Source organism: Cupressus sempervirens, chromosome 6, assembly GCF_028749045.1.
Source record: "Cupressus sempervirens isolate cs-2001-9-10 chromosome 6, ASM2874904v1, whole genome shotgun sequence".
Classification (NCBI taxonomy): Eukaryota; Viridiplantae; Streptophyta; class Pinopsida; order Cupressales; family Cupressaceae; genus Cupressus; species Cupressus sempervirens.
Window position 1 is genome coordinate 526,720,136 of NC_143123.1, and position 72,089 is coordinate 526,792,224.

General features: G+C 33.5%; 2 pseudogenes; both read right to left on the reverse strand.

Annotated features, from left to right (window-relative positions):
- Nucleotides 1-8,248: 8,248 nt before the first annotated feature.
- Nucleotides 8,249-15,421, reverse strand: LOC149553339 (DNA (cytosine-5)-methyltransferase DRM2 pseudogene; annotated as a pseudogene).
- Nucleotides 15,422-20,173: 4,752 nt separating this feature from the next.
- LOC149553340 (clathrin heavy chain 1-like) lies at nucleotides 20,174-58,280 on the reverse strand (annotated as a pseudogene).
- Nucleotides 58,281-72,089: the final 13,809 nt, after the last annotated feature.

A 72,089-nucleotide genomic window follows, 5' to 3' on the forward strand; every position in this document is an offset into this window, starting at 1 on the left:
GTGATGCCCTCACTTAGCTTGTGAATATCATAGGATTTACAATTTGCTACTATAGATATGTGTTATTACATGAGTTATTAGGAGATATAAGGGTTGTAATCTATTTTGTTAGATCCAAGGATATGTTTTGCACTAGTACCATATTAATTGAATCTAAGGTTCACCCACCTAGGTTTTGCAAAGCCTGAAGTAGAAGAAGGGTCATGCCTTATAGTTGGCCTAGTGTCTAAAAAGATATGTTGAACATGGGAGTTAGCTGCCCCTAGATATGTCTAGTTCTCATTGGGATAATTTAAAATCATCCAATGTTTTAAAACACCAACACATTCCTCTACAAAGTTGGTCATTGATGCCTTGACAACCTTCACAAGCATCAATTATAGCATTAGTAAATATAAGACAATATCAAAATACAAATTTTAAACTTTGGACGACAAATTGGACATTACCTCAATGATTTAGTCGATCATATTCCAACTTCCATAAATGAGGTGTCATTCTTCATGGCCTTGATGATGTCTCTTCTTTCCCATTGAAAAGATGTTTTTTGGCAATTTGATACCTATGATTATTGTGGAGAAAGTGTCTAAACTCATCAAGCACCTACTTTCCTAAACTTCTCGAATGACGAGATTTCATCTTTGAACCACAAATTGGACATGCAAATTTTCCCTTTGTCTGAAGACCTAAAAGATCATGTATAATTGGATATGTACAATTATCATGCACAACTTAAGCATTTGATAGTAATGTGTAAGCACTATAACATACCAAAAATATGTGATCTTAACAATATAACATACTAAAAAAATGAGTTAGCCCAGGGGCATCATGTATTTTTCGTACAAGCATTGCATGGAATTGAAATTGTCGATGTCCTATCGATCTAGAGATGTCATACATAGTAATGCTATTCCATAACTTTAACAACTCGTCAATTATGGGCTCAATATAAATATTCATATATTTAACTTGGTATATACCTAGCAATTGAATGAACATAAAAATTACGTAATTATTATGACCATTTTCATGCACTATTTATAAATTAATTTAGATAACTATAAAATGAAAAAATACCTAGCACAATCATTGACAACATTATGTGCTCTCTTTTTATGGACATCCAAGGAGGAATGTTATTGTTAATAACAAAAATAGGCCACACTGAGTAAAAAGATCTCATATCTCCATATGGATTGACACCATCCACCACCAATGAAAGCTTCAAATTACGAGGTTCTGCTTTAAAGTGTGACCATGTTTCTTCTATCTCTTTAAATGTAGAACCATTAGTAGGCATTCACATAATGCCATCATGACTTCTATTGTATGCATGGTAATCCATAAATTGTTGCAAGCTAGTGCACCTAAATAACTATTGAAGACGTGGAATAATGGGAATGTATCGAAGAACCTTGTGAGGCACTTTTTTTGTTATTTGATCTAACTGATATCTACTAACATGAAAATAAGGGCATTCTGTTGCAAATTCATGTTGTTTATGATATAAAATGTGATCATTGGGAAATGCATGTATTATCTGATACTTCATTCCAATTTGATCCATAATGTTAGATAATTCTCAGTACAAATAAGGAAAAATGTTTGATAGTGGTAAGAAAAACTCACTAATCAACCTACAACAACAAATATGCATTGTTAATATAATGAATAGTAATTGTATGCTAACATTAAAGATGAAAAAAATGGCATACCTTAGCATATGTGACATTGCAACATTGGATATACCATTCATAAACTTTAAGTTCACCAACAACACTATAGCCAAGAGTAGAGTTGTTTGGGAGCCTTTGCATAAGGGCTTGTGTGCCTTCTCAAGTAAAGGTATATCAAGACCATCTTCTTCATCATTATCAAATTTTCTAGTACCATCATTGTGAGCCTCTTCATCACCTACCCCAATACCATCTTCTTCCATCATGTCCTCTAGCACATTATCATCTTCTTCTATGGGAGTGTTATCCTCAACTTGGATATTCACACCTCCATGTTCCTCCAGTAGGAAATCCACATTCAGTAATGGATGAAAATTGTGGCCCCCTTCAACATGACCATGTTGTCTATAATGACTCTAGGCTGTTGTGATTAGAATTCTTCAATTCTTTAAGCCCTTACAATTTTTGCAAGGACAATAACATTTATCAAATTTTCTTCAAAACTGAGCCCACAATGCAGCCATTGTCTCATTATTTTGTTCTGGGTTCATGTCAGGCATGGTCTTTCTTCATAAGAAAATATACCTACAAATAAATTGGGCATGTTGTAGTTAATGTTTATATCTGCACATATGGAAATTGTTGATTAATGTTTTCAAATGTAACTAAAATGATCCTATAATTTCTAGAAGGCCTCAATGTTTGCAAAATGTGCATTTATAGACAATGTATCTTAGTTATTTGCCAAATGCCTCAAAGAGATTTCACAAGGTGAAAGTTACTTAGGTGCTAATAGCAACATGACATGAATAATCCTGATAGCAGTGACTAATGTGATTAATGCATCAAGTAATGAAGATGACTAAAAGATCGAAACATATTAATGCAATCTTCAATCAAGAACATGTGAGCTCAAAAGATGGGTAAATTTCAAAAACTTGTGAGCCTAAGATCATTACAATTTCAGCCATGATTCACTAGTTAAGGGTCAATCAAGACTAAAATATAGATGAGCATAAACTTTGAACATGAAGGAGAAGATCTTCTGCTTGATTTTTACCATTACAACACAATAATGTTTTGTCATAGGAAAATGAGTCTTATTTTGATTCACATTACATTTTGTGTTTTTTTCATTGTATTTGTTCTTTAAATTATATTTCTAGAGACTATCCATAATTGTCCTAGATCACCATAGATTAGGACTTATATAGATCTGCATTCTTCATTTCTAACCAATCATATGTTTGCTTCGTAGGGTGTAGTTTAATGTATACAAGAATATATAGGAAATGTAATAGATAGTAATGTCAGAGAACTCATAAATGCTTCTTTATTAATTCCATCAAGTGTTTGAAACATATGACACCAAAATGTAGGACAATAATTACCATAATGCCATCATTACAGTGATATCTTTGGGATGAAAGTACATGACATATATAAGTGTCAAAGGGGTGCAAGCTCTAGTTATTTTGATATTTTGATATCCCTTGAAGGAAAATTAATTCCTAGTTCCTTTTACCTAGAATTCCACTAGACAAATTATATGATTGAGTGCAAAGCCCTAATCATGTGGGTACATGTCATGATTCCTATAGAGATTAAAAGCCTTCATATACATAGAAACTATATGTTAATAGTGAATCCAATAACAACTTAAGGGGAACCAATCTAGGTTGTCTCAGTATATAGAATTACTATTGATCTTAATCAACTCTATTACTACACCATAGATAGTATTTCAAAGAGAGAAAATTGGTATGCAGATGCAAAGGCTAGTGTAGCCTCTTTGGTCTAACCCAAAATCATCACCAATGCATATCAATTTGTTCTACAAGTGTGGAGATCTCATGTAGTATCAGAATTGCCAAGCCTTGGTGATCCCATTTGTGTACATGTAGACTCAGAAGAATGGTTTGTTGGCATCTATGGGTATCTAAAGAGAAAAAAATTCCTTGATAGAGTTGATGAAAATGCTTATATTAGGATAAGAAAACTCTTTGGTTTCTATCTTGTCTTTTCAAATGTCTTGTATCGGAGATCCTATAATGGTCTCCTCCAATGATACTTAACCAAGGGTGAGATACCACTCATTTTTTTAGAGGCTCATTCAGGCCCCACTAGAGGACATATAGGTGGTAAGGCCCTAGTTCAAAAGGTAATTTGTGTGCAATACTATTAGAAAATGATGGAGAAATATTACTTTTCATTTATCAAGAGTAATCACAATGCAAACAACATAGAAATTTGTTTTAAGCTCTTAGACAGGCTCACTAGCTCAAAACTCTCTGTGGCCCTTCTAGACATGGGGTTTAGATATAATGGAAAAATATCTTTGCCACTATTTAAAGGCCATATTTTTATCATCATGACCTCATAGTATTTTAGTAAGTGGGTGGAAGGGGGCCCATTAAGGTTTACCATCACTGAAATTATCTATCAATTCATACTAGACAATATCAATTCTAACCTTGTACAATTTACATTATTTTATGAGCCCTTGCCTTAGCATGTAGTATCTTGGCTCTTATCAAAGCCCATATGTGGTATGTGGTAACCATATTTTTGCTTTCCATATTTTGACCAATAAGGAGAATATTTTAATCAACAACTAAAGGCTGATTAATTATTGAATGAAAGGATGCAAATCTAATAAGGAAAAGGTGCATCTAGAAATGATCATGAAGGGATACAATCTTCATTATTAAAAAATGTTATACTAACTGATCTTATTTTTAGAAGACTTGTAACAGAAAGGTGTGATTAGCAAAGGAAATGAAGGGACACGAGACATGTCCCATACAATGGCACTCCTAACTCAAGGATGTAGATATAAGAAAGCTTTTCCATTGATCATTCAAAAATACAATAAAAATTAGAAAAAACACAAAAAAAATTAACGCAAATGTCTTATATTCATTTAAAGAGGTTCTTCTAAATCTATTTCTTCTTTTAGTCATTTTATCTTTATTATTCCTAGCTAAAAGAAATGAATATTTCTAAGTTTTGAATCTATATGAATAGTGCACAACTTTTATTCAACATAGGTATGAAGAATAATCGTGATAGATAGTCATTCTTAGTATGCTCTAGAATACTACCAACTGGCTTGTTCTCGTATGTTTTGATTATCTTCAAGTAACAAGCACACTCTTCCATAGTGAAATCTCCAAACAACAATCCTAATTAAAGACAAAAAAAATTCTCCCATTTAAAAGAAAAAAATTGCATAGGTTATTTACAACAGGAATAAGGGGCAATATATCCTCAAAAGGTGTGATTAAAAAAAGCACACATAATGAAATTGGTAACTTAGATAAATTGCAGTGAGATAATTCCTCAAGTGGCATGTGCAAAAAATCAAACATTAAAATCAATAAAATATTTATATTTTCTACAAGAATATCATTAATAAGCTTATTTACATGTATTTCAACTTTAACTATCTCTGATTCATACATAACATCTTGGTGTTGATATCTAACCAACACATTATTGAAAATAAGTCCAAATAAATGTTTTTAACTTGATTACACTAGCATAGAGAATGCAGAGGTGTCCTCACAAGGAATTCACTTTGTTTTAGCATATGCAAAAAGAAGGCCTCTAGCTTGATCAATTTACATCTATTAGTGTACTTATAGCTTGTACACAAATTTGGAGCTCTAAAAAAGGCTATGGATATCCATGAAAGCAAAGACATCTTGTGAGATGTTGTACTTGCAACTACCCTCATATGGGGAAGGGTAGATAAGGCATTTGAACTATTTGATAGAATGTCTACCAAAAATGTGGTTCTATGAAATTTTATGATTTTAAGCTATGCATAGAATGGGTTTCATGAGAAAGCTTTAAACAATGAAATGCAATAAGAAGGTGTAAAGATAGACTTGGCAGCCTTTTCCAGAATTTTTCATGCCTAAGAAAATTTAGAGATTTGAAACTGGGTATGGAAATCCATCAAAGCATGAAGAATACAAAGATGTTGTCAAATATTATAATTATAACTGCTCATGTAGACATATATGTAAAATTTGGAAGCATAAACAAGGCACCTAAACTATTTGATATAATGCTAGATGCATTCTTGTTGACTATAATGTTTGCAGATTATGAACAAAATGGATTAATTGAAAAGAATTTAGAAACATTCAAGTAAATTTTTATTGTATGGATATATTTACTTGGTTCTTGCAACTTTCAAATGAATGTAGGCTTAGGAGTATTCATAGTTAATCTACTTTTTAACCCAATTCTCAAAACATATTGAAGCAGAGTGCAAGCTCTGCCCATGAAAGAAATTGACTAGGAAAAGCTTCTAGCTTGGATTATTGGTGAATTTATTAATATATAACATGGAAATATAATCAAATGTTGAAGACATGATACATTAGTAATCTTTTAAGGTTGTCAATTTTGTTGGGCTTCAAACCCTTTTGATATGCCAGTAGTAGGTAGAGGAAGGGGGTGAGGTCAACTAGATTAGCTATCCCTTTGTCATAAGAAAAGCATAAATGCTCGATGAAAACTCAAGATAGGGTATAGGATATTGTAAAAAAAAATCACAGCATTTAATAATATTACCAAATCAACTATTGATCATCGGTCCCAATTCTTCCATGACCCAGTAGCTAAGGTGTTAAAAGTACATACGCGTTAAGATCCAACCCACAATCAACATCTTCCATGAAAGCAAAGGTAGCATTAGAGGAAGTAGTAGATTTTATCATCACATGAAAAAACATCTGGCAACACCCTTGTGAAAATTGTACAACTTAAACTTTGTCCAAAATAGTATAGAATCTGCATAGCCCTTGCCATACAAGCAATATATAATACATGTATAACCATAATTAAAACAAAGAAAATGGGTGTCAAATTGAATCAATAATACACCCTTACAAATATTTCCATCAAAAATTTAGACCCCTTAAATCTTCAACATGCTTCATTCATTCAAAACTAATTTATTGCTCCCCTTACATCTCTAGTTACAAAACTTAAAGAAATAAAGCTTATCTCCTAAATATTGTTATAATATTTGAAGTGAATAGAGATTTGATCTATTGTATTCAATGATTTCACAAGTAATTATGAACTGACCTATTCTTTAGGAAAAAAGATTTTAACAACTTGAAAAAAGACATTCAACTACTTAACTATATGTAAATATAGCACTAACCTACCAATGCCAAACATCCAAACCACAAACCTGTAATAGAAATAGTCAAAGATTGGAAGATTAAGTCACAAACCTATTTTAGGCACTTTAACTATTCATTATTTTTTTTCTAGAGTCCTTCATGTTTCTAAATTGGGTGGTACAAGGAGGCTCCTATCAGGTGAATCCAAAAACCATGAGGGCAGAACATCTAACGGTAATCCATTCTGTGAAATTTTGAATTGAAGATATCAATATATCAATATGAACCAAGATATCAATATGCTTGTAGTTTGAAGACCCACTTTCCCTTTTACTATACTTGTGATGTTTCCTCATAAATTTTTGCCACTATCATTTATTGGATACATGGTGGGGTCATTGCTATTCCATCTAGTATATTCTCTATAACAAAAATATGGGATCGCAGATAGCAGACTTCAATCTATTTTTTTATTATTCTAGTAGAGTGTCGAATATTTTCATTGTAACAAATGTCATTTCTTGATCACACTAAAATCCCTCGCATGTGAAACCCTTGTGAAAACATTGAAAACCCACGTGCGTGAAACACAAATTGAAAGTAAGGAATGTTTTTTTTTTAAATTATGTATAAGCCTCGTGTTGGTCAAAATTTTGACCAACGTAGGGCTTATACATTAAAAAAAAAATTCTTTGCTTAATATTCTAACCAACCTAAACTTATTTAGTTAATGGTCAAAAATTTTGGTAGAAAAATGAGGTTAAATGTAGTAGTGCACTAGTACATTTGACCCCATTTATAGACCAAAATTTTTGACCATCTAATAAAATGGGGTCAAATTGGTCAAAATATGTAAGACAACAATTTTTTAAAAATATATATATAAGCCCATGTTGGTCAAAATTTTGACCAACATGGGCTTATACACTATGTCAAACTAAAATAAAGCTTTGTTTGCTACCCTAATTTCATTGTTACATGACTGTGGGAAGATAGCTTGTGTACTTAATCATTTCCTACACTAAATTTTGTGGCTAGGAGTACATGCCAAAATGGTTTTACAGCTTCAACGCCAACAGGGTTTGATAGCTTGGGTTCTTTGGTGCTTGATTGTAGCAAAGGAGAGGTTGTGAATGCTTCAAAGTTGACATTGAAAGAGAGTTTAGAAGCAAAGGCTCTTGAAGCATTAAAGATTCATTTTGAAGCTAAAAGAAGGTAGTGTGAAAGGATTAATTCACACTTGGTAATGTTGAAGAGCCTCCTTTCCAGCATTAGAAAGGCAAGTTGAAGTTTTGATTTATAGATTGACATTTGATTAAATTTTGGTTTGTAAATTTTGTTAATGTTCAGCTATGCATTTTTTTTGGTTTGGAAAGCCTATTTGTTGGACATGTTAGCTAAACTGCACTAACACAAACTATATCATTTAGGGTAAGCTTTGGTCAATTCTTGCACATCTTCCTTCTGAATCAATGTGTCTATTTGTTGTGTTTTTTTCCACTAGGAACTAAGTGTAAGCCTTTTTTTTGGACATATTTTGACAGATACAACACATTTTAATTTTATCCCTAATTGATGGAGAGAAACCTCTGCTCTACCTATACCAGAGAACAAAGAGAGGACTTTGATTCCACTAAGATAATATGCTTTTACTGTAGAGAAATGGTATGCTACTGTGTTAATTTGGAATACATTTCCCAAACATTGAAGGTGTTCTATCATAGATGACACTCCCCGAGTGTGATCTTTTTCAAATCCCAATACAAGCTCTATCTTGTGAGGCTCTAAAGGGGCCATCTAATCTGGCCCCATCCATATCAAGTTGTTCTTCTTGCACATGTGAAGTATGTATGATTTCTTACTCAAAGATGGTTTACCATGAGATCTTTTAACTATTGACCTGAGTACCTGGCATTGTACATCATTGGCTCATGAGTTACATATGCAATTCAATTTTTCCCTATGATCCTAGGAAGACCAATACTTCTTTGTTTGAGGAAATGCTTCATGAATAGTAATAGGAGGTAGAGGCAATAGATGAAATCTACCTTCTATTGGAAGGCTGTGTACATAGCCTCTTGGTCTCTTTAAAGCTGAAAAGTACTTGGAGTCAACAAACTCCACCTCTATACCATCAAAATGCCAAGATATAGTCTTGCAAACATCCTTTGGTGCAATGGCAACATTTTCGAAATAGAAGAATGGAGGCCCTTGCATAAACTCCTTCAATTTCTTGGAATGGCCTTTTGTAGGATAGCCAGGAACCCCAAAGCCCATTAACCTCTTATGGACTAAAGGGAATTTAGTTTCCAAGCTACTTATGATAATATCTTCCTTCTTTCTTTTATGAAATTTACTCTTGCATGCCTATCCATCTTGTTTCTTCTTTCCCTACAGATGAACACATTATTATATTCTTATAATTAAATTAACCACAATGAAAAATAGTTGTAATAGTGTTGAAGAACATGTATGATATTAAAGCATGGAGGATAAGTGGGGTTACTTGATTGCATTTGAGAACATGGATTCTAGCAAAACTAACAAAATTAATAGCATGGATAATTGTACAAACATTTAAAAGTAGTTGTAACCATGCATATGTTTACATTGCAATAATAACATTGTAACATGTCATTTGTTCCACTTGTTGTGTGTGTAGAAAAGAATGAAAGTTGGTACCAATTGTATGTAGCAATGTGAGAGAACTAGAGCATTCATAGAATGAAGAAGGGAAGCTTTAGATAACATAAGATGGGGAATCCACTTTTAGCAAAGAAAAGGGCTTCATAGTGATTTTTCATGTAGTTATCATTGTTGTTGTTGCTCAAATATTATATGATTTCAATGGTTGTTTGGTGTGGATGGACATAGTTTTGGCCTTGTAGATGTAATTGTCTTGTAGGACCAAACTTAGTACTTTGATGGCACTCAAATTTAAATACTTCTACTTATTCCTATTCTTTTCAAAAAGTTATGCAATTCCAAAAAAGAGCACTTCATTTAAGTCTATATCAGAAAGTTTGGTTTATGGAAGATGGAGGAAAATACTAAAAGGACAATTTGTAAATATCAAGTGGTAATTTGAAATTGTCAGATCCTATCAAGGTAGGCTATAATGGCTAAGGCAATTTTGAAACCATCCAAATGATAATGAAGCTGTAATTTTTCATGAAGGGGGGTTTTGTTGATGACAAATGAAATTTGATGTCAATTGTTAGATGTTTTCTCTTCCAAATGTAGTTATAAATTCTTATGGATTGAGAGAATATTCCAACATCTATTTAAGGACATGAGTAAGTTGAATTGGATAATGTGAGGAATCAAATGCATCCCATAGTGAATTGGATCATGAGCAAATTGTATTACAGGATTCAGGATAGGTACATACCAAATTACAAAGCATAGTGTAGAGAAAGTGAGAGAACAACATAAAAACCATGCTAGGAAGACTATGATGACTACCCAACTTGTGTGGAAGAAGTATTCAAAACTCAAGAATAATTGAAAGATAGAAAACACATTGTTTGAATTTCTTAGATGTGTAATTTTTCTAAGTAATCTAAAGAAGCTTGAAAAAATGTGTAATTTCCTTTTCCAATTAGTTGTCACAATCTTGAGGTTTATATAGTAAATTTATGCCTCTTTATAGCTTGATTATTTCTTTTATCTTCATATTTTGATTTCTAAATATAAAAATCCACAATCATTTGACTAAAAATTCAAATAGTATGGTTTGGATTAAAAATAGTTTGAGAGCTAATTAGCACAAGAATAGCTTGTAGTTGATAACATATATTGATTTGAAATTTTTTTTTCATTTGAGTTGATTATTGAAGATGGTGACCTTATATTTATGAAGGATAATCATAGATGAGTTGACTCAAGCTGGTCATTAGGTAGTGATGGAGTGATTTGGGGAGGAGTGAACTTGTACAACTAGAGATGAACAAGTTATTGCGGATAATCTTGTTACTACCTCCTTTATGAATAGGATGGTTGCAACTACTTTTTTGACATATGTAAAAAATGGCAAGTTCCAACATCTCTAAACCAATTTTGGGAGGATTGGTTCTTCTCAATTTTGTACCTTTCTTGTTGATTCTGGTGACATAGATTTCTAATTCCAATTTTGTATACAAGAAAACAATTTAATGCATAATAAATTTTTCTTTTATATCAACTTTCAATATCTTATTTTAATTTTATCCCTTCTTGTATGCATGTTTGTATGGTGGATGTAATTGATTAAATTTTTTGTTTATTTGAAATTGATTTAATATGGAATGCATTATGCAAAGTACCTTTTTAGATTTTTTTTCCCTAGGTTTCTCTATTTTTGAATGAATTAAAATTGTGTTTTTTTTTTACTAGGATTTTACACAAAGCCTACCCTATGTCAATCAAAATTTTGTTCAAGTCTCAAAACTATGGACTTTTTAACAATTTTACAAAAGTTACCCAATTTATTTTAGAAAATGATTGATGATTTTCGTATTTCAGCAAAAAAATTGTCTGAGATATTTAGATATAATGATGTACCTAAATTTTTTTTATACTTGATAAAACAAAATAATGATGTCAATGTTTTGGATTGTCTACAAATAGCATTAGGGATCAATTTGAAATATAGATCTCCTCATCACCTTGAGACCAATGGTCATATAGATAGAATTGAACAAGCTTTGACATATTTAGGATGTATTGCATGGATAAATATACAAGAGAGAATAATACTTTCTCTTAATAGAATAACTTTTGTTATTCTACCCTTGGGATGGCACTTTCTAAGGCATTCTATGTTATAAAATATAATATTTTTTAATTCTATGACCTGACAAGAGATAATTGGGTAAATGTGATTAAAGTAATAGAGGGACTCAAACTATTAAGAAGAGTTTAGCAAAGAAAATATACAAGAGAATAACTTTTAGATGTTTTTCAATTATTTAACAACATTTCATCATGTATATTCAAAAATTATATCATTTCTACCATTGTAGAATGGATGCCTACAGTATTATTGTCTAGTTTCTAGGAAAAATGGTCCAAAAAATTACTCAGCAAGTCTACAAAACAAGAAAAAGCATTTGCTCTTGCATGGACCTATGCAGTAGCCAAAATGATTGTAATTAGGATACAATGAATTACAATCGAGATCTACATATCAAGTGATTTAAAGTTTTGAATGAAAGTCTGGTGCACATGCTTTGATTGAAATATGCATTATAAGCAAGCAACATTAATGTAAAATAGTTTATAGCCTTAAATTGAAAAATCAATTTTTTTGTGGTTAAAAGTTCTATAGCCTACAAAGTTAGAAAATATTCAATTGTGCATGAAATCAATAAGAGGAAAAATAGTTAGTTGTGTATAAATAATGCTTTGAAGTAAATGGTCTAAATTGGCCTCCTAAAGTAGACATGTACATTCTCTTTTCAATAGATAAGGTTACATGTACACATTCTTTCAATGCATTCTATTATGATATACAAATAGCCATCTAAACATTGCATGTTTGTCATCAATTATTTGTGGCATCTTTGTCCTGCTGAGCAGAGGAAATAGAAAACATCTCCTACCTAAACCAGACTACTTATCTAATTATATTAGTTGAATCTACTTCTTTTAGTTAGTTCTTCCAAATGGTAATGTTTCATGCATGTTTCATCTACATTTATGTGTTTTTATATATTGAAAAGAAATTTCCACTTGTTGACACAAAATAATGTCAAATCTAGAGGAATTGTGAATGTGTCTAGGCAAGTGTTTGAGTAGTTTACATCATACAGTATGACCAAACTGTCGATATATATAACTCTCACATAGTTGCATCTAGATTCATTCCTAATCAATAAAAAAATTGAGGGAAGATTATGTCTAAAAATTTGAAGGACTCTACTTGAATACAAGTGATGGGAGTTTCTATATTTGTTTCCCCTTGTAATTTATTGATATGCAATGATTTGTATTTCATATTTTTCATATCCCACAAAAATTGGATGAGCATTTTATTTTTATATAATGTCAACTATGCACAAAAATTTATGGTAAACCAATAATCTGCAAATGAGTTCCCACTATTATGGTTGGTTCATCTTCCTTCAAAAACTAACACTTATCACACAACAACTACAACATAATTTCTTAGTAGGAAAGACAACTGATGTGGGACTAGTTATGTGTTGGTGTCTTAGGGACCTGCCACTACTTGTTGTCAATGCAAGATACATGCTAGAAGCAACAACTTCTCATTCAAATGAAATGAGACTGCAAACTGACATCATTTTCTTCTTGCATATTTTGCTAGGCCATGTGTTAGAAGACATTCAACAATCATTTCCACGAACTTTATTTTGATGGTAGATAAATGTAAAATGGAAATAACATCTAGCAGTGTATTTCTATCAGAGAAACCATTTCACTAACATAGGCTTGATGATAGAAAAAGGAGTTTCTTATTTTGTGTGTCATCATATACAAGAGTTTGACAATTGTGCAATGGTTGTGTCATTCAATTACATTTTAATATTCTAGATTTTAAAATTATATGTGGTAAACCAAGATCAATGAGGTTGTTCCCAATGGATCAAGGGTTGACTTGTTGGTATAAATATTTGTTTAGAATAAATCCATCCCGCTTAACTACCAATCATGGAAAGCCACACAAATGCATGATAGGTTTGTGAGTAAATATCCATGATTACAAGGCCAGTTCTTCACCTATTCCAACATAAGTCTTATTGTAAACAAAAGGAGGAAAAAAGAAATAGAGGAAATAAAAGAAAGAAAGAGTCTCATGTGCAACATATATCCTCTTATAACTGAAATAGAGCTTTATGAATCATGGATCACTAGTCCACAAAAGTAACAATGATAAAACACATACGCATTAGACATTCATAGACATAATTAAGAGTTATACTTTTGAGAACACTCATCTACAATGCAAGACACATACACTTAGGTTCCTTTGTTGATTAATAAGGAGTCAAAAAGTGTTATATATATGAGACTCAATAGAACTTTATGAATCATGGATCACTAGTCCACAAAAATAACTATGATAAAACACATACACATTAGACATTCATAGACACAATTAAGAGTTAGAATTTTGAGAACAATCATCTACAACACAAGACGCATACACTTAGGATCCTTTGTTGATTAATAAGGAGTCAAAAAGTGTTATATATATGAGACTCAATAGCTCATTTACATGAAATGGATTCTCGATCAGCATCCAATATTGTAGCTTAATAGGGTGAAAATTTGGAAGATCAGTGAAATGTATCAAGCATATGATACTATTTCTAAGATCATTAAAATGTATCTAGCATATGATACCATTGCTAACTTTATTTCTAGAGAGAACCTCTAGTACTTGAAAGCCAAAATATTTCAATAATGAGAAATTTAAAAAATTATATTCCTACCAGTTTCCTACCAATGAGCTCGAGCTATAGCTTTCACACTACCAAGACAATGAATATTTGAGGCAAATTGTGTAGTAATAACTCTTCCTTTTGCAAAAGCAATCTTTGCTGATATGCTATGGCAACATTTGTTTCACTGGTAGTTCTTCCAAGTGAAAGAATGTTTGTGGAGTCGCTCATCATCTAACAATAGAGAAAATTTTAGGAAGGAGCATAATCTAACAACTATCAAGTACATTTGATATTCCAAGCACTTTGATGGACCATAGAGAAGCTAATCAATTCCTAAGCATGGCAAATAAAATAGCAATTTTATAATTCACTGACACGGATTAAATAATAATTATATAAGAAGTATTCAATTATATTAGATGCAAAACCTTGATCCTTGGGAAACAACCATCTATTCATTGATTTTCCACTAAGACACTGAGTCAAAGGTATTCTATTTCCATTTTTCATTTGACACCCTACTAACAAACAAATAGAAAATATTTTTAAAACTATATCCACAAAAGTCTTCATCAAATGGGTATATGAAACTTCAATAGAACAAAATGATATGTGAGCTATAGTTAAATAATATGGCTCTAGTTTTTTATTAAGATTTTCAACTATTATACACCATTACAATTTTATTTTCAAGCTTCTTATGAAAAAGGATTTGCTGGAAAATAGTTAGAGGTCATTCAGTGAACTAGAAATTGAAAGCTTCTTGAAATCTAGTCAAAAGATTGATGTTAGATATTTTCTAGGAAAATTGAGGGATACAAATCCCTATCATCATCTCAATCCACATATATGATGTGGCTTTGAAGTTTTGAATGGTTCAGTACTAAATAAGCTTCTCAAATACAGAGTAAAGAATTGTTTGGTCTGGCATCTCAAAATTCTCCCTTGATCCCCTAAAATCAACAACATTCTCATCTTCCAAGGAGCATATATTTTGGCAATCATCTCAAGCACTAAAACATAGAAGACAATAGCATAGCATTGATTAGATACATGTCAGTAAGGATAGATGGGAGAAGGGTGTGTGGAGATAGTAGGACCTTTTATTAGACTAAGATACAACACCCATCTCAAAAAATGCCGCACTCTTAGAGTGGTGTAGGATATTTGTGGCATTTTCTACTTGTAATAATAGCATACCCATATTAGCCATGGGCAGAGGTAGAGAAGGTCTAGAACAGATGACTTCAAAGCCACGAAAAAAAATAATTGTTTCACTTCAAACCCTAGCCAAAAATAATGGTTTCAGTACTTACCATTTGCAATCCATTATATTCAAATTGAAGAATCACATGCTTAGCGACCAATCCTCATCATCATCCGTTCTCCCTGCTTGGGGTTCATATCATATTGATATGTAGTTCAAAGAAATGCAAAGTAAATTTATCGAGAATACTCTCCAGCATGCACGTCAAGAATACAATGATAATGGGCGTTAGGAAATTTCCTTTTTACATATTAAGCTCATGTTGGTTAAAATTTTGACCAAAACAGGCATGTATTTAAAAAAAAGATAGGTTTCCTTGCATATTCTGACCAATTTGACCCCATTTTATTAGATGGTCAAAAAATTTGGTCAAAAAATGGGGTCAAATGTACTAGTGTCAGACCTTAAATAACTGATTCACCCCCCCTCTCAGTTATTCTAAAACATTTCTAATAGAAACTCCAATGAACACTAGTACAAAAACAACAATATATGATTAAATAAACTACTAAAAATTGAAAATATATGACCAATTTTGATCATGTGACCATTGGTAGTTTATTGACGATCATTAAAATCACAACCAAATTCATGACTAAACTATGTTAATCATTAATTTGGTCATTAATTTGATCAATTATTTGGTTGTTGATTGTTATTAAATGGTAGTTTATTTGGTGGTTTATTTTGTGGCTTATTTGGTAGCTTATTTGGCAATTTATTTGGTGGTTTTTTTTGGTAGTTGATTGTTATTAAATAGTAGTTTATTTGGTAATATATTTTGTAGTTGATTTGGTAGTAAATAAGGTAGTTGGTTTGGTAGTATATTAGGTGGTATATTGAATTGTATATTGGGTAGTTGATTTGGTAGCATGTTTGGTAGTTCATTTGGTAGTCAAATCGGTGATATATTTAGTAGTTGATTTGGTAGTTGACTAGTCATTTATTTGATAGCTAGTTTGGCCATTTATTTATTCATTTCCATTAATTAGTACTAAATTTAATTATGAAATGAGTAATTTATTGAATACCATAAATTTTTAAATTTTAAAAAAAATGATATTGAGTTGAACTAAAACATTAAAGAAAATAAAAAATATTACACATGAACAACACTAAATTAAAAGAATGATTCAATATCATAAATAAAAAAGGTAACTTGGGATTAAAAGTTTAATGCTAATATATATAAGTAATAAAATGTCCAAATTGTCTAAATAATATACACGTAAATATGATAAAAATTTTCAATGTTGTCTAAAAGTTTCCAACTCTTTCAAATACACCTCAATAATTAGAATATATTTAAACACTTTCAAAATAGCACAATATAAAGCAATGGGCTAAATTTTCTAAAAAGAATACATTGATCAACTATGTTTTTTTTTTTCAAATACTTTAATGGCCACCATGTGAAAGTTCCCTCTTTCTGTTTGAGATGAGCAACTCCATCTATTTTATCTTCATAAGAAAGTAGTACATTACTTGTGACTGTTGTAATGTTTACATTGACATCTCCAATTCTAGTATGGTTTTCTCCATATAAAATAGACAAGGAGTGAATAATCCCAATACCACAAACATGACCATCATACAGAGCCAAATCTTTAACTTTATCTCACTCTTTGAGTTATCAAAATATTTCTACAATAATAATAATAACATACTAGATTGCATGGGTAATGAAAGGCCAAAAATATAAAATGCAATATTTTCATTACTAAAGGTAAAATATTCTTGTAAAAAATTAAGGACACTCACATGCTATTAAATAAATTGATAATGGTAAATAAATTAATAATATTGGGATTTTAATGATAAGATTCTAAAAAATGACATATGAAAAATTATGAGCATGAATGTATTATGGTAAGTATCATGCCCAAAATTTAGGGCAAAACACAACAACTTTTTTTGAAAGGTAACATATAACATAGAGATTTTAACATTGCTATACTAGGTTATAGAAGACTAAAAGTTTAGGATAAATATCGATTATGATTTTAGGGTTTCAACAAAATCTTAAACCTTTAAACAAATTGACCCTTATCGATGTGGTGAAGGTCTAATTCTTACTTCTAGGGTAGATACACTAATGAATTTGATAGCATTACAATATTTTTTCTATGATCGTGATGGAGGTATAGTTTTTACTCAAATGAAAACCACATTCCTTTCTATAGACATTGGAATGGGTTGATAAGTCCTTTAAGAACATATTGAGTATTTCCTCACTATATTGTTTATGTAATTAAATTAATGTTCACTTACGAGAAAATTTAGTAAATTTATATAAATAATAAATTACATCACCTTTTAAGAAATCTCTAAAAGTCCATGTATCCAACTCAAGATGATAAATAAATAAATGAATACTATTTAACCTACATTTATACTTAATATACACCTCAATAACATTTTTTATACATTTTTTAATGATGAATCACAAGATATAAAGTGATATATATTAACACCATGTGCTTCATTTGATGGGAACACAACCCAAGAACAGAATGGACACAACAAAAAAGGGAAATTATATTAACTGAGAAAATAAGCTAGTACAAATAGTGCAGAGGAAATAAACTTCAGAACATGCCCTAAGGGCTTACAATAGCATAAATCTAGAGAATATTTCTCCTTTTAGCACCTCCTCTCAAACTCCACTCTGAACTGCCTTTTACAATGCCAAAAATCTCCTTAAATAGACCCCGAAGGGTTAAGGACTAGGAGTACATTCTAGAAAGTGCTAGTAGGCATCCACCGACAAAATAGAAGGTTCCAGAAGCTATGTTAGAAATCGGTGCAAATCTAGAAGAATCCAGAAATGGTAACCGAACTTTCGGGAGGCATAACTTTTGAACCGTAGCTCCGATTGACGAACCGTTTACATTTTCAGAAAGCTCTCGAAGTGCTCTATAGCCCTATGGACTAGCTTTGCTCATACCCCATTTTTTGACCCTTTTTGAGGTCATTTAATGCCCCAAACTTGACTTTGAAGCATTCTTAGGAGGTCTCCAAAACTCAAAAAACTGCAATAACTTTCAAACCATGGGGCCTATTGACGTGATTCTTTTTTTGGAATGCTCTAAATCATGATTACATTCATCTGGCCAATTCACACCTTCTAGTTTATCGAAATGATGGCCCAAATACATGCTCCTATTTTTTTGGGATTTTCAAATCCATTGATAGTTGAACTATGAGAGTTGGAACCTTTATTTGAGCCAAATGGGTATCCAAAAATGTAAAGACATGAAACAAAAACTAAGTCTAAGTACATTTTTTTGGGTGACACAAGATTGCCCTTATACCTCTAGATGCTCCTGCATCATCATTGATTATATTACCTAAGCTATGTAATAATAAACATTTAATATATACCTTTACTATATATAGCATCATGGGAAATATATATTATAACATTCTTATAATGACTATACTAATATATCCCTATTATACATATTCCTAATACCAAATAACTATCCTAACTATTTCACCAACATCACTTTTTTATACTAATAGTACCAACTATCTCTTTAACAAATTATATTAAATAACTTGCTAATGCTACCTAGTTAACAATAAATCTACACCCTACTAATACATGCCTCTTAATAATCTACTATTGAAATCCATATTAACACTAACTAAGATACTACTAATTTCTAATTACTCTCTAACCTACTTTTCTAACCCATAACCACATCATCTCCAAAGACACATACTACTATTTAACCACTAACCAATAACAAACTTCATCTAACCTATTTTATTATCTTTTATTTTTTGCCACTATACTCTAAAATGTATTACATCCTTATAATAAAATTTCTAACCCCTACCTACTAATCACCAACTATTCTTAACACACACCTCACTAGCTATCCTAACTATGCTAACTCCAAGACAACTTACTAACCTAAAAGTTGGTAGCCTTTGGAGGAATTTTGGGAGGTGAGATAGTTGGGGGGATATGGGAGTCATGTGACTCCCCTTCCATTAGAAGGTGAGATAGGTGGGCTACCTTTTGACACTTACACATGTCCTCAACCCTTCATTTGTGTGGGCTTGGTTGGCCTTGAAAAGGGTGATTTTAATTTTGTGTTAGTTTGTATTATTTGATTTGCCAATAACATGGTTGCTCCTCCCAAGGATGATTTGGCTAATGATGAGATGGAATTGGGGGGAAAACCCATGAACAACCATTTCCACTTGATGCAATATGTCAATGGGGTTTCAGGTTTCCTCCCTTTTTGATATGTGTGTAGATACACATAAGGGATCAAGGGTACACTATAGGTCTTCTTGAATGGTGGAGTATGGAAGTTAGTGAGATAAGGTGTCTAAACATGCTTCTTTCTTTTTTTTATTGGTTTTCCCTTAAGTGGATCGACATGCTAGGGGAAGGTAATAAAAGAGTTTCTTATTTTTATTTTGTGTTTGACTAAAGGAACCATATCCTCCTCTAGGAACATGATCATTATGTACTTTTCAAAACATTCATGAACAAGCATGAAAATTCAAAATCTACCTTAACCTATGAAAAAAGAAAAACATTATTTATTGCCCTACAGTTCCAAAATAAAAAAGTAAATCTCATTTTAATTACACACTTCAACAAGAAAATTCAAAATATACCTTAACCTATGAAAAAGAACAAGAAAATATGATTTATCAATTACATACCTATTCCAAAAAATACACCAAAAATTACTATGCAAGCTCATGATCACCTAATTGAGAACTAGTTTCCTTTGCATTCTTGTAAAGATTATCATTTTTAGATAGTCCAACAGACTACCTCGATCTTCCTACTTTATTGTAAATGAAAGCAACAATATGACAAAATTAAAGTTCATGTTTCTCAACCTAACTAAAATTGAAAGCCCATTCAAATAATATTCAAATGCTTAGTTACATCCCATTTGAACTTAAATTAATGAATTAAAATAGGTGTCCCTCTCACCCTCTAAGAAAGTCCTATCTGATCAAATTTTTCATGCATATTTATAGATTCTTGAAGCCTATCATAATCTTCCTCTTCTACATAAATCTCATTCAAATCCTCATGAAAAATAGCTACATTGTTGCTCTATATCATGATCATGTGTGACTTCACAAGATGAAGATGTCTAGCCTACATAACAAATACAATAGAACAAAATAAATTCATATGAAATTATTTCAAACCAAATAGTTTCTAAGGGAGACATCTAGAAAAAATTAATATCCAATTGAAATTTATCTTAGTAATCCTAAGAAAGAGCAATAGTTAAAAGAGTGGAGAGGCATACCTTACACATGATCTCAACCACTTGTATATGGTCTATTCTAAGGGCAAGTACATTTAAGAGGCCATTAATAAGATTTAGGTGTTCTTGCAAATAAAAGTGGACAACCTTGTACTATAATTAAACATTGGCCACTTTAACTACAACATCTTTTAATTGCATACAATCCCTTGCTTCTAGAGAATGGTTCATGATAGTAGTAGCAACATTCTCATATTCATCATCTTGAATAAATAAATATGTAAACTCCTCCTAGTGTTGTTTTTCATCACAAACACGGATAAGCTTGGGTATATTGAGTCATGTTGAAACTAATTTGATATGTTCCATAGGCTTATCTAGGCAATATCCAGCATACATGATGCCCAACTTTATAAAGATGCCCATATGTGCACACTCCAACTCCAGGCGACTTTCCATCAAAGATATGAGTTCATCAAAGTGACCCTTGTAATGATAGTAATCACTAACCTCTTCCAAGTCAACCACTTGAAGTAAAATAAATGTTGAAACACCAAAAACATCTATCTTTCAACTTCATAGTTACAAATAAACACTACTAATTAACTTTCCTAAATTATGATGAAAAGAAAAAAGGTGATTTATAATGAAACCATAAATATCCAAAATATTCTCTCTATATGTCACAATATTTATTTACAATGAATAAACCACATAGAAAAGAGCTTATGCTAGTAAACCAAATACCTATATAATGATATTCAAAGCATAGATTTGAGCTAATCTAAACACCTCGGCATCAAAATAGGAGAAATATACTTCCTTCCATGTCTTTGAACTATTTTCCTTTCAAGTCTTATCAACTACTCCTTAGAATTGACCAAGTTTGACAAGAGCATTGTCAAGTTTTGCCTAGTTGGAAATGAAAGTGAAAATTATCTTAGCAGCCTCATATAGAACTTCATCAAATAGACAATCCCCCACACTTTGAAGATTAGCAACATTTTGTTTCAAGATAAATTATTTTATTTCACCAAGTCTATCATTCTTAGCATATGCATAGATAAGCTCACTGTCAACTTTTGGTTCTTTAATCCTTTTCCTTATAATGAACAAATACTTAACTAGGTCATGATACACACTAGTTAGCTCTACTAGCCTTATCACATCAAGGAACTCTATAGAATCAACAATACAAATGAATGATTCAATAACATCATTGACCATTCCCTCCTCATGGTGTGCCTTTGCAACTTGACTCTAGATTACATCCTCCTCAACACATGACACAAACTCCACAACCTACTCAATTCTTCAAATGTTGTCTAAGAGAACACTAATAGCTTGAACATTTAGATTAAAATTCTTAAAGATGGAAAAGACCTCCTTATACAACTCTACTCCAATAGAAAGTTCCCAGACTACAAGGCCATCAACATTATCCAACCTATTAATAGAATCCATTACATGAGACTTATTAGCCTTAATGGCTATCAAAAGGAGAAGATTTTGTAGATTAGGATTTCTAGTGAAATAAATTTTTTAGAACAATCTTCTCTAAGAGTTCAATCTACTCATGTGGTAGATCAACAGTCATAAATGAATTCATTGTCATAGACACCTAATTTGGATTTTTTCTTTTAGGTAAAGTAGTTGATACAACTTGATCAATAAGTTTCCTCTATAATGGATTTTTGGGCTTAAGAACTTTTTCCTTGAGTTTAGGTTACATATGCTCAACAACATACCTAAACAAAAATGTCACATACTTTTTGGTTAGGAATCATGTTAATTAGTTTTAAATATGCTACATGTATATAACAAAAGCTCAACATCCTTTAAAATATACCTTACTTGGAGCTTAAATAAATAATTTTTATTAGTAATATTAATAATCTCTTCATCACTCTATCCCCATTTATATGCAATAATAAGTAGAGCCAAATCCCTCTTCTTACAGTATTTACCCACCACCCAAGAGTCATAGTAGGGATTTTTAGTGAGGAAGTGCTCTGGGTTATTATTTATATCAATGATGATTTTCCCCAATGCATTATGTACATTTACCTACTAACTTCCTTTCCTATGATATTGAATGTGATCTAGAATTTTGATTAATGGCAATAAGTTGAATACGCTTTCTATTTAGATACATACTCTAGGAAATCTCAGTGGAAAAGATAGGAAAAAAACTACAAAGGCCATAAAGATTTTTAAGCCATCATTGTTGATTGTCTTGGGTAAAGTCTTCCTTTGTATGAGACATATTTTATTATTTGGGGCTAAAAATAGGAGGTATTTAACTAATGTAATAACTAAAACATAACTAATTTAGATGTTGGTATTGCATTTTTAGTTTTTTGTGAAAAATATTATTGTTTCTAAGACATGCATCATGTTATGAATGAATAAAATCACATCAATTATTTTTCAAGCATTTACATTAGTATTGACAAAAGCATTATGTCAAAATTATGTAAGAATTACTAATTTGATGAAGGATCCAGAAATTAAACAAAAGTTTTTAAATATTTTTATAAAATCATGAACATAAGTAACCAAATACAAGAGGAGATGAGAAAAAAGATTTCAAATCAAAAAAAATCAGGTGGATAAAATAGAGTCCATAGTAGAGCATTTGGATGGAGCATATGGTAGAGCCCTAGAATGTGCAATTGCCTTTTCTTAGTTTGTATATAAAGGAAAAGATAAAAGAAAAGCCTTGGGGTCAAGTTCAAATGTTTCAATTATTGCTGGTCTAGAAATATTGTGGTTGGATGTCCAAACAAAGCCTTTGGATAAGAGTGGAAAAGATGGTTTTAGTCTGGTTGACTTGAGAGAGATCCCACTATAGAGGCAACCACACTCAAGGAGCATAGTGAACACATTTTCTCTAAACAATGCAATCAACCTTTAAGCACTTGGTGTGCAAGTGTGTTGGCATCTTAGTATAATGAAAATCCAAATTGGAATGAATTTTGTTTTATTGTAGTGGTTATCTAACTTCATATAAGGAGTTATGCATTGAGGAAGCCATTTTTTTAAGGGTTGTTGATGATGAACAAAATTCTAAAAAAATGTTACAAGGTGCTGATTTTGAGGAGGGACCTAGTGACCTTGTTGACTTGGATCCTCAACTTACTATTGATGACTATAAAAAAGAGGCAGAGGAGATTTGGGATAGCCATGGAGACATTGTTGTAAGTTATCAAACTAGTTATAAACTCAACATGCATCATAACAATAGTTCATTATCCTTGCATGAACAATATTGGAAGAACCAAATTGTGGTGTTGTTAATAACACATTCTTTGATATGGGTGTTCATATGACATACAAAAAATCACTTTTTGAGCTAGATTATGGAACATCTATTGGCTATAACATCATACTTAGTGAAAATATCAAGGCATGGGATCTAGGAGAAGGTTCAATACTTGATTTGCAGAGTGGTTTTTAGCTTGGTGTTGGTAAAGGTTCACATTATAAGATGACTAGTTACCCTCTTGGGAGACCATATATTTGAAAAGTGGAAATAAAGATTGCAGTTGGAGTGAGATGATAGTAGAAGGCATCATCATTCCTAGCTTGGATATGCAATTTGATGATTTCAATTGAAATTTATTTCCTTGTTGGTGGGTATAATAGTAGAAATAAACATTTTGCTTCAAAGAACCTACTAAAAGAGGAGCCTAGTAAAGCTAAGGTGGGTTCTCTTTCTATACTATTTCATTGAAAGTCTTCCTTGTTTTGTTTGAATCTAACCTTTGGAACCCTGTGTAGCCTCTTAGTGGATTAAGGTAGGGTAGTAAGTCTCCAATGCACAATCAAGAAGGTAATTTATTCAATTTTTAGCTTTAATTTGTTGTATGTGACTTTCCATACAAAGGTTGAATCTTCTATTTTAGAATAGGTTTATTCTCAAGAATTAGAATGATTATTTATAAATTTCCTATCCATCAGGGTGATAAGAGAGATCAAAAGAAAGTGAGGCATGAGAGGGATAAACTAGAAAGAAGGCAACGGGAAGGTAAGCAATTTTTCTTTTGTCACCATAGTGGTTTTGCAATCTAGTTATTATTTTAGCTATTGCTTTATTGTTTTATACTTAATAGAGAAAACAAGGCTTTAGGTAGAAGTAAAGGCTATTGAACTTGCTAGAATGTAAGATGTAGTATAGGATATAGCTAAAGAAAAAAAAAAGCTAGAAATAAATGAGAGGTTGCATGTTTTTCTTTGCACATTTGAGATGTATATGGATTAATGAGTTTGACTCAAAAACTATAGAGTTAAATCCTAATAGCAATATCACAATTCTATTACTCTTATGTTAAAATGAGGGATGGAAAATAGAGAGACATTCCACACTTGGCCATATTTTTTGGGCCTTCAAAGAAAGTCCATTTACCATAATCACTCCAATAGTATCCCAATTTTGGTTAAATCAACTAGTGAAATGAATGAAAAAAAATTGTATCACACTTTTATGCTTGAGAGGGGTAATTCTGACTTCACATAGAGGAGACACTATCAAATAGAGCTTTGAATCATTTGTGACATCAAGGATAGTGGAAATAATTCTAGTAATATTTATATTTATGATGACCTTTATAAGGTTCAAAATTCTTGGTTAGATAGAGGGCATTCAAGATCATAAGTATTTAACTACAACCTTACTAGGACAATAATAAGGGTTGTCAGGACAAAATAAGGGAGGGGTTAAAAAATTAAACACTCTAACTTTAATAAATTATCCCTAATGTTTTCAAAAAGGCATATTGGAAGAAGAAAAATAATTATTTGGAGGTGATTTGATTTTTTATTTTAGCCACTTTTGGTTTATTGTCTTGAAATGCATAAATGAATGTCATGCAACTGGAAACCACACATACAAAACCATCTAGAAATATACTCCTATGCATAAGGTTTTTTTGGTTGTAATGATTGAACTCCTTTCTCATAGAAACTATACTCTTAATGATTGGTTTTGGTTATGGGACAAGAATTCACTCCTAATGAAGCCTTGGTTTTGGTTATAGGAAAAACATTCACTCCTTATGATTCCTATGTTTCCAGATTGAAACCCTTTGGAGCCTCTTCAAGTTCTGCTAGCTTGGGTTAGGTTTCAAAACCTCCCTCTCCAATTCTAAGTTTACTCTTATTTTTTAGCTCTTGGAAAATCCCCATAAAAAAATCATAAAGCATCATTTTCTTCCTATCATACTAATTTTTACTATATTTTAGTTTTGCTAGAAAAGTCAAAAGACCTTCTAGAAAATATTTTGTTAGAATTAGGAGATCAGTCATGGAAGCAACCTTTGGACTATAAATCTTGATTTTCATTATTGTAGATGCTTTAAAATAGGATGTGTTGTTGTTGATTGGTATAGAACCAATTTTTACTCTGCAAGACAAACATCTTGGTAAAGAAAATTTTTTCCACACCATTCAAGTTCTCTAGCTTTTGTAAAGGAATATGAGATTTCTTTGAAGCCCTCTCTGGTAGAAAGACATCCTTGTATGGACTAATACCTTAATCAACAACTTTGGTAACTAAATAAAATAGTGTGTTATATTGGACCTTGAGTGTCCTTACACACTTTAGACCAAACTATGGGAGATGTATAGAGATACTCACATCTCTCCATTCCTAGAGGATCCTATAACAAATTTTCTTCTTCCCCTTGCATATATAGATCTCATACCCTTTGGTAATGGTATTATATAGGAGCTTGAGTATATATTTTGATTGTTCATAGGAATATCTTTGTGTTCCTCCTCACATTGAGGTCCCATATGAATCATCCTTATATTTTGTTGTTCTTGAATAGATTAGCATTGGCTCATGCATAACCCTGATTGATTCAATGTAGCAGGACATTATTCTTCCTGACACAAGTAATTGATATTCATATCTTCATCACTCATGGATTATGTTAATCTTTTGTAGAGATTTTATTTGTCACCTTGTATGTTAATTGGGAATATATCTTATTGATTTGTGGTGCTACCATTTATTGTGGGGACAAAAATATTTGAGAAATTTCCAAAGGCACATGTAGTTTGAATTTAGATTACTACATCTTCTAGATAATGAGATTGGCTTATGAGAAATTTCCAAAGGCACACATAGTTTGGATTTGGATTACTACATCTTCTAGATAATGGGATTGGCTTCCCCCATCTCCAGTGGATTTTTTCTTCCTAAGGGGAGAAAGATTGTTAAAAAGAAATGGATCATGTCTTGTCTACATGCATTCATCATTGGCAAAGTAGATACTTTCCTTAGAAGGGGGGCGACAGGGTTCTTATCTTCATTTTCTTTTAGAGTGGTGACCCAAAGCATATGAAATTTCTAATATAATGAACTAAAACAAATCATGGATTAAAAGTTAAATATCCCTTGTTATACAAAACCACAATTATAATATTTCTCAAAACTTTGGTACATTTATTTCATGGACAACAACAAGGAAGTTTCTCTACAACAACAAAGTTCCTTGTATCATTGAAGTACCATCAACAAACAAACGAATAAAAGGCTACACTAAGCTAAACAAATGAGGGGTTCCATTTCAAATGTAGGATTCATTGGGACATATACATATATGTACATAGAAGCATTCATAAAGTCCAACAATAATTAGGATAGGAAAAGTCTCTTAAACTCGATTTCATAAGAAGTAGGAGAGTTTTCATGTTTATGTAGTAGAAGCATAAGCCTCTGGATAACTTTTGGATCACAAGGTAGGGTAAGCCCCCCTTTTCTCCTCACACTCACTACAACTACATATACTACTAAGTGCTTATCAAGTACATCATAAGGAACTTCCCATTCTTCCTTTGGAAGATCACTATTGGAATCACATAGGATTTTCAAAGGCCTTGTGAGAGAAAGATACATTATGATCCAAATTGTATTCACAATCCTTATTCTCAATCAAAAAAATCAAAGAAAACATCCCAAGGTGGTATATAAGCATAGATTCCCAACTAAGCAATGTGAGTGTAGATCTATAAGAGGAGAAACATCAAATCCTAGATCATGTAATAGATGGAAGAAGAGTAATGTTGATTTTGGAAAAAAATTGAATTTGGGATTGGTAAGAGACAAGAGCAAACTGAAGCCTTGATTTAAGACTGGTATGAAGCATGGAGGCCATTTTTGTTCTAGACTGAGAAAGAAGACAATGTTTAGAGGGGAGTATAGGGAGGCCATCTAGATGTTTGAATAATGTAGCCTATTGACTTGTAGCTTGAGAAAAAGAGTGCAATTATTAGGAAGATGATTCCCATGAAAAAATATTGGGTGCAATTTCTTGTTATCGGTACTTTTGATTGGGCTTCCTCACCTTTGAAGATAGATCAAAATTTATCAGTAGTTACAAGGGTTGATGGATAGCATGGGCATGAACACCATGAATTCACTGCATGATTTTGAGACAATCTCTGATCATTTTTTATATCTTTCTATCAACTCCTCCTTTGGAAATAAAGGTAATAGATGAAAATTGTAACTCAAAGGTATGAAAGATTATCTCTCTATATATGTATATACCCATTTATTTTTAAATCTAATGTTTGAGGGAAACATCTAAAATGTTCATGCTATATTAACATGAGAGACTTTTCTAAGGCACACAAACACTTTCTAATTTAGTCAAATGGTATTCATCAATGCGAGACCTAAATAGAGCGCTTCTGATTAAATACCATAGGGATTGAACTATTTACATATTGTACAAGTAGATTATATCTTCTCATTCCTCTAAGTAAATATTTACTAGCATGTGGAATATACTTACTCTTCATTTTTAAGAAAATATTGTATTCTAGTTTGTACTATACATGTCTTCACAATAATCAATTGCAAGTGTCATAAAATCTAGAACTCATTGATTTCCATATGCTTTCAATAGTATTTCTTATGCACTTTGACAGGCAAAAAATGAGGAATCAAAATTACCTTAAAAGGATTGACCATGGGGAACCTCTTAATGACGAATGATACTCTTTCACTAACATCATTCTTCTCCAAGGACGTGTTGCTTGACATTGAATACATGGCATTGATCCATGGTCCCCATCAGATTGTTATGAATATGAATACAATAGATCGGGTAGGGTTAATTATAACTCTTGTATTGAGGGATGACATTTCTCAAGGTCATTGCCCTAATTGCACAGTAACTTCTCCTCTCTCATGTTTGTCTCTTGATTGTATTTGATTTCTTTTCTTTCTTTTTGGTGGGTTTTGTTCCTTTTTGTTGGTGTGCTATAAGCTTTTTATTTTATTATTTTAATTTTATATATTTTATATTATTTTTATTATACTTTTAGATAATTTTTCTATATTTTATATTTATTTACTTATTTAATATATTTATAGATTATGCATATTCTTATATAATTATTATGTTCATTTTTAATTGTCTTTTTGTTCATATTATCTATTTAATTTTTTATTTATATTAGTTATTTTAGATATGTGAATGAATTTTTAAAAAAGGAAGGATTAAACTAAGCATAAGAACTATATAAAAATGTGTATAAGAAAATGCATAGTTCACATATATAAATGAACTAATTATATAAATGAATTAAAAATAATAATAAGAATAAAAATGAATTAATTTATATCTATATATAAGAACTAAATAAATATAAAATATAGAAAAATCATCTAAAAATACAATAAAATTAATAAAAAATATTTATAAAATCAAGATAATAATATATACAAATAGGAAGAATTACATTGAACATAAGAACTATATAAGAACATGTGTATAAGAATATGCATAGTCTATATATATAAAAAAGAACTAATATAAACACAAAATATAGAAATACCATCTTTTATATATATATATATATATATATATATATATATATCACTCTTGATAAACATATCAGTATATAAGTACACTTACATAGTCATACAAGTATATGAATATATATACTTATATACAATGATATATATTTTTTAATTATAAGCATATAAGTTTATATATGTATATATGTATGTATGTATGTATGTATGTATGTATGTATAAAATTATCTATTGTAAGTTACTCAATAATGAACTTTTTTTCTAATTTGTTATGTTTTATATTATATTTTCTAGGCTTGATTTTGTAGTTATTTTTAGCATCAATCTTTTAGATCACACTACATATTGATTCATCATGAAGATGCAAGAGAGATAGAGAGACATTTTTTCTAATTGGGTGTCAAGAGTGGAGAGTATTTCTACATAGGTTTTGTAAGATTCTAGAGTCTTAGTAGTTGAGCCTCTACCATAAAAATTACAAGTGATAGTTTCTCATACATATTTGAATTGATCTTCCAAATTTATGCATCCATGAAATTTAACATGTGTTCTCCAAAGGTGGTATTTGGATGACCATTAAGATTAGTTGAGTCTACATTGGCTACATTGGGAAATACATAGTGTATCACTCTTCTCATGAAACATGCATGCTATTGGACCTAACCTCTTATGTATTAGGTTAAGGGATATTATTGTGACCAAGTTGCATATGCATTAATGTTACTCTAAGGTAACATAAGAATAATGTTGTCATTCTAGTAATTTTTTTGGGTGACTAATTATTAGTGACCAATTGTTTAGTCATTTATTTAATCACCTATCTTTGTCTAACCTTGTGATTTTTTCCAATGAACAAATTAGTCATTTATTCAATCACAATTCAATCACAATTCAATCACACATACTTATAAATTGTAAAATATTATTAGGATATGATCAATTTGTAGTCATGTGACTAAATTCTTTAGTCTTGTGAATCTTTTAGTCATGTAGTCATTTATTTTCCAAAAATATACTAGTGGAATTTGATGCAATATTTGTAGATCTAATGGAAAAGAATAGAATCCAAGATAAGGAAATTAGAAATCTCAAGATGGAGCAAGAATCACAAGCTATACTACTATGTGAGGTGACTAAAAAAAAGAAAAGCCATGGAAGACAAAGCCATGATTGAAGAAGACAAAAGAATTCTGGCAAACAGATTGGAAGAAAAGTCAACACAGCTATCCAAGATCTCCAACATGCAATTGGATACTCTAAGTCAAATGATGAATGCCAACTATGAACTAAATGTCATAGACATCGAGATAACCACATTGAAGTTGTGAATGAACAATTGTAGAATGACATGAAAAGAGAAAAGGAATTTTTTCAATGTCCCAACAAGCCAAATGAAGCCATCAAATAATTTGAGCACTTACTAAGATCTCCTATATCTAGTAAAGATACATTAGGATTGGGCTACAAAAGCATTGAAGAAGGAGAATCATCCAAAGTCGCTAAAGAAAGGAAAATCAAAGGTAAGAACTCCAAACCTACTTGTCATAATTGTGGTAAGAAAGGACATACTACTAATATGTGCAAGAGCAACAATAAAAATCAAAATTTCAAACCTAATAACATGACTCATTTTCATAAGTGCAACAAGCAAGCTCATCAAGCACATGAATGCAAAACCAAGACAATGCATAAACAAAGATTTGAAAGATATTGCTACAATTGTCAAAAGTATGCACATAGAGATTTTGAATGAAAATCCAAATCCATGTGGTCATCAAACAAGCTAGTAAAGATAAGAAGCTATAGAAATTTTTATAATTGGGGTTGCAATACAAGATATACCTATCACTATCATCAAGAATATGGACATAGTCTTTAGAATTGTATTAGAACACACTTCAGTGGTAACTAAAAAAGATGGTTCAGTAAAACTATATGTTTCAGCTATTTGAAGAATGGTCATATTAATAAGAATTGGCCAACTAGGTCAAAGGAACCAAGTTGTGAATTTGATAAAGGCAAAGGAAAGGTAGATGTTGAACACATCAAAGATGAGATGAACAAGACATGGAAAAAAAAGAATAATTACCGCACATCAAATGGAGAAGGGATCACTTCACCCAATGGATCAAATGATCACATCTCATCAAACTAAACAAACAAGAGGTATGTGGGATTGATATTCAAGTGTAATATCATACATTAGTTCCAAGGGAGATAGTACTAAAAAGACTACATTAGCATGAATGAAGATGTAAGATGTTGTTGTAAATTCAAGTTAAATCTTTAAACTTTTCATGTTTTTCATGAGCATGAAATGTTTTCTATGTATGCTGAGTAGAATGGTAGTTGATGTCAAGCCTGTAGTAGTTGTTGAGTGGTGGAATTATCTATGGATGTTGAGTGCTTCTAAAATTGAGTTGATGTCAAGTTTATAGTTATACAAGCACTAAGAATTAAATATAAGGGTTTTTCAAAGGATATATGATTGACTTCACTCATTATTCACATTTCAAATTCAAGTAAAGAGTGAGAAAATTGAAAGTTGATTCAAAAACTTGTTCATTGCATTCATAGAAAATTTGACAATGATCTCACACCAATTATCCAAATTTTAAAAAGCTATTTATCACAATCCAAGCTATGTAGTTTTACTTTACATAAACCCTAGTTTGACAAATTTTGTCTAGCTCAAAGAATGTATAAGGGAAAGAGGTTTTTAATGTTCAACATGTCAATAATGAAGTTAAGTAACCTATATTTAAGGCCATTCTTGACATAGCTTACAAACAAGATCCTTTTGGTGCTTTATCTATGATCCCACCGAATGCCATAATGGTGCAAGATATAAGAAGATGATAATTGAAAAATTGGTAGTATTGGAGACTTAGAAATTAGATAAGTGTATGATAGATTATGTGAAAATTGTATTCTAAAGGAAGAGTATAAAATCATTGAAAAGAAGGGTTTGATGTGTGCCCTAGATTTTCCTAGTGTATTTAAAATTGAATGGATTAGAATTGTGTTGAGCCAAATACATAATGGATCTTTATGGTTGGAGGGTGGACTCATTAACATTACCAATAGAATAATTCACAAGGTTACTGGCTACCCAACCCTTGATCGGCCCAAGACTCTAAGTAGTGATTCCAAGGGAGCAATAGAGAAAATACTAGAGCTAAATGGAATAAAAGAGGCATGACAATAGATACTATTATTGATCCATTGATAAACTTTGTTGTTAGGGTAATCTCTCACAAATTCTATCAATCTAGTACATTGAATAGTGTACCCTATATCGTAGTGGACATTGGCTACAAAATTGTGAAGAAAGATCATACTTATGATCTGGCTAAGCTTCAACTCCAACAACTGATGGAAAATCTTGGAGCAATTAGAAAAACCAAGAGTGCTCAAAGTAAATTTGATTCAATACTTATCTTTATATTCTTTTATGTGCAAAATACATTTCCTTCCTTTGGTACTATAAGTTAGAAAATAAGCAGGTCAATAGCAGTGCAGATCAATGAGTTTATTGAACAAATGAAAGAAAATTTTGAATCATTAATGACAAGCCATTTTGAAGATTTCAAGAAGTCAATGAATGAAAGAATGAGGAAACCTATTTCATTGGTTGAGCAACATTACAATTATATATGTTTTCTAGTTGATGTTGATTACACCTTTGTACAGGCTGCCACACCAAGGGTTAGATGGTTAAGGAAACTTGGGTATGAGATTAATGTTGATGGAGCTTCAGTAGCCATCACAGCAATCCTAGTAGAGGAGATTGATAGAAGTAAAATGATATTTGGAAACTATGAAATGGTAAAATCAAAGATTATCTTGGAGTTGAAAACTACCTCTATGCTTAAGAAGAAAGATAAGCTAGTAAAGAAGCTAAAGGCCAAATTTGGTAAAGGTATAAATGAGGAAGAAGAGGAAGAAGATGAAGAGGAAGAACAAGAAAAAACTCAAGAATCTCCTGCATTGAGTCAAGGCATGGGAGAGGATAAGGAAGAGGAAGAAATAGAAGGTGTCGAGGAAGCACCCACACATACTGAGCCAAAAAAGAGAAAGGCTAAGACATAGCCAATGTCTAAGGCAAAGACAATTTCTAAACCAAGCATAGCCAAGCCAATAGCACCTACTACCAAAGCAAGCACATAAGCCACAACATAGAAGGCCAAGGAGAAATCCAAGCAAATAGAGCAAGGTGTCCAAGTGCAAAAGAAACAAAGAAGAAAATATCTTGCACAGCTAGATTTAGATGAAGAAAGGACAAAATCAGATGATATAGGCCGATTCAAAGTGGTAAGTCACAAACCACTCTCTAATATTGAAAATTTGTGTGAAAATGTCAACAATAATGAAAATTTGTTTGGTTTAATGCACATTGATTTTGAGAAACTTGAGAAAGAAGAACAAAATCTAGGGGAAGAAGCCCTATATGTAATGATGTCTAAATTTAAGAAAACACCATTAGAATTTTCCAACTCAATACCCAAGAAACTATATGACTTAGTTGAGAAAAAATGGCATTAGTGTTTAAATTTGGAAAAACAAATCAGGGAAACCACTTTAGCCCAAGTAATATCAGAATTGAAAAAAGGGAAAATTGCTAAGGCTAATAAGAAATATGGAGTTAGGTTTACACCTAAATATAGAGCCTTCAACATACTTCAAAATAATATTGAAGATGTGGTCAAGAAATCTACCTAAATATGGAAAGATATCTATGGGTTGACCACTGTTAAACAAGAAGTTGATCCCTCTAAAGGTAAACTGGATGACAAAGAGGATGACAATGATGATGACAAGAAAGATGATATAGTGGTGGAGGAAACTAAAAAACAAACTGATGACAAGGTTATAGCCAAATAGCAACAAGATGAATAGAGTTTGCAAGACACACAAATGTTGAGTGTCAGTCCCCCACATGACACAATCAAGTCTACTAAAACCATTATTGTAAAGTATGTCTCTAATCTTTTATCTCAAAACATCAATCCCTTTATTGTAGAATACCTAAAGAAGATATTGGACCAATCTACACTACAGGCCAATTTTTATGATAATCCAATTTTGGTTAGTATAGATGAGCTCCAAAATGCAATAATTGATGTCACAAGGGACAAGTTGAATCCACAAGAACCACCTTCTTCCATCCCTTTATTTACTCAAGTAAAACCTTTGACTCAAACAATAGTAGGTACATATACTAAGGTTGATACATTTATAAAAGTTGACATAGTTGAGCAAAGGTAGACTGTAGTAGAAGAAGAAGACATTACTACTGGATAACAAGAAGTAGGATAGATAGATTCTTTTGTACCTAAAGCACAAGGACAAGGTACTAGTCATTTCATTGTTTTAGATAAGAGAAAATCTAAAGAGAGTGAGAAAAAACCTAAGGTAAAGTAGTAGGAAGTCATCCAAGAATTGGTAACTCTACCAACATCTAGCACTTCTCCTACAAAAGTTCTTTAGAAGACAAGCATAGAATTTATACCATTGCAAATTTTAGTGTTAGGCTCTAGCTCTTCAAAAGTTGAAAAGATAATTCACTATGGAGATATCACTCTAGGTGAAGAGATAGTTATTCCTACGTTTGATTATGATACAATGACACTAGAGAAAATAAGCATTTTGCAACAAGCCTTAGAGAAGAAAAAGTATCAAGAAATGCTTAGGAGAGAATATAGGCAAAAGAAAGAACTTCAAGACATAAAAGACATCTTTTTGGATGCATTTAATCTATCAACTCCTAAAGAGACCAAGCTAGTACTAGAACAATTCTTAGATATAGTAGAAAAGGTTAATCATAAAGACATTGATACTAATGCCAAACTCTTAGAATCATCTAAAAAGAAATTCTAGAGCAAGGTAAATGAATAGATATCTGGTGATATAACACTTACTCAAGTTGCATTGGCAACAAAGGTTGAGGATGTGAAGAATGTACTTGAGAATATATTCTCATTGTACACCAAATTTTGTGACCCTACACTCTTCACCCAAGAAACCAAACATCATATTCTAAGTCTAAAGAGAAATATTAACATATTAGGTACAAGATTACCTCAAAACCCTACTCAGAGTGAGAAGCATTCTCATACATTGCTTCAGACACAAACTTAATTAGTTGTGTTAATAGTATAAAAGGCTAGCATAAGAGCCAAATTGACATGTATACAAGTGTCCCTCAACCCTCACATGGAAATACTACACAAAGAACTAGGTTATGCAGAAACTATACTAAAGAAATACCTCAATCTTTCTACCTTATATGGCCTAGTACACCTTGCTACTAAGCTTTCTATCCAAATCAATTCATTGGATGTTGCATGTGACAATTGGGATGCAGCTCTTAAAATCATAATGGAAGTCCATAAATCATTTTTGGGACAAACACACTATCTGTGTATAGCCCATTTGACATAAGTGTCAAAAAAGGGGGAGAATAAATAACATTGGATATTGGGAAAGATAAACCATGGGGGAGAGATAAAGCAACATGGAGAAATATAATAGAGGGGGAGAATAAAGAAAGGGGGAGCCAGAAATAGAGATACAAAAGAAAGGAGTATAAACAAAGGGGGAGTAGTGAATAAAAGAAAGGAAGACAATAAACAATAAAATAAAGTTATATCATTGAGGTGATATACATTTTTGAGATATTTTGAGATTCATTTTTGGAAAGAAAAAGTAGTAAGCAGATATAGATATCAACTATGAAAGAGCATATCAGATGAAAGAGTATTAGATACAATGCATTAAAGTCAGAGAGAAGCACAGATTTTGGTTAACAAATAGACACATTAACTTAGGGGAGTTATTAATTTGAGGTATATAGGTTATTGCAAGATTTTGAAGTTTTGTATATAAGTCAAGTCATGGATATGTTATGCTAAAGAAGTTAAGAAGAATATTGTATATTTAAGTATTTTTGACACTCATGTCAAAGGGGGAGATTGTTGATCTCAGATTGGTTTTGACAAATGAGTGTCAACCCACTCAACCCATTTACTTAGTTCATGCCAAACTAGTAATACATGTCAAGAACAACATGTAAATGTAAGACCATGTTGAGTTACAATGAATACCAAGTAACTCATGTGCCAAGATGCTCAAGTGCCAAGCAAATAGACCATGTTGACTGAATTCAAGTGTTGAGTAAATAGTAGATGCTAAGCAGTTCAAATGCCAAGTCAAAAGTAGAAATACAATATATATCAAGCATTAGAGACTTCATATGCTGAGTGAAATAGTTTGGACATATTTGTTTGTAATGGCACAAACAAATATGTAAACCATATTTGAGCTGAATTAAGGATAGATTACAATCTTTTGCAGATAAAGATGAATCTGTGTGCAGATTCCCTATGCAACTGCATGTAGCCAATCAAAAAATGGATGAATATTAACTATAGATTCATACCTAACCCTAAGCTACCAGAGTCTTCTTAAGGAGGATGGAGCCCTAAACTCTAAATGATGATGAAAATAGTGTAGAAGGGGTGAATGACCAAATTGGAGGAGAAAACAAGATTGTTTCAAGAGCTATCAAGGTGACATTGTAGTAAGAGTGAATTATAGAATTAGTTAGAGAAGAACAAAGGTTAGAGAAGGATATAGCATTGATACAGTAGATCATCAAGGATTAATCAAAGATTGTAGAGAGGTGATTTGTTATCAAGCAAGTGACAACTATAGGATCTATGTTGAGACATTTTAATAGGTGATTTCAATTAAATCTCTTAACAGAGTAGTCCTAATAAGTTGTATGAAATCCTTTAATAGGGTGCTTACTTAATTGTATGTTGAATTCCTCTATCCAAGCACACTTCTAATAGGGTGTTGAAATCCTCTAACAAAGAAAGACTTAATAGTCTTTATAAACCTTTAATAGGATAGGCCTTTCATAAGACAGATCATGATTCTGGTCAAACCATTGTAACCTTCATTGGATACACTTTATTGCTATAGTAGTGAAGATTTGTGGGTGTCATCCCCACCCCAATTTTACCTTCTCATTTGGAGGGTTTTTGGGTAATCATATATGGTGTTATGTGTGAGTTTTATTACATGTTTACATGATTCATGTGTATGCTTTACATATTATTTCAATATATTAATGTATGTGTTATATGAATGGTGAAATTTTTAGGGGTCCAAGTTTAAACTCCTAATTCACCCCCCACACCCCCCCCCCCCCCTCTTACAAGTTTACTTTCTTCCCACTTGAAATTCCAACAAATTGTGGATGGTGGTAGTATTAATAACCTTGTTCCTAAAGAGATGGTTCAAAAACTTATTTTGAAGAGAGTGAGATATCCTTATCCTTATAGGATTAGTTAGTTGCAAGGTCAACATGCTTTGGAAGTGATGGAGCAATGCCTTGTTGATTTCTAAATTCAGTAGTATAAGGATGAAGTGTTGTGTGATATTGTGGATATGAATAGTTGTCATGTGTTACTTGGTATACCTTAGTAGTATGATTGTAGGGTTGTGCATGATTGTGTTGAGAATGTGTTTATTGTTAAGAAACGTGGCAAGAATTTTTCCCTAATTCTTTTGTAGAATGAAGAGCTCAATAGGAGGAACCTACGTATTGGCAGCCAAGTTGAGTTGGCATATACTAAGATGGTTGGAGATTAGTGTGAAAATTAGACCTTTACCACACCTAATATTGATGTGAAGAAGTCAAACATGAACAAGGGAAAGAGTGCACAAGTTGACGATTTGGAGGATATGTATGAGAAGAACAAGTTTGGGATTTATGTGTTGAATCCTAGAAGATGTTCTTCTAGTTACTAGAACATCATTTTGAAGCTAGGGTATCTGATGCAGGAGCATCCTAGGCTTTCTTGTAATCCTATGTATTGAAGCTGAGAGCTAGTGGTTTCCAATATTCCTGTTGCTACTGAGCTATTTAGTGGAGGTCAAGTTACTATAGCTCCTAGTGGGTACTGAGTAATTGTAGCTCTTATTGAATGTCATGTTACTATAGCTCCTAATGGGTTCCAAGTTACTGTAGCTCTTAGTGGATGTCAAGTTATTGTAGCTCTTAGTGGATGCCATGTTCTTGTCATGTATGTTGTGAGTGCCAATTTTTGTTTTGATTCTGTTCATGTTGAGTTGTTTTTTAGCTAACTTTTGGCATTTAATTTATCTGTGGGTATTTAATTTTTGTTGTGGCTGACTTACAGTACAACATAGATTTAATGTGAGGGATTTAATTTAGTTTGTAATGTACTGGGACAACTTGTTGCTTAGTGGGTATAAATAAAGAGTTTTGTGGAGTCTTTAGCATAGTTAGAGAATTCATTCGAAGGAGGAGTGAAGGGGATTGTGTAGATGAAAATTTTGAAGAGATAGGGCTATGGCTTGAGAACTAGAGAACTTGCTTCGTGGACCTAAAGTATAAGTATGGATTTTCTTGGTGTTCTTATCTAGTTGTGGATCTAGACTAGCTAGAATTGAGTTTGTAAGTGGATCTTATTGGACCTTTCAAAATTGATATTCTAATTGTTATTTGTATTTGGCCCTAACCCAAAAGGCCTTAAAGCTAGGCATATTGCATGTAATCAGTTATATCTATCAATAAAGAGTTTTGATTTAGTATTAGATCTTGCATTATTGTTGTTGTTTTGTTGTGTCACCACTATGTCAAAGCAAAGAATCTCAAATATGTGAAAGAATGGAAAATTAAGAAAACCCAAAGGGTACTTAAAACGCCAAAAATTGATCCCCAAAAACTAGTAGAGATGCCCCTCATTTTTCACAAGATAACCACAAGAAACAGAAATTTTGCACAAGGAAGTATAGCACACCATGAAAGAAACTACCTTTCACATGAGGAAATGTACCAAATAGTATGAGGAAGTACTTGGCCTAGCAACCAAAATACCTAAAACTAGTGCAGGGTTTTGTGTAAGGAGGTGCCAAGAGTTGTGTAAGAAAAGAAAGCACACCATGCAAATTTTTAAACTTTCATGCAAGAAAGTACAATTTCGTGTGAGGATCCAAAATAGCAAGCTAGAAAACATAAAGTTAAAAAGCTATGAAATGAATTTCTTCCACACTGAGGAATATTGAATCCACAAATTGAGGCATACACACTTGAACACTAAAATGCAAGATAGAAATTGTAACTGTAATACCCCAAAATTAGCACATTTCCATATAAACCAACTTTGGTTTATTCAACTATTCCTAAGTCCTATTTTACTAGGCAAATCTAATTCTAATAATTGCTACTTGACCTAGGTGTCAAATGTAGAAAACCATAATTTGCATTAATCATATTATTTATTTAATTCCTAAATATCGACTCAAATTAGCTACACAAACCTATCAATTTAATTTAATTTAATTATAAATGTTCTACTTTAATTAAATTAAAGTTACTTCTTTAGCTAATATAGAAAGGAATTAAATACATTTAATTTAATAAGATATCTTCTCTTTGTAATTATTGAATTTAATTATTCAATTAGTTAAATTTATCCATTTATGAGGCCATATTCTATTTTATTAAATTAAATATTCACTAAAAAAAAAGAACCAATCAGCTTCTTTTATCACTCAAAAGGCAGTTTGTTAGCTCCTTTTATCACTCAAAAGGTAGTTAGTCAACTCTTTTTATCACTCAAAAAGGACTCAGTTAACTCCTTTTATCACTCAAAGGCAACCAATTAACTCCCTTTTCATGAGGAAGTTACCTTTATGACTGGCTCTCCTCTTCAATCTTGACTGTCCATTTCAATTAATCTTGACTGTTGATCACCTCTTGGATTCTATAAAAGAAGCTCTCCATTCCTCATTACAAAGGATGAATTTTGGAATTTGCGTCAAATTTATGCTAAAATTCTTACTCACTTTGCTCACATTTGCATAGCTTTATTTCTTTCATTGTAATATCATTTAGATTTATTATGCATCCATTTAGCATATTATGCTTCTTCATTTCTTAGATTAATAATATCATCTCTAATCTAGATTAATTGCACTTTCATTTAGCTACATAAATCCTTCATTCTAGAGGTTTGGTTTCCTACTTCTTGTTCTAAGAGAAAAGGCATAATCCTTCTAGTTAGAAGGCAACAGGTCACTCTGTTAGACTTTTTGAATAAACAATACAATGTTTATTTTGGGATGATCTCATAGGTAATGACCATGTTGAAGTGTATGTGAGGATCAGAGGCCCCCAATTTTGCATATACAATTTCTAGCGCCACAATGGGGCTCAAAAAATCAATTTTTCTAGCCTTATTTTCTATATTTTCTGCATTTTTTATTGTTCTGTTTGTACAGGTTTCCAAATTTTTGCCTAAAAACTTGAAGATTTCACATCTTCCTCTACACTTTCTCGAGTGAAAAAATGCATAATTGCAAAAATTCCCATGCGATGCACATCATTTCTTCGCGTGGGTCTGTGCATGATTTCGCACAGAATTTTGAAACAGTAATGTAAAATATAGTTTTCAAATTCCAATTTATCAAGATGTTTGTTTGACTAATTGTGTTTTCTGAAGCATTTTTATTTCTAATTTTTTATTGTTTTTCTATACCTTAACAATGGTTTGTAGGACATTTTGAAAAAGCTATAAAAAAAAGAGAGTATTTTTTGAATTTTTACTTTTGACTTTTTCATAGGTTTTGGCTTTTTTTAAGCTGTTTTATGGGTATCAAAAAGAACAAAAAAGTTTAAATTTTATTTTCCCATAGTTAAGCTTCCATTTGACTAATGGTGTTTTCGAAAGCATTTTATTTCTAAATTTTGGTTTTCAACAGCTTAACAGTGGTTTGCAGGATGCTTGACAAAGATACATTTTATCCAAACACTTGGAACATAAACTAATTATGTGAATGCAGGATTCTTGTCAAAGATATGCATGACAAAGATTTGTTTCAAACCCACATAAATGGTGTGTCTTCTTTTATTTCTTTTCACACATAGTATAAATAGGGCTTGTGAACTTTGTAGGGTGCAAGACAGGGGAATAGGGGAGTATGCTCTTTACCTCTTGGAGGTCATGACCAAGGGTAAATTAGAAACCTAAAAGCCTCTGAAAGATGGCATCCAAGGGAGGTAAGAAAGTTATTGGTTCTCCCAAATGAAGCCTTGAATGAAGAGATGATGATTTCCTTTTAGGGGATCAAAATCTTGGAATAGGACAAGGTGGGATTGATTAAGCTAACTTAGTGATTAACATGTCTTGCATGTTTGGGTGAGGAAATGAGGTAGAGGGGTATGCTCTTTCCCCTTGAGGGAAATCAAAAACTTTGACGCTTAGATCCAAACCACCAGTCTGAGTTGATCCTTTAGATGGCCTATCGGAGTGGTCCAACCTCTAGAAATGACCCATGTGAGCACACTCCTTTCACTAGAGATTCCACCTCACTATAATAAAGAAGCTTTGTTGTGTGAAAGACTCCAAAGCCATATTAATTTCCTCTTCTTCATTCTGATATCACATATCAAGAACAGACTCTGTAAATTGCACTGGTCAGTGTTGGCCCCAATCTTGCTAGTCAAGAGTGTGCACTTACAAATGCTGGTGTGGTATACTAGCCTCAACTTCACTTATAAAGACAACAAGGATTAGTATGAATAGAAGCCAAGTAAAAACCTCTTAGTTAGTTGCTACCTAATTCACCTCCAAAAGGAGGCATAATCTTTGTGCAAGGAGGGGGAAGAATCTCTCTTGTAGAACTCACCATAAGCATGCAACTAGGCATTGGAAGGTGGTATACATGCTTAACCCCTACCACAAGGGTGTTAATTTAGTGTATATGTTATTGAGCCCTTTTAATACACCAAAAACATGGGCACCCTCTAGGGGGTGACATGGTTGTGTGAGGTGCACGCATGCACATAAGTTGTGGGATAAAGGTTTTTCCTTCTCTACCAATTTTATGTTTTAGGGATAAAAGCATGTTGTTGTTGAGTCTTTAAACATTGTCCAAACCTATCAAACAAACTAAACATCAAGACTCTCCACCCCTCCAAGTTGCTTTGTCCTCAGTTGGGTTGTTTGAAACTACCACCTGCTTCCTATGTTTATCTAAAAACCAATTGTCTTGTTCAAAACAACCAAAATGATGTCCAAAACTTGAAAATAGTCTTAGTACCTATCTAAAATCTATCCACAATTGTCTAAAACATGCAAAAATTTCTTCAAAATTTAGTATCTACTTTTTCTCTAAATTTGGTATGTTATTTGCAACATTTTGCCTCTTTTTTGTTTGCAAATAATGTCAAACAGTGGCTTCTTACTTAGCTAATGACTTGTAACCTACACATAAACTAGTCTTGTCTCTTGTTCACTTTGTCTTTGGTCTTTGGTGCTTGTCATAATCTATGTCACAATAGTCATCATCTTTGGCTATTCTAGCCATTACTCAGATGACTCGTACCTTAGTATATAGTACCCTTATCTTGCTTTATTTTTGAGACTATGTTCTAGTGTGGTCCTTTTTTAAGCTTTCTATAGTGCCTACCCTTGTTTACATATTTTCTGGACATTGTTGTTGTTATTATCAGACTATGATGGACTAGCTTTATGTGATGAATTAGTGGTATTGTTTTGACACTATCAGACATTATGTTATGGATTAAGTGGTTATATGATGAGATCATTTAGACTTTACATTTCATGCATACATGATGATCATTATATTGTTTTCAGCTATGGTTGATGATTAGTTGATGGTTATTATCTCATGTGTTTTATTATGGATACTTATCCAATACTTGCATGTGTATGGTGTGCATGTTTTCTTATTGTATGGCATTTTTGATGTAATTAAGGAAGGGAGTCCTATTCACCTACTTAGTTAGGATCTACACGATGCACCACTTCCTTCCATTGTCTTTTTAGCTTAGCACTATATATATTATATGTACATGCATGGTTTTTCTGCAGGTTGTAGGTACCGGGTATCGACTTCTCTGAATTGCCAGGATGAGCGTACCCTATTATACTATCTCAATGATAAGAGAAGGGAGATAAATTCTAAAGTCCAAATCCCAAACCTTTAAGCCAATTGTCCTAGTGAGGTAGGACAAGTATCTGGATATTTTACCCATCAAATGTGTCGAATGACATGATTCGTGATTTTTAACCCTTTAGACTGATTTTGAGTGATTTTCTCTATGATAGGTTTTCATATTTTATCTTGGAGGTCTATGGTGAATTTTCTATTAATTAAGTCTTAATAAATAGATTTAATTAATAAATTAATTATTTGAGAAAATTAATATAAGATATCATGTTATTTGATATTTTGATTATAATTAATTAAATGAGAAATAATTGAGGAAAAAGAAAATAAATAAAAGAAAATTAGAAAATTAAAATTAATAATAATAATAAAATGATACCATAAAATAAATATTAAAGTAACACTTTAATATTTTACAATTAAATTAGACGTTACTTTAATAAAACTTCAAGGGATGATGACGTAGCAATAGTGGAATTAGGAGAATGCGAGGATACTATCATATCAGCAGCCACTTCTATGTCAGTTGAAGCATCCAATGAGGAGTTTAATGTTAATGTTGTTCCTATGTCCATATATTTTGATGTGGCAACACCTATTGTTGATACAATTAGCATGAGTACATATGGTTCACCTACAACTACATCTTTTTCAATGCATGATGGTGATAATATGCATTCCAGTCCAATATATATTATGTGGATGGATAAAGGGAAGAAGACGTTTCATAGATCTTCTATGGAGTTGCCTTATGATGACATTCTGACTTCATCAACACAAGTTTTGAATGCTAGGCTACAGGGGTTGGTCCTGATGATGCGGGTTTGCAGTTGGTTTAACTTCCATATGGATATCACATATTGGGATCCAGGTGGAGGTTGGAGTCCATTATGTTACTTAATTTCTTGAGGACAACCAATTTCAAGGAGGGCGGATTTGTAATGATCCCATCTTTTGGCCTTCACGTTCTTTTAGTAGTTGACCAAGTGTGTGTGTGCGTTAGCCTTGTTCTACATGGTCCCAAGGGCTAACGAAGGGTTTAATGGGATCCTGGAGTGTTTTGGCCTAGTCATTTCCAGTTTGGGCCAAAATGAAGTTGATTTACTCAGTTTCAGGCATACTATTTTTAGTAAGTCGGCAGGACACAGTGCAAGTCAATTTTGGTGATTGGATTCGATACTCCTCGGTGAGAGCTTTCCGATGAGCTATCACTCGCATTATTCGGAGTCTGATTGCTAATACATTTTAATGCCTGAAGTTTTATAAAAGTAACGTCTAATTTAATTGTAAAATATTAAAGTGTTACTTTAATATTTATTTTATGGTGATGTGTACCCAAAGGAGACATAAGGGGTATTTTAATATATGTTTTATATATTACACATCTTTTATCCCACATTGCCCATATGAGTTGAGCGAACCTTTGGGAATAGAATAAAAGGAAGCATTTGTGGCTTCATTAGATAGGTTGAATATGAGAAGAAATTGGTGTGTGAGTTGTAGCTTTGTTCTTGGCATTTAAGGACGTCTATCCTCTCTTGTAACATTCTAGACGTCATTCCCTTGGGGTTTGGCCTTTGGAATTCTTTCTTATTGGCTTCATTAACAGGTAGTTTAGTTGCATTTTCGGCTACAGGCAGATTTGATATTTTGCTCATATCTTCTTCACTACTTGTCCGACGCTTATGCCGCTTGGAGGGAATGGTATTATGAAGGTAGTGGACTGATTGGAAGACAAAGTATTGTAGCAGCAAGTTTGTAAGCATGGGCTGGAGTATTATGACAATATTGCTGAAGTAATTAGGGCCTTATAATTTTTGCGATACCAGAGCAAGACAAAATAGGATTTCAGATTTGCAAAGCAAACAGTCTAGTACATCTGTGCAGGGGGACATTGAATCCAGCCATACAGACACGGAGGAGATATTCTTTGATCAGGACAACAATATGGGTGATTGAGATGATAGGAATACAGGATTAGGCGGAGGCGGGAATGCTGGTCCAGATCAGGGGGAGGTACTGTTCAGAAAGTTATTGGGTACATTAGAGAAGGGGCAACGTATGCAACAGGAGCAGAATAGGCAAATGGATATGATGTTGCAGCTTATGGCTAGACAGATGGGCATCAACATTGATGATTTGTATGCTGCTCCAGAGTAGAAGGTAGTTGATTCCTTAGGTGGGATCGAGACATGTATAGAGCCAATCAATTATGATGTTGGTGATGTGGGCATTTCGATAGAGTCAGTAGAGACATGCGTGCAAAGTCAGGAGACCACATATGAAGCCTTGTCAGGGGATGATGATGTAGCAATAGTGGAATTAGGAGAATGCAAGGGAACTGTCATATCAACAACCACTTCTATGTCAGTTGAACCATCCAATGAGGAGTTTGGTAATAAGCATGTGGTTGTAGATGTGTGCTCTAATGATAGTACACTTGTTATTGCTAATGAGGTGAGCAATATAGTGACAGAGTCATATTATACTATCGATCAACAAAGTGTTAATGTTCACTCTTGGGATAGTACTATGTTCAACATGGATGCAACATTGTCTTATGACAATCTGATGTTTGAGGCTGATGTTAATCATTCACCTAAGTGGAGATGGGCTCAGTTTTCACTATCTACAAAGATTCAGTTTTGTGTTGCAGCAGTTGGGAGGAAGAGGTTTCAGAGATCTTCTATGGAGCCGCCTTCTGGTGACATCCAGACTTATACTTCATCAGCACAAATTTTGGGAGCTAACTTGCAGGACATGTGGTTGGTCCTAATGATGTTCATTTGCAGTTTGTTTAATGTCTATATGGATATCACACATTACTTCAATTGGGATCCAGGTGGAGGTTGGAGTTCATTATGTTGCTTAATTGCTTGAGGACAAGCAATTTCAAGGAGGGCGGATTTGTAATGATCCCATCTTTTAGCAGTTGACCAAGTTTGTGTGTGTTAGCCTTGTTCTACATGGTCCCAAGGGCTAACGAAGGGTTTAATGGGATCTTGGAGTGTTTTGGCCTAGTCATTTCCAGTTTGGGCCAAAACGAAGTTGATTTACTCAATTTCAGGCATACTTACTATTTTTAGTAAGTCGGCAGGACACAGTGCAGGTCCATTTTGGTGATTGGATTCGATACTCCTCGGTGAGAGCTTCTCGATGAGCTATCACTCGCATTATTTGGAGTCTGATTGCTAATACATTTTAATGCCTGAAGTTTTATTAAAGTAACGTCTAATTTAATTGTAAAATATTAAAGTGTTACTTTAATATTTATTTTATGGTGATGTGTACCCAAAGGAGACATAAGGGGTATTTTAATATATGTTTTATATTATACATCTTTTATCCCACATTGCCCATATGAGTTGAGCGGACCCGTGGGAATAGAATAAAAAGAAGCATTTGTGGCTTCATTAGGCAGGTTGAATATGAGAAGAAATTGGTGTGTGAGTTGCAGTTTTGTTCTTGGCATTTGAGGACGTCTATCCTCTCTTGTAACATTCTAGACGTCATTCCCTTGGGGTTTGGCCTTTGGAATTCTTTCTTATTGGCTTTAGTATCAGGCAGTTTAGTTGCATTTCCAGCTACAGGCAGATTTGATATTTTTCTCATATCTTCTTCACTACTTGTCCGACGCTTATGCCGCTTGGAGGGAATGGTATTATGAAGGTAGTGGACTGATTGGAGGACAAATTATTGTAGCAGCAAGTTCATAAGCATGGGCTGGAGTATTATGACAATATTGCTGAAGTAATTAGTGAGTTGATAAATCTGCCATGTATTTGGTTTTATGAATTCTGAAAATAACATTTTATTAGCAGCAGTTCATTTCCACTTTGCATATTGTTGTAGTTTCTCTCTTGTTTATGTTGTATGATACCAATTCCATGCACGAAACACAACAAACAAATAAACGTTTGATTTCCAGAGTTATAAGGGGTTTTAAGAGGTTGCATGCAAACTGTTTGACAAAATTCATTTCAGCAAATTGGTTTAGTTTTATGGGACATCCAGGGGTGTCCATTACATAATAAATAATAATAATAAAAGTTATTAAAATTAAAATGAAAATTATAAATATTTAAATAGAAATTATATAAAAAGTAAATTGGAGTTATAAGCTTGCATGGGAGTTAACGCACTTTTCTATTTCTCATGTGTCAACAACATGGCGGTTAGTACATCAATTAAGCACATGGTGTCTACAACCCTATGGCTCATCTTGAAGGTTGGAAAAGACCCATGCTTAGTTGGTGACACCTTCCAGCTATTTCTAGAAGCATTCTAGATGTTTCCTGAAAGCTCTTTATATTCAGGCATTCATAGAGGCTTAGATATAGCGTTGGGAGTGCAATTGGAGCATTGGAGGACTTGAGAATTCTGAAGAAGGGAGGAGCTTGCTCTGTAGATTTTCTGAGGAAGAGCAATTTAGCATCAGAATCTAGGTAGATTCTTGTGATTTTACTTATGCTATTTCCGCATCATGCACTCCCTGTCTTCTTTGTGTCTTTCATATGTCCTCTTAGAAGTTTCATATTTTTATTTTTTATGCATTCTCAATATGGGTAGATTAATGTATTTGAGAATTTTATATGCATAGATCTGAAAGATCACGGGGCTAGGGTTTAAATTTATGGCCAAATCCATTAGAAAATTAATTGAGTGAATCTATAATGCAAATATTTTATAGAAAAAATTTTAAATTGAAGATATAATCTTTGTGGAAAAAAAACATACATGTTTATATATTCAGATCTGCATACATATACATATATATATAGGTATATGTATACATTTATTATGAATCTAATACAAAATTCAAATACATATATATACATACATACATATATATATATATATATATATATATATATATATATATATATATATATATATATATATATACTGATATATATATACAAATGTATATATATATATATATAATACACCAAATGAATGATTGATAAATCGTAGTGGGGAAAACTTAATAATCTGCATTGCAATTCATATTGATGGAAACAATGTTTAAAAAATATATATTAAAATGCCATGGGCACGATTTGTACCCCATGCCTGTGGAAGGCAAAGGCCTGCCATCGTAGGTTTGCGGCGACAAGGGTACTACGTACCCACTACGGGCACAGTGCCTGCAACTGCAGGTACTGCGTACCACAACAAGAGTGAGGGGGTTAACTAATAATATTGTTATGCAAAAACATTTATGTTGCATATTTTAACAAAAATGTTTATGTTAAAACGTATAAAACAAACGTTATATGAAATCAATTCTCATTGTTATTTAATTTTCATATGATATATGGTGTCAATCGAAATTGTTAATTCGATTTTATGAAACGTAATAACTATATATATATATTTACAAATGTATGTATGTATGTATGTATGTATGTATGTATGTATGTATGTATGTATGTATATATATATGTATGTATGTATGTATATATATATATATATATGTATATGTATATATGTAATATGTAAATATGTTATTAATAATTTTAAGTTATTATTATTTGATAAATGATTTATATTGAAGTTTTATTTTCATAATGGTGACTCTTTAATAATTTCCAACTATTAAGATTTAATTGTTTTAAATTATTAAATAAAGAATTGATAGTTTGGTGGGGGATGTATAAAACAAATATTATAATTGAAAAATGGATTTATAGTTATATTAAGGAAAACCTTTATTTATCCAAAACAATACATGTGTTCTTCCATTCATTCTTCAAACTTGGAAACATAAACTGAGATCTCTACATTTAAACTCAAGTTGTAAATTTAGCAAAACCAAAACATGTGTTTGCATTGTGTATTCTTTATGCTATTATTTTGGGTTTTGGGTTGACTAGTGTTGACCAGTATAGGACGTCTACCAGAGGCTTGGGAGTTATGTGATTGTGATGTCATGATGATGTTTTAATCTCGATCTTTATAAACCCAACCATGGTTATGTGATGGAATGCTCTATGTATTGTTTGTAATTATTCATTGTTATAGTTGAGATTCTTATGTATGAGATACTTGACTTAACCATTATTTTTGGTCATCGATCAGTTAACCCTGGTTATTTTCTAGTCGCCATGATGGGACTAAAATGTGGATTTATTCTTGATGATGTCATGTTGTGACATGTTTGACTCAACCATTTTTGGAGTTTTCGATCAGTATGATTGAGATATATTTTGGTTATTGAGAACTATTGGATACTTTGATTATCAATGATACTTCAATTGCCAATAGAGAAATGTGGTGTTCATGATTTTCTATGGATGTTTGCCCATGGAGATTTGATGCTTTTATGCATATTTGATGATTTTATTATGGATTATCTTTTGTGATTTTGAGATTTATGGTTTCATGAGCTTAGAGTAGGATATTTACATGTAGTGACGGGAAGTGGCTTGCAATGGGGGTCGAGACCCTAAGAGGCTACCAGGGTAACTCATTGTAACTTGGATTAATAAGTGATAGCATTCACACCTAATACTAACTAAATGAACCTAAAAAGATAAGTGTTTTTTTCTCGCCCATGCCTTGAGTGCTTGTATAGGCTAGGATAGGAGTAGTGAGACGCATGGTTGTGACCTTGCATTTCGTAGTATGCCTCATCAGTAAGAGAGGATACTAGTTGCCGCATGAAATCAGTATGGACCCATGGAGTTTAGCTAACTACCAAGGTAACTTTTACGTGATAATTGCGATGACACTTTCTCGCTTGCATATTAGGTTCCTACATGTCATTATGTGCCTGTAGGGATTAGATGTCGGATTTTGTGTTTGGAGCCTTTGAGTTAGTATACTTTTAGGATTCCTAGACTTCTAGAGATTTGTGCTATGTGATTTTGTTAGCCTGTTTGGGACTTGAGATTATCTCCTCAGCACGATGGGAGTGGATCACTTAGGTACCACGCGGTCGGGTGGTAGTGTATTTTCCACTCTTATCATTTTAACATTTATTGAGACATCATGGTTGTTGTCTCCTTCATGATGGTACATATGTATCCTTTTCATTGATGATTAGTATATGTTAGATGATGTTATCTTATTCTTATATTTGCATGTTAGATTACTTTCTACATATGATATAGTATATGTTAGGAGTGACATTCTTACTATGTTAATACTGATGATCTCTTTGGTGATTTGGAATGTTACGCACAGAGGGATGGCTATGATCCATGATGGTCTAATGATGCTATTAACGGTTGGGAGGAACCATGCACTTAGTTTATTATGTTTGATCTTTATGATGGATGTATATGACTTCTATGATGATGTATCATGTGTATCATGTGATTATCTCTACTTTGATGTATCATGGATTAGAATAGGATGATGTACCTTATATTATGTATGTATATTCTTTTGAGCTTGTCATACCCTGTGACATGTACAGTGGATGATTGAGTATTTGAAATGTAATGTATAAACATTGGACTTATCATTATTGTTTCATGTGTATGTTGTACTAGATGGATTCATGTATGTAATTAAACATTAAGGGATCTTAAAGAATGTAATCTGTTATGTATGTTATGTTTACTTTCAGATGGACATTGCTATTGCCTCCATTATTGTACATAAGTTATATGTGGTATTTACTTTCATGTTGAAAAAAAAAACTGCTACTAAACTTAGTGAAATTCTAGGTTAATTCTTTGGATCCTTTGGTGGGGCATTACATTTGGTATCAGAGCCTGAGTTTCTACATTGGGAGCTCTGGGTATTTTGGAACAATTGGAACTTTGAACTATTAAGTGTAACTTTTTGAACTTGAACTAGGTGAACTGAAGTAGAACTTGAACTATTACTTGAATATTTTTCATACTTCAACACTTAGTTTCAAAATTGGAAATTTTAACTTAAACCTAAACATAGAACTGAACTTAGTACCTTGTGCTATTGTAGGATGGTATCTGGGACTAGGCCTTCTATTAGAGGCCGTGGTAGAGGCCATGGTTGTGGCAGAGCTATCAGTGCCCATGACTCTGCCCATGAGGGATCAGCTCATGTAGACAGCAGGGAAGAGCACTCTAGTAGGTAGCAGGAAGAGAGCCGTAGAGAGGACCAAGCTGAGTCTGAAGAGGTTAGTTTGAGATAGATGATGCAGACTATTCTAGAATGTCTACCTCCTATTCAAGAATAGCCCAAAGTGCACCAGACAGAACAAGAGCATAGACCCAGATCTAGAAGTCCTAAGAAGGATCGTCAAAGGTCCATGGTATCCACTCAGATGAAGGATCTTTCAAGATCCAAGGTTAAGCCTTTCAATGGGCAAGGTTCTGGTTATGTGGCTGAGTAGTGGCTTATTTCTCTTGACAGGATTTTTTCCATGCAGGAGTTCGACAGCAATGTTAAGGCAAGATTTGCGATCACTAATTTAGAGAATTTTGGGGCCACTTGGTGGACGATAGAGGAGAAGATGTTGGGAATCGATATGAGTAGTGTTACATGGGAGTTATTCCTAGAGAGTTTCCATGAACGATTCCTACCAGAGGAATGGAAACAGCAAAGGGCTGATGAATTTCATAATCTCAAATAGTACACTTTGTCAGTGACCGAGTATGAGCGTAAGTTTTATGAGCTCATGTCTTTTTCAAGGTTCAGTGAAAATTCAGGTCAATTGACACAACATTTTATTAGGGTTTTGAATAACCGTATTATTGGGGGAGTCAAGGTATTTGAGCCAAAAACCCTCAAGGATGTGGTACATCGAGCTATCCTTGTTGAGAAAAGTGTCAACCTTGGTCAAGGTGGTTTTGTAGGAGCACTAGCAGCATCAAGACCTAAAAGCAACTACAATTCAGGTGGTAACAAGAAGTTTTCTTTCTCTAAGGGGAAACAGTATCAGCAGCAATCTTAGCAAACATAGCAATAGAAGGGATCGAATTCTCAAGCTCAAGGCGGTGGCAAAGGTTCTAACACCAAGAACAACTGCAATGCTTAACGTAATAAATAGAATCAGTCCAATCAACCAGCTCAGAGTAGCCAGTCTTTTGTTAGTAGGAACAGTCACCAGCAATCTAATGTACCACCTATGGGAAGAGGTTCTGGAGAAAATACGAAATGTTTTTCATGTTGTCAGATTGGACATTATGTAGCTTAGTGTCCTCAACAAGCACCTTATTTTTTAGGACCTGGACCTATCATTTCAGAGCCTACATTTGGTGATGCAGGTAGAGCTTATAGAGTTTTTGCAGCAGTTGATCAGCGTCAGCCAGATCATCAGGGAATAGTGGTTGAGACCACAGGTGCTATTAGAGGTATATCTCTCTTAGTATTGTTTGATTTAGGAGCTATAGATTCATTTATTTCACCATCTATAGTTTCTAAGTGTAAGCTGGATGCGGTGAAGCAAGATCATGGTTGGCAAGTGGAACTAGCCTCAGGCATTAAGGTCTCCACAAATTCTGTAGTTCATAAGTGTGGGCTTAGCTTAGGAAGCTTTGATACGATAGTGGATCTTTGAGTCTTACCCCTTGGTTTCTATGATGTGGTTTTAGGCATGGACTGGCTTGGATCTCATAGAGCTAGTATAGATTGTAGGAAGAAGATTATTTTGTGCCAGGACAACCAAGGGAATGATGTGCAGATAGTTGGGATATCGAGGCCTATATCTCTGCGGATGATTTTTGCTATGCAATTGAAGCAAAGTTTTCGTAAGGGATGTCAGATATTGGCTATTATGGTAAATGATCTTGATGAGGACGATTCCATGAGGAAGACTTTGGATCACTCAATTTTGCAAGAGTACGCAAATGTTTTTCCAAGTGAGGTTCCAGGCATGCCTCCAAAGAGGGACATTGACTTTAGTATTGATCTAATTCCTGGAGTAGAGCCTATCTCTAAAGCTCCTTATCACATGACTAGATAGGAATTGGGTGAGCTACATCTTTAGCTAGAGGAACTTCTGGCCAAAGGGAGCATTCGACCTAGTCTATCACCATGGGGAGCTCCAGTGCTCTTTGTGAAGAAGAAAGACGGTTCTTTGCACCTTTGTATTGACTACAGACAGTTGAATAAGGTGACTATTAAGAACAGGTATCCTTTACCTAGGATTGATGACTTATTCGATCAGATCAAGGGAGCTATAGTATTCTCCAAGATTGATCTTAAGTCAGGATACCACCAGCTTCGCATTAAGGAAGCAGATATTCACAAGATCACTTTTCAAATGTGCTATGGGCATTATGAGTTCACAGCGGTACCTTTTGGGTTGACTAATGCTCCATCGGTTTTCATGAGTTTGATGAATGGTGTATTTTGATCTTATCTGGATAGGTTTGTACTTGTGTTTCTTGATGACATATTGATATATTCTAAGACTCAGAAGGAGCATGAGGAACACCTGTGATTGGTTTTGCAGTGTTTGAGGGACAATCAACTTTATGCCAATGTAGCTAAGTGTGAATTCTTCAAATCGAAGATTCAGTATTTAGGGCATGTTATTTTAGGTGATGGTATTTTAGTGGATCCTACAAATATTTAGGTGATAATAGAATGGCCTACACCTACTAATGTGTCAGAAAGTTGTAGCTTCATGGGTTTAGCCGGTTATTATCGTAGATTTTTCCAAAACTTCTCTAAGATAGCACATCCTATCACTTCTCTTTAGAGGAAAGGAAAGAAGTTCATATGGACAAAGAAATGTGAGGAAGCTTTTCAAAAGCTCAAGGAACTTTTGACCAGTGCACTAATTCTAGCTATACCTGATCCAGAAGGTGATTTCATGGTATGTACAGATGTTTCTCTTGAAGGGATTGGGGCAGTGTTGATGCAGAATGGACGAGTGATTGTGTATGAATCATGCAAGCTCAAGGATCACGAGTTAAATTATCCTACGCATGATCTTGAGTTAGCAGCAATAGTTCATGCTTTGACTAGATGGAGACATTTCTTGTTGGGGCATAGATTTGAGCTACACAGTGATCATCATAGTTTTCAATACAATTTTTACTCAACCTAATTTGAATGCTCGCCAGAGGTGATGGATGGAGTTTCTATGCGAGTATGATTTTGAGGTTAAGTACATTCAAGGTAAGGAGAATGTGGTGGTGGATGCTTTGAGTCACAGGAGACATGTGGTATTATCGATGACCCTTAGTGTGGATTTGAGGAGTCAAATTCTGCAGGCACTTCCTACGGATTCCTAGTACCAGAAAGTGTGCAGAGAGATAGATTTAGGGAGATCTTTGGAAGGAAAGTTTGCAGGTTATGTTCGAGAATCAGATGGTCTTTTAAGACATCTGGGGAGGATATATGTGCCATTTTTAGATGAGCTTCACACCTTTGTACTGGTAGAAGCCCATCGTACACCTTACTCAGCACATCTAGGTGTTAAGAAGATGCATGCTGATTTGAAACATTTGTTCTTTTGGTCTGGGATGAAGTGAGATATTGCTGATTTTGTAGCTAGGTGCCTTGAGTGCCAGAGAGTTAAGGTAGAACATCAGCACCCAGCTGGACTTTTGTAGCATAATCTCATTCCTTCTTGGAAGTGGGATATCATCTCCATGGATTTCATTGTAGGATTACCTATGACTATCCATCTTCATGATGCTATCATGGTCACCGTTGATTGATTGACTAAGGTGGCACATTTTTCACCAATTAGGTCTTCCTACACAGTAGCTATAGCTAATGTCTTTATGCGTGATATTGTGAGATTACATGGTATTCCTAGAAAGATCATTTCTAATAGGGATCCTGTATTCACATCTATATTTTGGACATCACTGTAGCATGAGCTTGAAGCACAGTTAAACTTCAGTTCGGCATATCATCCAGAGACTAATGGTCAGACAGAGAGGGTGAATCAGGTTTTGGAGGATATGTTATGGATGTATGTGATGGATAGGCAGACACATTGGGAGGATTATCTCTACCTAGTGGAGTTTGCTTACAACAATGGGTATCATAGTTCTATTGGCATGGCACCATTTCAGGCATTATATGGACATCCTTGTCATACACCATTGAGTTGGGGTAGTCTTGAGGATTGCATCCTGTTGGGTCCTGAGATGCTTCATGATATGGAGCAACAGGTAGTGTGTATCTGTCAGCACTTGACTACAGCACAGGATAGGTAGAAGAAGTATGTTGATGCTCATAGGACTGATAGGCAATTTGCTGTGGGAGATAAGGTTTTCTTAAGAGTGCGACTGTGAAAGATTCCAATCCGGTATGGAAAGGGTTCTAAGCTAGCACCTCTCTTTGTGGGACCATTCTAGATTCTAGAGAGGATTGGCCTGGTTGTTTACCACCTTGCTCTACCGCCCAGCCTAGCTCACATTCATGATGTTTTCCATGTTTCAATGCTTCGGCATTATATACCTAATATTGTACATGTTCTTGATTGGAATTTGTTGCAGGTAGAGGACAAGCAGCTGGCTTTGTAGCTGATTCATATTCTAGAGCAGGGGGAGTTGACCCTCAGGGGTTGAACCATCGAGCAGGTAAGGGTCCAATGGGACCCTACTGATGATTCTTCAGCTACTTGGGAGGATGTAGCTAGATTGAGGGAGTTATATCCCTACTTGTTTGTAGGCTTCCATGAGTAAGCCTAACCCAAGGGGGGGTGGATGTAGTGCCTACCCTCGTTTACATCTTTTTTGGATATTGTTGTTGTTATTATCAGACTATGATGGACTAGCTTTATGTGATGAATTAGTGGTATTGTTTTGACACTATCAGACATTATGTTATGGATTCAGTGGTTATATAATGAGATCATTTAGACTTTACATTTCATGCATACATGATGATCATTATATTGTTTTCAACTATGGTTGATGATTAGTTGATGGTTATTATCTCATGTGTTTTATTATGGATACTTACCCCATACTTGCATGTGTATGGTGTGCATGTTTTCTTATTGTATGGTGTTTCTGATGTGGTTAAGGAAGGGAGTCGTAGTCACTTGCTTAGTCAGGATATACACAATGCAGCACTTCCTGCCATTGTCTATTTAGCTTAACACTATATATATTGTATGTACATGTATGGTTTTTCTATAGGTTGCAGGTACCAGGTATCGACTTTTCTAAATTGCCAGGATGAGCGTACCCTATTATACTATCTCAATGATAAGAGAAGGGAGATAAATTCTAAAGTCCAAATCCCAAACCTTTAAGCCAATTGTCCTAGTGAGGTAGGACAAGTATCTGGATATTTTACCCACCGAATGTGTCGGATGACATGATTCATGATTTTTAACCCTTTAGACTGATTTTGAGTGATTTTCTCTATGATGGGTTTTCATATTTTATCTTGGAGGTCTATGGTGAATTTTCTATTAATTAAGTCTTAATAAATAGATTTAATTAATAAATTAATTATTTGAGAAAATTAATATAAGATATCATGTTATTTGATATTTTGATTATAATTAATAATAATAAAATAATAATAAAGTAATAAATAATAATAACAAATAAAAGTTATAAAAATTAAAATGAAAATTATAAATATTTAAATAGAAATTATATAAAAAGTAAATTGGAGTTATAAGCTTGCATGGGAGTTAACACACTTTTCTATTTCTCATGTGTCAACAACACGGGGGTTAGTGCATCAATTAAGCACATGGTGTCTACAAATTGATGGCTCATCTTGAAGGTTGGAAAAGACCCATGCTTAGTTGGTGATACCTTCCAGCTGTTTCTAGAAGCATTCTAGATGTTTCTCGAAAGCTCTTTATATTCAGGCATTCATATAGTGTTGGGAGTGCAACTAGAGCATTGGAGGACTCGAGAATTCTAAAGAAGGGAGGAGCTTGCTCTGCGGATTTTTTGAGGAAGAACGATTTAGCATCAGAATTCGGGTAGATTCTTGTGATTTTATTCTTGCTATTTCTGCATCATGCATTCCCTATCTTCTTTGTGTCTTCCATATGTCCTCTGAGAAGTTTCATATTTTTATTTTTTATGCATTCTCAATATGGGTAGATTAATGTATTTGAGAATTTTATATGCATAGATCTGAAAGATCATGGGGCTAGGGTTTAAATTTATAGCCAAATCCATTAGAAAATTAATTGAGTGAATCTATAATGCAAATATTTTATAGAAAAATTCTTAAATTGTAGATATAATCTTTGTGGAAAAAAAACATACATGTTTATATATTCAGATCTGCATACATATATATATATATATATATATATATATATATATATATATATATATATATATTCAAATTTTGTATTAGATACATACATACATACATACATACATACATACATACATACATACATACATACATATATATATATATATATATGTATGTATGTATATATATGTATACATTTATTATGAATCTAATACAAAATTTGAATATATATATATATATATATACATACATACATATATATATATACTAATATATATATATATACACATGTATATATATATATATAAACACATGTATATATATATATAATACACTGAATGAACGATTGATAAATCACAGTGGGGAAAACTTAATAAACCGCATCACGATTCATATTGTGTGGAAACAATATTTAAAAAATATATATTAAAATGTTGTGGGCACGATTTGTACCCCATGCCTGTGGAAGGCAGAGGCCTGCCATCGCAGGTCTGCACCGACAGGGGTACTACGTACCCGTTGTCGGTGCAGTGCCTGCGACTGTAGGTACTGCATACCGTAGCAAGAGTGGGGGGGGGTTAACTAATAATATTGTTATGCAAAAATGTTTATGTTGCATATTTTAACAAAAATATTTATGTTAAAATGTTTTAAAAAAATGTTATATGAAATCGAATCTCATTGTTATTTAATTTTCATATGATATATGGTGTCAATTGAAATTGTTAATTCGATTTTATGAAACGTAATAACTATTTATACATTTACATATGTGTGTATGTATGTATAAATATTTAAATGTATATATGTAATATGTAAATATGTTATTAATAAATTTAAGTTATTATTATCTGATAAATGATTTATATTGAAGGTTTATTTTCATAATGGTGACTCTTTAATAATTTTCAACTATTAAGATTTAATTGTTTTAAATTATTAAATAAAGAATTGATAGTTTGTTGGGGGATGTATCAAACAAATATTATAATTGGAAAATGGATTTTTAGTTCTATTAAGGAAAAGTTTTATTTATCCAAAACAATACATGTGTTCTTCCATTCATTCTTCAAACTTGGAAACATAAACTGAGATCTCTACATTTAAACTCAAGTTGTAAATTTAGCAAAACTAAAACATGTGTTTGCATTGTGTATTATTTATGCTATTGTTTTGGGTTTTGGGTTGACTAGTGTTGACCAGTATAGGATGTCTACCAGAGGCTTGGGAGTTATGTGATTGTGATGTCGTGATGATGTTTTAATCTCAATCTTTATAAACCCAACCATGGTTATGTGATAGAATGCTCTATGTATTGTTTGTAATTATTGATTGTTATAGTTGAGATTCTTATGTACGAGATACTTGACTTAACCATTATTTTTGGTCATCGATTAGTTAACCTTGGTTATTTTCTACTCGCCATAATGGGACTAAAATGTGGATTTATTCTTGATGATGTCATATTGTGACATGTTTGACTCAACCATTTTTGGAGTCTTCGATCAGTATGATTGAGATATATTTTGGTTATTGAGAACCATTGGATACTTTGATTATCAGTGATACTTCAGTTGCCAATAGAGAACTGTGGTGTTCATAATTTTCTATGGATGTTTGCTCTTGGAGATTTGATGCTTTTATGCATATTTGATGATTTTACTATGGATTATCTTTTGTGATTTTGAGATTTATGGTTCCATGAGCTTACGGTAGGATATCTACATGTAGTGATGGGAAGTGGCTTGCAATGGGGGCCGGGGCCCTAAGAGGCTTCCAGGGTAACTCATTGTAAGTTGGATTAATAAGTGATAACATTCACACCTAATACTAACTAAATGAACCTAAAAAGATAATTTTTTTGTTCTCGCCCATGCCTTGAGTTCTTGTACAGGCTAGGATGGGAGTAGTGAGATGCATGGTTGCGACCTTGCATTCCGTAGTATGCCTTGTCAATATGAGAGGATACTAGTGGCCACATGAAATCAGTATGGACCTATGGAGTTTAGCTAACTACCAGGGTAACTTGTACGTGATAATTGAGATGACACTTTCCCGCTTGCATAGTAGGTTCCTACATGTCATTGTGTGCCTCTAGGGATTAGATGTCAGATTTTGTGTTTGGAACCTTTGATTTAGTATACTTTTAGGATTCCTGGACTTATAGAGATTTTTGCTATGTGATTTTGTTAGCCTATTTGGGACTTGAGATTATCTCCTCAGCACGGTGGGAGTGGACCACTTAGGTACCATGCAGTCGAATGGTAGTGTATTTTCAACTCTTATCATTTTGAGATTGATTGAGACATCATGGCTATTGCATCCTTCATGATGGTACATATGTATCCTTTTCATTGATGATTAGTATATGTTAGATGATGTTATCTTATGCTTATGTTTGCATGTTAGATTACTTTCTACATATGATATAGTATATGTTAGTAGTGGCATTCCTACTATGTTAATACCGATGATCTCTTTGGTGATTTGGAATGTTACACACGAAGGGATGGCTAGGATCCACGATGGTGTAATGATGCTATTAACGGTTGGGAGGAACCGTGCACTTAGTTTATTATGTTTGATCTTTATGATGGATGTATATGACTTCTATGATGATGTATCATTTGTATCATGTGATTATCTCTACTTTGATGTATCATGGATTAGAATAGGACAATGTACCTTATTCTATGTATGTATATTCTTTTGAGCTTTTCATACCCTGTGACATGTACAGTGGATGATTGAGTATTTGAAATGTAATGTATAAACATTGGACTTATCATTATTGTTTCATGTGGATGTTGTACTAGATGGATTCATGTATGTAATTCAATGTTAAGGGATCTTAAAGAATGTAATCTGTTATATATGTTATGTTTTCTTTCAGATGGACATTGCTATTGCTTCTGTTATTGTACATAAGTTATATGTGGTATTTACTTTCATGTTGAAAAAAAAAATTGCTACTAAACTTAGTGAAATTATAGGTTAATTCTTTGGATCCCTTGGCAGGGCATTACATTTGGTATCAGAGCCCGAGTTTCTACATTGGGAGCTCTGGGTATTTTGGAGGAACTAGAACTTTGAACTATTAAGTGTAACTTTTTGAACTTGAACTAGGTGAACTGAAGCAAAACTTGAACTGTTACTTGAATATTTTTCATACTTCAACACTTAGTTTAAAAAATGGAAATTTTAACTTAAACCTAAACATAGAACTAAACTTAGTACCTTGTGCTGTTGTAGGATGGTATATGGGACTAGGTCTTCTATTAAAGGCCATGGTAGAGGCTGTGGTAGAGGTCATGGTCGTGGCAGAGCTATCAGTGCCCATGAGTCTGCCCATGAGGGATCGGCTCATGTAGAGAGTAGGGAAGAGCACTCTAGTAGGTAGCAGGAAGAGAGCCGTAGAGAGGACCAAGCTGAGTCTAAAGAGGTCTATTTGAGATAGATGATGCAAACTATTCTAGAACATTTACCTCCTATTCAAGAATAGCCCAAAGTGCACCAGACAGAACAAGATCATAGACCCAGATCTAGAAGTCCTCGAAAGGATCGTCAGAGGTCCATTATGTCCACTCAGATGAAGGATCTTTCAAGATCCAAGGTTAAGCCTTTCAATGGGCAAGGTTCTGGTTCTGTGGCCAAGCAGTGGCTTATTTCTCTTGATAGGATTTTTTCCATGCAAGAGTTTGATAGCAATATTAAGGCAAGATTTGGGATCACTAATTTAGAGAATTTTGGGGCCACTTGGTGGACGATAGAGGAGAAGAAGTTGGGAATTAATATGAGCACTATTACATGGGAGTTATTCCTAGAGAGTTTTCATGAATGATTCCTACCAGAGGAATGGAAACAACAAAGGGCTAATGAATTTCATAATCTCAAATAGTACACTTTGTCAATGACCGAGTATGAGTGTAAGTTTTATGAGCTCATGTCTTTTTCAGGGTTCAGTGAAAATTCAGCTCAATTAACACAACATTTTATTAGGGGTTTGAATAATCGTATTATTGGGGGAGTTAAGGTATTTGAGCCAAAAACCCTCAAGGATGTGGTACATCGAGCTATCCTTGTTGAGAAAAGTGTCAACCTTGGTCAAGGTGGTTTTGTAGGAGCACTAGCAGCATCAGGACCTAAAAGCAACTACAATTCAGGTGGTAACAAGAAGTTTTCTTTCTCTAAGGGGAAATAGTATCAGCAGCAGTCTCAGCAGACATAGCAATAGAAGGGATCAAATTCTCAAGCTCAAGGTGGTGGCAAAGGTTCTAACACCAAGAACAACCACAATGCTCAACGCAATAAACAGAATCAGTCTAATCAGCTAGCTCAGAGTAGCCAGTCTTTTGTTAGTAGGAACAGTCACCAGCAATCTAATGGACCACCTATGGGAAGAGGTTCTGGCAGAAATACAAAAAAAATTTCATGTGGTCAGATTGGACATTATGCAGCTTAGTGTCCTCTGTGAGCACCTCAGTTTTCAGGACCTAGACCTACTATTTCAGAGCCTATAGTTGGTGATGCAGGTAGAGCTCATAGATTTTTTGTAGCAGTTGATCAGCGTCAAGTAGATCATCAAGGAATAGTGGTTGAGACCACAGGTGTTATTAGAGGTATATCTCTTTCAATATTGTTTGATTCAGGAGCTACAGATTCATTTATTTCACCATCTATAGTTTCTAAGTGTAAGCTGGATGCGGTGAAGCAAGATCGTGGTATTGCCAAAATAAGGGACACAAATCTAGCAACTATATAAACTTGTGCCATAAAGTCCAGGACATGATTGATGCTAGTGAACTTATGGTAGATGGACATAACAAGAACTCAGATCACAAGGCATTCAAAGAGCCTTTTTAAGCCTATGAAAAAGGAGAGACTTCAAAACCAAAACCCAACAACAAGGTCAACTATGCACACTCCAATGATGATAATGTGATCAACATGGTTGAACTTATAGATTGTAAACATTGTAATGTCATTACCATTAAGGGCAAACAAGATAATGATAAACCCAAGACACCATTTTTCTTAAAAGGCCCTACTTCCAACATAATGGATAACACACCTTCACAACATTGTGCTAATGTTGTTACTTGCTCTTGCACCAAGTTGGTGCTCAAAGGCCCTATGCCTTCTACTCCTGATCCTAAACAACATAAAGACAAAGCCCTTGCTGGTCCATTTGGAAAAGGTGCAAAACTCACAATGAATTCAAAAACAACCAGCTATAGTGTTCTTGATCAACTGAAATAAACTAATGCTCAAATCTCTATCTTTGAGCTACTTAAAATCTTGCCTACTCATAGGTAGATTATAGACAAAGCCCTCATTGAGGAAAATGTTCCTCAAGATTTTGATTTTGAGTGATTTCAATCCATGGTAGGTCACTTGACCTCACCTTATCTTATGACCTTCTCTAAGGAGAATGATAACTCACTGAGTCACCTGCAAAATCAACCTCTACACATTGAGATTATGATACATCAGACACATGTTCATTGAGTACTCATCGATAATGGAACTAGATTAAATATTTTCTTTGCTACTTTGCTTAGACAATTGAATTATTCTGAGGACTCTATTAATCCTTGATGCAAGATCACTATCAAAGTATATGATGAAGTTGAATGAAAGTCTCTAGGTCTTGTGGTCTTACCCATTCACATCAGTCCTATAGAAAGGGATGTCACCTATTAGGTGCTCAACATTCCCTTGGCTTATAACATTCTATTAGGATGACCATGGATACACGAGATGTATGTTGTGCCATCCATATATCACCAATGCATCAAATTCCCATTTCATGGCTCCAAAGTTACTATTCCTACCACTACTAGCTATACCTACAATATGCTCAAAGCTATTGAAACTTTCATCCCTACTAACTATGAATCCACTGATTATCATGAAAATAAGCTGAAACAAATTGAGCAGTCATTCAAACTGAAAGAAATTGGCATGGTAGAGTATCATATTGATATTGAACCAATGCTATCATTAACATCTCTTCCAGAGTCTCCTCATCATTATGGGAGACCCTCAAAGGCAAAGAAGTCATTTGTGCTGACACCTCAAACCAAGTATAATGGCATATTTTTCAAGGCTATAGTTCCCTTAGAGGATAAAAGTGAAAAAAAAGTGATTGTTGCATGGCTTTATAGAGAAGAGACTCTAGTAGACTTAACAAACCAAGCTCAAGAAATCACTCTTGAAAAATATGGGCTTGGTCTTAGGCTAATGAAGTGTTTTGGCTACAAGGGAACTAGCTCTATTAGGTGCAACAACAATGGCCTTATTGATCCTATCAAGGCAATAGCTCGAAGCAACAATGATACAACTAGCCTAGGATTTAAGAAGGTCCCTTTCTATTTGGGACCTAATAAATTCATACCAGAGCCTGAGAGTTCATCTAGAAATGAGTCACAAGCTAAGTTAGACACTCAAGAGGAACAATCTAATGATGAGTATCTATATCCTTATCCTATTCCTCATGATCTCACTAAATTATTTGTTGAGCCAAATGACTTTGTGCCATGTGTTAGCACTATGGATGATACTAGTGATTCTTTTGAGGATAATACTGATCAAAATAAAGTTCATTCAAAAAAGGGAGAGTCTAGTCAATCATTACATATTGAGTATTTATGTAAGAACCCAGATGATGAAGTCAAGTATGTCCATATCGCTATTGGGGAGTTCTACAATCTCTCGGCATGTAGCACTAATTCTAAGGAATATGAGTTTGACTCTCTTTCAGAAGAAACTACTAATAAAAACATTGACCAAGTTTATGTCTATGAAAGCCAAATTGAAGTGGGTGAAACATCTAGGGTTAGATCAGATGGGTCTAATCCAACTAGTGTCCTAGAGCTATCAATTGCTAACATTAGTACTCAGAGGCATTCAAACACACTTGTGGATGAAGTCATCATAGGTCTTGAATTTCTACTCCAAGAACTTAATGACTATACCATGAACATAATTGAACCAGTCACTCCTCTTTAACTCACACATCTTGAGCTTATAGATTGGAACCCCAATGCATCTAGTGAAGTCCCCACATTCTAGAATGACTATGCTCTTGCCTACTACCTAAATGTTGTTGAACCTATAATGTCTTCCACCAATGAATAGAGAATCAACATGACTAAAGTTGACATCAAATATCTCATTCATACAATTAAAAATAAAAAATGAAAAATGTCTAATGGTGAAAACCACATTGTGGCAGTGTTAGAATGCAAAAAAGTAAAAAAGTAAAAAAAAAGATATATCCGATGGTGAAAACCTCTCTGAGGTGCCTATGGATGAGATATTTGATGCACTTCCAAGTCACTTTCAAGAGAGATCATCAGTGCTGATAGAGCCAACATAGCTAATCAAATTGGGCATAGAAGAGAATCCTCACATGATACATCTGGCACAGTCACTATCTCCAAGAGAAAGAGAAGAATTCATTTCCTTCTTTCAAGAAAAGAAGATAATTTTTTCTTGCACATATTCTAACATGCCAAGGCTAGATCCTAATCTCATTATGCATCATCTGTCCATTACACCAAGCATCAAACTAGTTAAACAAAAAATTTGAAAAATGCATCCTCATGTTGCATTACTCATCAAAGCTGAATTGGAGAAGCTTTTGAAAGTTGGTTTTATCTGTGCAATTGATTATGCTGAATGGATATCTAATATTGTTCTAGTTTCCAAACACGATAAATTTATTAGAGTTTGTACTGACTTCCATGATCTCAACTTAGCATGTCCTAAGGACGATTTTCCACTTCCTAACATTGATATGATAGTAAGATATGAGATGTACTCACTCATGGATGGGTTTTCTGTTTATAATCAAATCAAAATTACACCAGAAGATGAGGAAAAGATTGTCTTTTACATGTGCATGGGGAACCTTCTACTAGAATGTAATGTCATTTGGCTTGAAAAATTCTAGTGCTACCTATCAGAGAGCAATAACTACAATTTTCCATGACATGATGCATAAGACCATGGAGGACTGTGTGGATGATACCTTGGTCAAAAGTGCAAAATGCAATACTCATTTGCAAGATTTGGGACCCATCCTAGATTGCATGGAAAAGTTTAGTCTTGGCTCAATCCTAAGAAATGTGCATTTGGCATCACACTAGGGAAACTACTCAAATACATTGTGTCTGTGAAAGGAATCAAGGTGGATCCAAAGAAGGTTCAAACAATTATGGATATGCCTCCACCCCATAACATCAGCTAGAAGAGAGGTCTACAAGGAAGACTCCAATCTATTTGCAATTTCATCTCACAGTTGGTGGATAGATCACAATCTTTTACAAAGACTTTACATAAGGGTGTGAAATTCAACTAGAGTTAGGATTGTGAGTAGAGCTTGACATAGATAAAACAATATCTTGCTAATATACCAATCTTGATGCCTCCTACCTATGGGAAGCCTTTGATTTTGTACATTTCAACAACTAAAACATCTTTAGGAATCCTATTAGCTCAAGAGGATAATGATAACAAGGAGAGAGCTATTTATTATTTGAGTTGCACACTAATCGCTTATGAGAAGAATTACAACATCATTGAGAAAGCTTGCTTGACAGTTGTCTTTACTTCCCAAAAGTTGAGACACTACATGCGTTCCCACACTACATAGCTGGTGGCTAAAATAGATCCACTAAAGTACTTGCTCAGTAGGGTGGCTCTCATAGGACGATTGGCTAAGTGGGTCATGATACTCACCGAGTTTAACATTTAGTATGTTCAATGAAAAGCTATCAAGGGACAAGCAATTGTGGATCAGCTAGAAAATGCACCTATGCAGAGTCTTCTCACAATGAACATTGATTTCCTAGATGAGTCAATTCTAACACTCACACACCAAACATGGGTGATGTTCTTGGATGGGTCCTTCACACAACAAGGATCTAGAGCTGGATTACTCTTCATAATGCCATAGAGATATTCATCACCCAAAGCATACAAGATTTTGTTTCGTTGTACAAATAATATTATTGAATACAAGGCTTTGATTAATGGCATGAAGATTGCAACTAAATGGAGAATTGATCAGTTAGATATCTTTGGGGACTCCCAGCTCATAATCAACCAAGTTAATGATTTGTATCAAACAAAGGCTGAGAAATTAATCCCTTACAAATGCATGGTTGATGACCTAAAGAATTATTTTGTACACATTACCTTCCAACAAATTCCTCGAGCAGATAACAAAGCAACTGATGCAATGGCTACTTTGGCCTCCTTACTACAGATGCCTGATAATGATCTTTGACATGAGTTTTTGGTGGAAGTGTTACATTACCCGGCCTATGATACCCCTAATTCTAGGATGATCTATTCTATTTTAGGACAAGATTCATCTCGCTACCATCACATTTACTCCTATCTCTATAACCAAACCATTCTAGGTGGTTTAACCCAGAATGAAAAATGCTAGCTTATCTGCAATGCTTCACGGTATGTTATTATTGCTGATGACTTATTTAGGAGAGGTCTTGATGGAACACTCCTTAGGTGTTTAGAACCTAAAGAGTCCAAATGTGCATTAATTGATGTTCATGAGGGTATTTTTGGATCCCACTCAAATGGCTTGACACTAGCTCACAAACTCATTAGAGCTTGTTACTATTGGCCTAAAATGGAGCAAGAGATAATCAAGTATGCCAAGTCCTACAAGTAGTGCTAGCTCCATCAGAATTTTATCTGTGCTCTAGCCAGGGAGCTGATTCCATCTACCACAATGTGGCCATTTCAAAAATGGGCCTTCGACTTGGTGGGTCAGATTCACCCGTCTTCTTCTAATGGACATAAGTTCATCATTACAACTACAGACTACTTCATGAAATGGGTAGAGGCAATACCTCTCACAATAGAAAATGGTAAAATTGTAGCTCTTTTTATAACAAACTACATCATCTATAGGTATGGCGTACCATCCTCCATCATTACTGATAAGAGCTCAAGGAACTATGCAAAAGATTCAAAATCACACAACATTGGTCTTCTATCTATTACCCCCAGGGTAATTGTCAGGCAGAGGCATTCGACAAGGTGACCCTCAAGATCCTTCATCACACAGTTAGCAAATCTAGGAGGGACTGGCACCTCCAAATTAATCTAGCTTTGTGGACATACAGGACAAGCTTCAAGACTCCAATGGGTACGATGCCTTTTGCTTTAGTTTATGAAGTGGATGTTGTACTTCCAATAGAGGTTGAGATTCCTACCTTAAGAATCTCTATGAAAGGCCTTATTACTGATGAAGATTATAGAATAGCTTAGCTTCAAAAGCTAGTACTACTAGATGACCATTGACAAGTGGCATGTGATAATCTGCAAGCTTATCAATAGTGAATGTCTAGAAGCTACAATAGGAAAGTTAAGCCACATGACTTCCAACTGGGTGATCTTGTCTTGAGAGAGAATCCTAACAATCAATTACAACGGGTCCAAAAAGGGAAGTTTGAACCAACCTAGCTTGGTCCTAACATAATTACTGTAGTGTATGGATTTGGTGCTTACTAGCTTTCTATAGCCGAGGGAGAAGTACTCAATGAACCTGTCAACACTCTCCACCTAAAGCAATTTTACGGCTGATTTGATCTTAGATGCTCTTTGTACATATCTAAATATCCTAAAAAAATCTAAAAATTGTAAAAAGTCCTGAAAAAAAGCATTACCCTGGTGAAAACCTAGCAATAGGCGCCTTCATAATACCAAAAAAAAAATTGGAATTTTTCAAAAATACAAAAAAAAAATTGCAAAACAAGAAAGTACCATTGGTGAAAACCTAAAAATAGGCATCATTGTATTAAAAAAAATGATGAAAGCCCTACCAAGAAGGTGAAAACCTAGCAAATAGGTGCCTCTTGTTCCCAATGCTCCATCTTGCAGCCATCTTATGGCTCCTTGTATAGTTTCTTTTCTACTTTAGTTTACTACTTTTTTCTCATGTATCCACGAATTGAGTCTTGTCACAACTTAGGGGCACTACTCTCCAATGTCCTAGAATCTCTTTTGTGATAGTCACTAGTTGTTTTAGCTGTGTCTACCTATTATCACTAGTGTCACTCTCTGTTGAGACTCTTCTCATAGAATCTCTTTCACAACAGTCAACATTTGTTTTAGTTGTGTCTGCCTACTATAGCTAGTGTCACTCTTTATCAAGATTCTCCTCATAGAATCTCTTTTGTGACAGTCACCAGTTGTTTCAGCTGTGTTTGCCTACTATCGCTAGTGTCACTCTTTGTTGAGATTCTCCTCATAGAATCTCTTCCGTGATAGTCACCAATTATTTTAGCTATGTCTACCTACTATCGCTAGTGTCACTCTTTGTCAAGATTCTCCTCATAGAATCTCTTTCATGACAGTCACTAGTTGTCTTAACTTTGTCTTCCTACTATCATTTGTGTCACTTTTCAAGATTCTTTGATGGTAGATCTCTCTTGCATCAGTCACTAGCCATTTTGGTTGTGTCTATCTACTATTGCTCAATCCTCTTTAGGTTCTTCACATTGAAGATTCCTCTTTGACCTCAGTTACCAGTTGTTTTGGTTGCATTTGTCTACTATTTTCACCATACTAAAGAGATTTCTTTCATCTATGTTTTGGACATTGACACTTGACATCAATCCCAAAAACATGAACTCAAAATGACATACTTGTTTAGATATACTAAGAATTTTCTTTGTTTGTTTCATTTTTGCTTCATCATGTCTCCTCGAGCAACTCAATGATGTCATTTTTTACTAGAGAAGCAGTGACTAGGTGCATGATCATTTCTTTTCTTTCTATTTTTGGTTTAGTTCCAATGATCTGAGGCATATATATAAATGAGGTGTCCACTATAAGAGCCACCATCTTGTATTGGATGGTCATTCGTACCTTGACTCCTTTTATATGGATAAATCAATGAGGTTGGTTCTTCTCCTTGCTTGTTAGAGTGAACTCTTTATGCTACAATAAATACTGATACTTGTCCTACTAAGTGAATGTATAGGTCACTGCAATTGTATATGGAAACTTCTATCTTAGGTTACAGACACAAGGGTCATTGCAGACAGAATACTTGTTGATTACTTAGCATAAGAGGGATCTCCTATGTGTTTGGTGTGTCTGCATGCAAGAAACATTCTGGTCATCCTAGCATTTATGCTTTGATGCTGATGTTCACTTGCTATATTAAAAGGGAAAAATGTTCTAGTCATTATGGCTTCTTGTGCCTCAAATGCTTACATTTAATCTTGACAAAACTAGAATAGATGTCCTATTCATATTCTTATCATTGCAATGTCAGTGGGGATTGTATGACATCTGGGATTCATTGTATGCTCAGTGATGATAATTATCAAAGCTTGGTAACTAGACCTAGGGTTGCAACTAGTTTAAGATTGTATCTAGTATAAGATTGCATTGCATAAGCACATGGTTCGATTGTAGATCCACTTACATCATTTGTGATGAAAATTTTTTAGCTTATTCAAAGTATCATGTTTCTTCATGACTACACAAATGATTGGTTCATCACCCTCTTGGGTATTTTGACTACTCTGAATCCATTTTTGGGATCAAATTCAAAATTTGACACACTTAAACAGCCCAAAATCACATTTTAAAATTTTGGGACTGGTGTGATTGAATGCTTGTGTAGTCCATTTTTTTTCCTAATACTTTGTGAATCTTGAAATCTTTTCAAATCACACTTTCTTCAAATTTTCCAAGATTTCTTCAAATTGGCTTCTATATTTCTTCTAATCATACTAATCTCTTCTAAATTCTTCTAATCATTCTGATCTCTTCTAAAATCTTCTAATCATTGTAATATCTTCTAAAATCTTCTAATCATTTTGATCTCTTCTAAAATCTTCTAATCATTTTGATCTCTTATAAATTCTTCTAATCATTCTAATCTCTTATATATTTCTTTTGATCGATCTGATCTCTTTTACATTCTTTTGAACCTCAAATTTCTTTAGTATCTTTTAACATACTATGCTACATCACATTTTTGGTGTGTCATCTTTCGATTTTGCTCCCAAGGGGGCAAGATTATTACATCATTGAATCTGAAACTCAACTCAATCTGAATCTTATGTCCTCATCACTCGGGGCATCTTGTTTCTATCTTATGTTCTCACCACTAGGGGCACCTTGTTCCCCTCTATCTAGCATCATGTGTCATCTATCTCATCTTTTCATTAACTGATCACATCTTATAACATTTCTAGTCAAAGTTTGATAAACAAGTATCAAGACAGTCTAAACCTCGACTCCTAAGGATCAAGCCTCATTCTAAGGATGATTCTACAACTCATGATTGGATCATGTTATCTTTTTTGCTTAGGTATCTAGGTGTTCTATCTAGATCCTTAAAGGTTAACCTTTGTTCTAGAGGAAACCTTTAAAATGCTTATTCAATTTAGGTATATAGGTGTTCTATCTAAATCCTTAAAGGTTAAGCTTCATTCTAGAGGAAACCTTTAAAATGCTTATTCAATTTAGGTATCTAGGTGTTCTATCTAGATCTTTAAAGGTTAAGCTTCGTTTTGGAGGAAAAATTTAAAATTCTTATTCAACTTAGGTATCTAGGTGTTCTATCTAGATTCCTTAGGGTTAAGCTCCATTCTAGAGATAATCTTTAAAAGCTTATTCATCTTGGTATCTAGGTGTTCTATCTAGATCCCTAAAGGTTAAGCTTCATTCTGGAGAAAACCTTTAAAATTCTTATCAATTCAAGTATCTAAGCTTGGATTCCTTAAGGTTAAGCTCCATTTTGGAGATGATCTTTAAAAGCTTATCAATTCGTCTTTGTGTCATCAATTTCAGAACCAATCTCATTTCTTGATCTTCACATCATGCTTTCTGATTTTCTTTGAATTGAACGTGTTGCTCGTACATTCATTCAAAGAGGGGCAAAAAAGTAATACCCCAAAATTGGAAAATTGTCATATTAAACAACTTTGGTTTATTCAACTCTTCCTAAGTCCTATTTTACTAGGCAATTCTAATTCTAACAATTGCTACTTGACCTAGGTGTCAAATGTAGAAAACCATAATTTGCATTAGTCATATTATTTATTTAATTCCTAAATATCGACTCAAATTAGCTACACAAACCTATCGATTTAATTTAATTTAATTATAAGTGTTCTACTTTAATTAAATTAAAATTACCTCTTTAGCTAATATACAAAGGAATTAAATACATTTAATTTAAGAAGATATCTCCTCTTTTTAATTATTGAATTTAATTATTCAATTAGTTAAATTTATCTATGTATGAGGTCATATTCTATTTTATTAAATTAAATATTCACTCAAAAAAAGCAACCAACCAGCTTC